Source organism: Hippocampus comes, unplaced genomic scaffold, assembly GCF_001891065.2.
Source record: "Hippocampus comes isolate QL1 unplaced genomic scaffold, H_comes_QL1_v1.1 scaffold122, whole genome shotgun sequence".
Classification (NCBI taxonomy): domain Eukaryota; kingdom Metazoa; phylum Chordata; class Actinopteri; order Syngnathiformes; family Syngnathidae; genus Hippocampus; species Hippocampus comes.
In genome coordinates this window covers 744,292-815,398 of record NW_017842059.1, presented here as the reverse complement: position 1 = coordinate 815,398, position 71,107 = coordinate 744,292, and the positions used below count along the sequence as shown (strand labels likewise).

At 41.9% G+C, this 71,107-nt stretch overlaps 4 protein-coding genes and 1 long non-coding RNA gene across 14 annotated transcripts in view; 3 read left to right on the top strand and 2 right to left on the bottom strand.

Annotated features, from left to right (window-relative positions):
- Positions 1-18,613, top strand: part of tada2a (transcriptional adaptor 2A) — a 30,930-nt gene extending 12,317 nt beyond the window's left edge. Inside the window, exons 1-15 of one of the 3 annotated variants that reach the window (XM_019861574.1) lie at positions 7,563-7,631; positions 10,081-10,187; positions 10,271-10,330; positions 10,659-10,750; positions 10,873-11,030; positions 11,388-11,476; positions 12,429-12,501; positions 12,579-12,642; positions 13,402-13,445; positions 15,355-15,465; positions 15,575-15,646; positions 15,724-15,856; positions 16,193-16,236; positions 16,376-16,455; positions 17,553-18,613. In XM_019861574.1, coding sequence (XP_019717133.1) covers positions 10,328-10,330; positions 10,659-10,750; positions 10,873-11,030; positions 11,388-11,476; positions 12,429-12,501; positions 12,579-12,642; positions 13,402-13,445; positions 15,355-15,465; positions 15,575-15,646; positions 15,724-15,856; positions 16,193-16,236; positions 16,376-16,455; positions 17,553-17,738 — 1,149 coding nt within the window. In that variant the 5' untranslated portion in view covers positions 7,563-7,631; positions 10,081-10,187; positions 10,271-10,327 and the 3' untranslated portion in view covers positions 17,739-18,613. Of the gene's footprint in view, positions 1-7,562; positions 7,632-8,131; positions 8,322-10,080; positions 10,188-10,270; positions 10,331-10,658; positions 10,751-10,872; positions 11,031-11,387; positions 11,477-12,428; positions 12,502-12,578; positions 12,643-13,401; positions 13,446-15,354; positions 15,466-15,574; positions 15,647-15,723; positions 15,857-16,192; positions 16,237-16,375; positions 16,456-17,552 lie in introns of those variants that run through there. The other 2 variants (XM_019861573.1, XM_019861572.1) reach the window with 2 other exon arrangements.
- A 650-nt stretch (positions 18,614-19,263) lies between these two features.
- Positions 19,264-23,245, top strand: dusp14 (dual specificity phosphatase 14). The gene is made up of 2 exons (XM_019861650.1): positions 19,264-20,171; positions 21,225-23,245. The coding sequence occupies exon 2, from the start codon at positions 21,297-21,299 to the stop codon at positions 21,957-21,959; it is 663 nt and encodes a 220-aa protein (XP_019717209.1). The 5' UTR covers positions 19,264-20,171; positions 21,225-21,296; the 3' UTR covers positions 21,960-23,245.
- Positions 23,246-28,346: 5,101 nt separating this feature from the next.
- On the bottom strand, positions 28,347-58,560 carry synrg (synergin, gamma). Of its 6 annotated transcripts, XM_019861401.1 has the most exons (24): positions 58,471-58,560; positions 56,810-56,850; positions 55,441-55,610; positions 55,116-55,243; positions 54,390-54,495; positions 54,194-54,305; positions 53,176-53,538; positions 51,916-52,191; positions 50,072-50,152; positions 49,421-49,617; positions 48,970-49,209; positions 48,212-48,351; positions 47,430-47,536; positions 47,234-47,296; positions 44,607-45,488; positions 39,866-40,384; positions 37,988-38,151; positions 37,850-37,903; positions 36,612-36,708; positions 36,399-36,547; positions 33,658-33,768; positions 33,529-33,567; positions 30,609-30,641; positions 28,347-28,860 (listed from the first exon to the last, which is right to left on the bottom strand). In XM_019861401.1, exons 1-24 carry the CDS (start codon positions 58,503-58,505, stop codon positions 28,729-28,731), a joined length of 4,239 nt encoding a protein of 1,412 aa, XP_019716960.1. In that variant the 5' UTR covers positions 58,506-58,560; the 3' UTR covers positions 28,347-28,728. The 6 variants fall into 6 exon arrangements, with proteins under 6 accessions (XP_019716960.1, XP_019716961.1, XP_019716963.1 ...); XM_019861402.1 differs by lacking the exon at positions 33,529-33,567; XM_019861404.1 differs by lacking the exon at positions 51,916-52,191 and having other exon boundaries at positions 58,471-58,559.
- Positions 47,191-53,205, top strand: LOC109510806 (uncharacterized). The gene is made up of 3 exons (XR_002167194.1): positions 47,191-47,202; positions 51,889-51,893; positions 53,107-53,205. It is a non-coding gene; the product is annotated as an uncharacterized LOC109510806 (long non-coding RNA).
- Positions 58,561-64,955: 6,395 nt separating the features above from the next.
- Positions 64,956-71,107, bottom strand: part of hnf1ba (HNF1 homeobox Ba) — a 25,632-nt gene continuing 19,480 nt past the window's right edge. For 2 of the 3 annotated variants that reach the window (XM_019861475.1, XM_019861477.1), the window contains exons 9-10: positions 69,223-69,267; positions 64,956-65,545 (exon numbers count right to left, since the gene is read on the bottom strand). In XM_019861475.1, coding sequence (XP_019717034.1) covers positions 65,525-65,545; positions 69,223-69,267 — 66 coding nt within the window. In that variant the 3' untranslated portion in view covers positions 64,956-65,524. The remainder of the gene's footprint in view (positions 65,546-69,222; positions 69,268-71,107) is intronic. The other variant, XM_019861476.1, reaches the window with a different exon arrangement.

Below are 71,107 nucleotides of genomic sequence, written 5' to 3'. Positions count from 1 at the left end.
CACTCCGGTTGTGCTGACCCCTGCGAATTCCCCAAATGTGGGAATCTCGACTGCATAATTTCTGGTAGTGGGGGACTGCGTTCGCGCTCTCCCCTGATTTACTGGTCAATGATAAACTGCTTCTTTAAAAGCCAAATTCTTGTGAAAAGTTCAGGCATCTATTTAGTAACGTGTCCAATCTCACAAGGGTTGTAGAGAAGTTGAAATGCCACTGGTGCTTATATCAGCAAACAGGAAGCAGTGGGTGGGTTGAGGAGTACCGCAAGGGTTTCAGTCTTTCTTTCAAATGTTGATCAAATTGCATTTCACCACAAAATTAAAACAACAGCCGTATTTGTGTTTTATCTCTGGAAATCCCTCGTTGGGTTATTTGTCCACCGAAGAAAATTGTGATAGCAGAAAATGGTGTACATTGTATTGCTGGTTTCCTATTGGACCACCTGTGATCACATGACCCTGATTATCCAGACAGTTGCTTCTCTTTTGTTTCATTTACAGGCTGGGAAACCACACAGCTGCCCTCATCATCACTTAAATATGCGTAGTTGTTGTTAGGTGTGTAAATGTGTTCTGTTTTGGCTGTTTGACGTTTGTCACCATCACTGTAGCGAGCACTGTCGGGAAAGACATTGTCCCTTGTGGCGTTTGGGAGTTATCGCTTCTCGGCCTTTTGGCTAAGATCAAGTGTAGTATCTGTTCTTATCAGTTTAATATCTGATACGTCCCCTATCCGGGGACCATATATTAAATTGATTTTTGGAACTGGGAGATGGAATAGGGGCTTGCTCCGTCCACTCCACGCATCGACCTGGTATTGCAGTACCTCCAGGAACGGTGCATCCCCTCTGATGGTCAAAAGCAATATTACCAGTGATAGGTGCAACCAGATGTGATATCATAGTAGTCTCAAGTGACTGTCAACAAATTCAGTCTGTTACCCCCAGGTTTGAAGTCCACAATTGTCTTTTTATGGTTTAGAAAAAGTACAGCAAGATAATGTGTCTTCATACTTAGTGTTGTAGATGCAAACAATTACAGACGCTCCCCAACTTACGAACGAGATACGTTCCGAACGATCGTTCGTAAGGTGAATTCGTTCGTAAGTTGCTTCAGTGCTATATTTTGTATGGAATGTATGTTTAAGGCTTATATAAGTGTGTTTAAGGATTATATAAGTATAATAAAATGAAGTTTAACTTACTTTTGGTAGATGTACTCGAAGGCTTTAGGAGATGATGGAGGGGGCGGAGAAGGAAGAGGAGGATTTTATATCATGGGGCCGAGAGGGTCTTCGTCGTCGCTGGAATGGGCTTCAAGAGTTACTTCCTCCTCCGTAACATCAATGAAGGAAGAAGTTGAGGGTCCAGGAGAAGAAGATGAGGGTTGACGAGTATCTTCCTTGGAGGGTATAGTCGAAACTGGCCGAAAGAAGCGATCTAACTATGATTGCACAATTTTCTTCTTTTTCTCATCATAAATGATGCAGTAGCACTGTATGGCATCATTCATTTGATTTGCAACCTTTGTGCAGCGTTCAATATTTGGGTCTTGCTGCTCGACGAGTTCGATGGCTTTATCTATGAGCGAAAACCCCTCGGCCAAGAGTTCCGTCTCGAATTTCTTCATGGGGACAGGCATTTCCTCCTCCTCCTCCTCCTCTCACAGCGCCTCACATCGATATTAGCGGCAGAAAGAAGCACAACATGTACTCGGAAAAAGGCGCGCAATACAAAATCTAACTTGCAGCATCAATGTCCGAACATTTTTCGACATACCTGTACCCGCAAAAATGTTCGTATGTACCGTTGTTCGTAACTCGAATGTTCGTAATTCGGGGAGCGTTTGTACATTGTTTAAAAAATTAACTTTGTAAAATGTTAATGTTAATCAGTGGGGTAGAATCTATTCCAAGGAAGTTGCATCTCTCATTTTTTTCTTTTTTTTACTTTTTTTTTCCCTCAAGATAAAATAAATTCAACATAAGTCTCATTTTTATACATTTTAAGGAATACAAAGTCATGCTTTTAAATACCCTCCAGAATTTTTTTAAAAGATACCTCATCTTATTCCGTCCCCTCTACTAAACAAAGGGTGAGGTAAAAATGGATAAAGCGGAGTATTTACAAACTGTGGTGGTCATATATATAATGGTTTCAAACGTATATTTCCAAATGTAGATTTTCCATACTGTTCTAATAAATATTGGTGCTTGACTAAGTGAAGTGTTGCGAAAGATTGTTTGGTGTTACAAACACCGCGAGATTTCAGCAGCATTCAAACTCTGTTCCTGACCACACAAAGAAACAGGAAGTGAGTGCTCTCAATCCGTGGGGGAAGGGATGATTCTCGCTTTGCATTCTTGGGAGAAAATAAGCAATGCATGATGGGATTGTTTTTGCTGATCCATTTTACCTCATTTATAATGGGTTAGTTCATGACACGATCCAAAGGTACTACTTAGACTGATGTACGGGTGTTGCCTCATCCAGTGAGTTTATGTGCGTTCTCACGCGTGTGGTAGAGGATCCCGTTACTGAAGAGGGTGTGTGTGTTAAAGACTTTGGGCTGGTGACTTGTACAACTCATACTTACCTGGCAGGGGAGATACCATGATCAAGAAGGTGGTTCACCCAGGGTGAGGCTCAGCCATTGCACTCCGGCTGTGCTGACCCCTGCGAATTCCCCAAATGTGGGAATCTCGACTGCATAATTTCTGGTAGTGGGGGACTGCGTTCGCGCTCTCCCCTGATTTACTGGTCAATGACAAATTGCTTCCTCTTTAGTGTGTGTGAGTGTGGAAAAAGCACCTGTGTGAATGAATAATCAACTCACCCATTTTGTAATAAGCATTGTGTCACAACGATTGCGGATAAATTGGATTTGCGCTGGTGCTGGGCAGTGCCGGATGCGTTTCAGTCTGTCTGTCAAATGTTGATCAAATGGCCTGTTCACCACAAAATTAAAACAGCCATGTTTGCGTATTATTTCTGGAAATTCATCCATCCATTTTCTGAACAGCTTTATCCTCACAAGGGGGGGGCGGTGCTGGAGCCTATCCCAGCTGTCTTCGGGCAGTAGGCGGGGGCCACCCTGAACCGGTTGCCAGCCAATTGCAGGGCACACAGAGATGAACAACCATTCTCACTCACACTTAGGGACAATGAGTGTTCAATCAGCCTGAAAGGCATGTTTTTTTTTAGAACGTGGGAGGAAACCGGAATACCCGGAGAAAACCCACGCATCCCATATTAGGTTATTTATCTATCGAAGAACGTTGTGATACCAGATAATGCGACACATTTATTGCTGGTTTCCTATTGGACCACCTGTGATCACATGACCCAGATTATCCAGACAGTTGCTTGACTTTTGTTTCATTTACAGGCTGGGAAACCACACAGCTGCCCTCATTATCACTTAAATATGCGTAGTTGTTGTTTGGTGTGTAAATGTGTTCTGTTTTGGCTGTTTGACGTTTGTCACCATCACTGTAGCGAGCACTGTCGGGAAACAGATTGTCCCTTGTGGCATTTGGGAGTTATCGCTTCTCGGCCTTTTGGCTAAGATCAAGTGTAGTATCTGTTCTTATCAGTTTAATATCTGATACGTCCCCTATCCGGGGACCATATATTAAATTGATTTTTGCAACTGGGAGATGGAATAGGGGCTTGCTCCGTCCACTCCACGCATCGACCTGGTATTGCAGTACCTCCAGGAATGGTGCACCCCCTCTGATGGTCAGAAGTAATTTTTTTCTTGTTTCAAATACAGAATACTTCATTTTGTCAGCTAATCATACACTTGTCCAAAAATGGTTCTGTGTTTCCCATGTGTGTGGAAATTGTAATTATGTGTTAAAGGATTAGAAAAACATTGTGCATGAAAATGTGTTACTACTGTTGTAGATGTAAATAACATCTTTTTAAAATTATTCAACTTTGTAAAATTGTAATATTAATAATCTCTTTCGGCAGGATAGAATCTATTCCAAGGAAGTTGCATCTCTCGTATCGTCTTTGTTTGAAGCCATACTTCACATGAGATTAAAACTATTCTCAGTCAAACTTTTCCTACTCCTTTCTTTCCGGGAAAGATTTCTTTATTTTGCAACTTTCTCAAATTTTCTAGATTAAAAAAAATGTTGCCCTCAAGATAAAAGAAATTCAAACTAAGTCTCATTTTTCTACATTTTAAGGAATACAGTCATGCTTTTAACTGTCCGCCGGAATTAATTATTAAAATATACTTCATCTTGTTCCGTCCCCTCTATTAAACAAAGGGTGAAGTCAAAATGGATAAAGCAGAGTATTTACAATCTGTGGTGGTCATATAAATAATGGTTACAAACGTATATTTCCAAATGTAGATTTTCTATACTGTTCTAATAAATATTGGTGCTTGACTAAGTGAAGTGTTGCGAAAGATTGTTTGGCGTTACAAACGCCACCCGATGTCAGCAGCATTAAACTCTGTTCCTGACCACACAAAGAAACAGGAAGTGCTCTCAAACCGTGGGGGAAGGGACGATTCTCGCTTTGCATTCTTGGGAGAAAAGAAGCAATGCATGATGGGATTGTTTTTGCAGATTCATTTGACCTCGTTTATAATGGGTTAGTTCATGACACGATCCAAAGGTACTACTTAGACTGATGTACGGGTGTTGCCTCATCCAGTGAGTGAGTTTATGTCCGTTCGCACGCGTGTGGTAGAGGATCCCGTAACTGAAGATGGTGTGTGTGCTAAAGACTTTGGGCTGGTGACTTGTACAACTCATACTTACCTGGCAGGGGAGATACCATGATCAAGAAGGTGGTTCACCCAGGGTGAGGCTCAGCCATTGCACTCCGGTTGTGCTGACCCCTGCGAATTCCCCAAATGTGGGAATCTCAACTGCAAATTTTCTGGTAGTGGGGGACTGCGTTCGCGCTCTCCCCTGATTTACTGGTCAATGACAAATTGCTTCTTCTTTAGTGTGTGTGTGTGAGTGTGGAAAAAGCACTTGTGTGAATGAATAATCAACTCACCCATTTTGTAATAAGCATTGTGTCACAACGATTGCGGATAAATTGGATTTGCGCTGGTGCTGGGCAGTGCCGGATGCGTTTCAGTCTGTCTGTCAAATGTTGATCAAATGGCCTATTCACCACAAAATTAAAACAGCCATGCGTATTATTTCTGGAAATTCATCCATCCATTTTCTGAACAGCTTTATCCTCACAAGGGGGGGGCGGTGCTGGAGCCTATCCCAGCTGTCTTCGGGCAGTAGGCGGGGGCCACCCTGAACCGGTTGCCAGCCAATTGCAGGGCACACAGAGATGAACAACCATTCTCACTCACACTTAGGGACAATGAGTGTTCAATCAGCCTGAAAGGCATGTTTTTTTTTAGAATGTGGGAGGAAACCGGAATACCCGGAGAAAACCCACGCATCCCATATTAGGTTATTTATCTATCGAAGAACGTTGTGATACCAGATAATGCGACACATTTATTGCTGGTTTCCTATTGGACCACCTGTGATCACATGACCCAGATTATCCAGACAGTTGCTTGACTTTTGTTTCATTTACAGGCTGGGAAACCACACAGCTGCCCTCATTATCACTTAAATATGCGTAGTTGTTGTTTGGTGTGTAAATGTGTTCTGTTTTGGCTGTTTGACGTTTGTCACCATCACTGTAGCGAGCACTGTCGGGAAACAGATTGTCCCTTGTGGCGTTTGGGAGTTATCGCTTCTCGGCCTTTTGGCTAAGATCAAGTGTAGTATCTGTTCTTATCAGTTTAATATCTGATACGTCCCCTATCCGGGGACCATATATTAAATTGATTTTTGGAACTGGGAGATGGAATAGGGGCTTGCTCCGTCCACTCCACGCATCGACCTGGTATTGCAGTACCTCCAGGAACGGTGCATCCCCTCTGATGGTCAAAAGCAATATTACCAGTGATAGGTGCAACCAGATGTGATATCATAGTAGTCTCAAGTGACTGTCAACAAATTCAGTCTGTTACCCCCAGGTTTGAAGTCCACAATTTTCTTTTTATGGTTTAGAAAAAGTACAGCAAGATCATGTGTCTTCATACTTAGTGTTGTAGATGCAAACAATTACAGACACTCCCCAACTTACGAACGAGATATGTTCCGAACGATCGTTCGTAAGGTGAATTCGTTCGTAAGTTGCTTCAGTGCTATATTTTGTATGGGATGTATGTTTAAGGCTTATATAAGTGTGTTTAAGGATTATATAAGTATAATAAAATGAAGTTTAACTTACTTTTGGAAGATGTACTTGAAGGCTTAAGGAGATGTGGCGGGGGGGGAGAAGGAAGAGGAGGATTTTATATCATGGGGCCGAGAGGGTCTTCGTCGTCGCTGGAATGGGCTTCAAGAGTTACTTCCTCCTCCGTAACATCAATGAAGGAAGAAGCTGAGGGTCCAGGAGAAGAAGATGCGGGTTGACGAGTATCTTCCTTGGAGGGTATAGTAGAAACTGGCCGAAAGAAGCGATCTAACTATGATTGCACAATTTTCTTCTTTTTCTCATCATAAATGATGCAGTAGCACTGTATGGCATCATTCATTTGATTTGCAACCTTTGTGCAACGTTCAATATTTGGGTCTTGCTGCTCGACGAGTGCGATGGCTTTATCTATGAGCGAAAACCCCTCGGCCAAGAGTTCCGTCTCGAATTTCTTCATGGGGACAGGCGTCACTTGGTTAAAACAAATTTTAGCATGCATGTGAGGCTTGTTGTCAGGATTAAAGAGTCCACATGGCCGTTTTTTTTCTCGCGGTAACATTCATCACTGCAAATGTCAGGTGCAGAAAATTCATTTGTCTAAGTGCCAAAAAGCGTTTATTGCTCCTCTCCAATTGGGCCTTTGTGGGTCACATGACTCACAGTACTCAATGGCTGCTGTGTTTCATTTTTTAGGCTGGAATACATCACAGTTTTGGTTTTGTGGTAAATTACACTGGTCGGCTCATCCACCTCACAGTGGCACACATAGGTTTGCAGGTTTGATTCCAGACTCCGGCCTTCCTGTGTGGAGTTTGCATGTTCCCCCTGTGCCTGCGTGGGTTTCCCCTACGTTCCAAAAAACATGACGGGTAGGTTGATTGGATGCTCTACGTTATCCACAGGTGTGACTGTGATTGGCAAATGGTTGTTTGTCTTTGTGTGCCCTGTAATTGGCTGCTAACCAGTTCAGGATGTACCCCGCCTGCTGCCCAAAGATATAATTATGCATTTTACAAATAAAGTAATACATTTATAATGATCTACACAACAATGTGTCATAAATAAAGTATGCAATCGTCTTTTGTCATTGAATAAATATTGATTTGAATTGCTTGCCCTTGGCATTCTTTATGTGCTGCAAAAGCCAGCACATTTTGCAGCAGTGGCAGGGGTTGCGGCAGCTCTCATGTCGTCACAGTGCTTTGAAGCTTGTTTCAAATCATATGACATCTCATCCTGCGACCCGATTCGAGTTCCAATGACCCCCTTTCAAATTCTCGGTCAAGCGTGGGGAAAATAAATGATGCATGACGGGAATCTTTTTTCCTGAGTCTTTCCGGATCCATCTGGAATTGTGAAATTCTGGACTTGAGTTGCCCTCAGGACTTTGTATGTATCCTTGGCGTTGTTGTTTGATTGTGTGTATGTTTTATATATTTTTGTGAAGCCTCTGCACTGCATTTTGCATCTTGTTTCGAACTAAAACAATGCTCTTTAAAAACAGATATCTGATTAAGTAGGCTCACTGTGTATACCTCAGTAACTTCCAAGACAACGGGCTGATGACAATATTGTTTGAAGCTGGACTTGCTAAAATAAAATAATCTTCATGATTGGTGACGTCTTCGGACGCATTTTAATTGTATATTATTCATGCACATATGGTATTATATTAATAGACACGAACAAAGCCTAAACCTCAGCTATTGTCTTCTTTAGTGGCTCTGTGGTGACATCTTGTGATTAAAAAAAAAATACATTGCCGTTTGAGGTTTCCGATCACGGTCCCTCTCGCCATTCACTTTCAAACGAAAAATGTGTAACACCACCATCTAGTGGTCAAAGTAGAAATGACATCCTCCCCGCCTTCTCAGCCCCTTCGTGCTATCTGTGCTCGACTAATTTGGACTGAGGAAACCCGCAACAAGGCCATGTGTTGAGTCGAGAAAAAGCGATCACCCCGTAACGTTACTTTTATCGAGAATCATTCCCCTTTGCTTGTATCACTTTTTGGGCCGTTTTTCCACCCCAACTACAATTCTAAGTGAAGACACATGGACCACCTCTCTTCTTTCGGCAGTAAGTTAAATTGTCATCCCAGTTGTGCGGTCGTTATATTGTACAACGACCGATGTAGCATTGTTACGCGAACAATATCGTACGGCGATAAACCACAACATTTGTTCGAATTTATGCTTTAGTGGCAAATGCGTGGCTAAAACCCAATTTTGTAAAACCTAATTCTGTTTAATTGATAGGTTTTCGAAATTATTCAGCGGAATTCAAGGCTGCTTCGCTAGGTTGCATTAGCACTGCTCGCTAGTTACCCGTAAAGGGCATGCAAAGCCCTTTCATTGTCTTCGGAGAGCTGCAAATACAGTATCTACAGTTAGTTCGCCTAATACTGTCTAATATAGTAGTCTCGTCAGAGTTGGGGGTGAAAATAAGACATTCAACAAATAAGAGTCCATGATTCGGATGACTGAAAAGCGGCCTTTTTAGCAATCATGTTATTTTAATTTTTATTTTTTATTGAAATTGTGGCCTTTGAGTTTTTTGAACGGACACACGGGCTGGATCATTCATAGATGGGGTAAAAAAATAATAGTGAAAGTTAGAGTGTCTGTCAAATGAATAGACCGAACCCAATATTCCATGCTATTATTTCCTTGAAAGATTTGTTTTCAATGTTTATCTTCATTAACCAATTGTTTATTCCATTAAGATTTATATTCTCATTTATTCTGGGATCTGAAACCTATACCAGCTGACTGTAAATGTGTGTTGGATTTTATAAAAACTGTTAAGACATTAATTAGATAAATCAATCACAAATGAAAGCAAAATATTATAGCTATTGTTTGTAATTCATTAGTAGTAATGTAGCAATTTATTTTTTAATAAAATTAGATATATTAAAGGTATTTGTATAATAAATCTTTCCTACTAAGATTTTATTTTGTTTTATTATTTACAGTAACTCCATTAGCACATTATTTTATTAGATACACAAATGAAAAGTAAAATTAAATTGTTTACTGAACAGCTAAGTTTCTGCAACAAATACAGTACTTTAAGAAAACAATCATGCTAATTGTTTTAAATTTAGTATTTATGTACTATAACCAATTATTTGATATGTACAAAATACGTGTAAAAATGCCGTTGCTACTTTTGTTGACAATAACTCCATTAACACATTATTTAGTGACTGAATTAACATACAAGATATTTAAATTTACCAATTTAAGTGGGGAAAACGGCTAAATTAATGCATCATGTTTACAAAAAAGACATGCTCATATTTGATTGTAGTATATATGTATTTATGATTTATAAAACAGGTAAATGTAAACCTCTAGAAAAAAAGAATGAGCCCACTGCAAAATTATGTTACTCTGATTTAGTTACCTACTAAGTGTACGTTTGAGTCAAATTAACATTTATGTTTTATGCTGTAAACTACTGACTTGATAACTCCCGAATTCCAAATACAAAGGTTGTCCGATTGAGCATTTATTTACAAAAAACAACAAATAGTCAAAAGAGCAAATAAGTCCTGTGTGTTTTTTGTCTTTATTTGGATTGTGTTGCATCTTTTCATTTCTTTCTTAGCTGTGTTTATAAAATTGTTCATCATGGATTAATGAACGATTGATTTACAGAAATAAATAATTTCACTGGGAAATAGTTCAATTATTGCAACAAACAGGGTTTTTGAAAACTCTGGAGGGGAAAAAAACAGGCCGGCATTGACCATGTCAGCCTTGGGCCGAGTTGGCCAACTTTAACCTCCAGTCAATTTGTGTGCCTATTATGTGGTCCATGTTTCCCTCAGATGACCCCTTTGATAAGCCGCCTTGCAGAGGCTGCTCGTCTTACCTCACTGAGCCTTACATCAAGTGTGCAGAATGCGGACCTTCACCTTTCCTCCTCTGCCTCCAGGTGACAATATGTCCATTCCATGTAAAGAAGTTCCTTTGATTCTGAATAATCCCTCAAACATCTTCTCTCTCTGTTTTGCCAAGTGTTTCACTCGAGGCTTCGAATACAAGAAACATCAGAGTGATCACAAGTATGAAATCATGGTAAATTTGAAGGGTCCGTCGGGGACATCATTCATGGTTACCTCTCACATGCAAACTCACACGCACTACCAAAATGCTGTTGCCGCACTAGTAAAACACTCAAAACTACAGAAAAACTCTTAACACATCGAATTAGTTTTGCTCACACACAACTGAAACAGTTACACACAAACGACTGAAATGCACTCACACATGGGGGGGGTGTATCAGCTTGTTCAAGTGAGAAAAACAAAATCCAAAATGTATCACAAATGCTGTTGCACCTCTCACTAGTTTCTCATGGCAGCCGCAAAGTCAATTTCAGTAATGTTCCGTCTTGTTCATCCAGACGTCAGACTTTCCCGTTTTGGAGCCCGGCTGGACTGCGCAGGAGGAGATGGCTCTGCTTGAGGCTGTGATGGATTGTGGCTTTGGCAACTGGTCAGTGAATTATTTCATTCAGATTTGTTAAGATAGTTCAACACAACTTTTTTTTCCCCATAACTATCGCTATGCTTGGTTTTCCTTCTTTTGACTTTTGTTGATGAGCTTGTACTTGCCAGGCAGGACGTGGCCTACCAGATGCGCAGCAAAAGCAAGGAGGAGTGCGAGAGTCATTACATGAAGAATTTCATCAACAATCCTCTCTTCTCCTCAACACTGCTCAGCCTGCGCAAGACCAAAGACGCTCGCTTTGCGGACAGCGCTATTCCTTTTAAACGTTAGTGACACCACATCAATGCTTTTTTTATGTCAAGATATAGAATATAATATAATGTTTGTGAACGGTCGGTATCACTGTAATTCTGGGTAGTAGAAAGGGAGTGACTACCACTGCCTGGAATTGAAAAACAGTGGAAAACACGTCTAGTGTTTGGGGTTGCATCGTCAATTTTTATACTTAAAAAAAAAAAAAAATCATCCAGTGGAACCTGCTAGTGAGGAGGATGAATCGAATGGGCTGCCGCATTGGTTTGGGCCAACTCTGATCGTATGATACATTCAAAGACTTCACTAACCCTTGCTTTTTTTTAGCGTGTGTCACTAAAGCATAAAAAAATCCTATTTAATCTGACAGCGACCGAAGATCCACCTCGGCCCACGTTTGACTCTGCGCTGTCTAGGGACATGGCGGGATACATGCCGGCCAGAGCTGACTTCATGGAGGTGAGGGATTTCATTTGATTGGGTATTTGACTTGTTTTGCTCATGATGGGGCAAATTCTGCCAGGTGCTCAAGTCAGAAAAGACGCGCAGCTATGTACTTTTTGGGCTGTGCCGATTCTCCCATTGACTTAAGTATGTCACCTTCATGAAGTGTACACCTTCTTGTGGAGTGACGTTAAATTGATGGCGTCCCCTGTCAAACCAAGCGGTGCGCGGATTCCCCCAGAGACTGAAGCATCTTTCCTCTTGCCCACTCAGGAGGTTGTACTAAGGACTAGCGACTCTTCCATCCATCTGTTATCAGAAACTGCTTAATCCTCACGAGGGTCACGGGTGTGCTGGAGCCCATCCCAGTTGTCTTCGGGCAGTAGTTGGGGTTCATCTTGAACTGGTTACCAGCCAATTGCAATGTTTTTGGTAATGTGGGAGGAAACTGGAGTACCCGGAGAAAACTCGCGCAGGCACAGGGAGAACATGCAAACTACACACAGGAAGGCCGGAGCTAACCAGTCGTTCGCCGTGCTGCCTTTAGCGGCTCTTGAAGGTGAAAAATCACATTGCACGTTTTGATTCAATGAGCTGTCACTGTGCTCCGATGGTAATGGCCCCGTGACCAAGCAGCTGTTGACTTGTGCTGGCGGCTTGGAATTTGTCTGAAAGCGCCACTTACGACTGCAGGCATTCTAATGGTGGCAATTGTGAGAATCACCGCGCCTTGAAAGTGTGCAAGAAAAGCACGGAGCGAATTGATTTAAGTGCAAATGGGAGAATATGCCGCTACGTGAATCTGAATAAAATCCAGTTAGAGTGACTCACACGAGGCAATGACTCATACTGACATTTACCTTTCACTCTGACATTGTGCGCGTCCACCCAGATGGCAAATGAACTGCACCTTCACCTCGCAGTAATAATAGTAATAATCATGATCTCGCTCTCTCTCAACAAACAGGAGTTTGACAACTACGCCGAATGGGATTTGAAAGACATTGACTTTGTGGACGATGATTCAGACATCCTGCGTGGTGGGTATCGAAAGCTGCTCGAAGAGGCCCAACCACACATGACATTGTGAAACGATAATATGATTTTCTTGTTTCAGCACTCAAACTGGCTGTGGTGGATATATACCATTCAAGATTAAAGGAGCGACAACGCAGGAAAAAGTAGGTTCGCAGCAAACTGTGATGACGCCAGTTTGACACTAGGTGGCATCCTTGGCCTGTTAAGTGTCCAATTTTTTATTTTTATTTTTTTTCAATATCCATGCATCAATAACAAATCAAAAACAAAACTGGAGTGATCACAGTATTTTCCCCTAAATAATGTTCAGGAAGCCCCATCCACACCTTAAAAGATTTGACTTTTGATTGAGTCACTTACTGCCGTCCACTTTAGGCGTTTGGACTTTGTCTTTCACCGTTAGGAAAAGTTTGTTTCTTGCTTTTCTGCTTTAGTAGTAGGACAGGGGGTGATTAGCCCAAAACACCAGTTTCTAACCATGAAACAGCTAAAAGGAGCTTTTTGTCAAAACAAACATGACAAGCAGAACAGCGACTCTGACAGTAATACTTTTTTCTGCCACCTCAAACTACATGCAGTGGAACCCTGCTATGTGTCATGCAGGTCATGCACCTGGCCGTCTCGCGAATAACGAAAATCCATGTATAATTGATGCCCATTGAAAGGCAATTCTTCAAACATTAAATATGTGTTTTGCACAAAGAACAGTGTGAAATGGGGAAGAAGCCCAGCTCTCACCCCCCAAAAATACCAAATTGATGTCTTTTTGTGCATTTTATTTGATTAATGCCATCCTCTCAAATATGTTGCTCCTGTGTTCTATTGAGTTTATTTTTTCATGACATGCTAAAATGTGACAGAATAATATCTTTTGTGTGTGTGTGTGTGTGTGTGTTTTTCAGGATTATTCGTGATCACGGACTCATCAACATGCGCAAATTCCAGGGTGAGTTGGCCTCTGACACACGCATGCCCACATGGTTGCTATGGCTACAAGCTAAACGCTGCACTGCAGGGTAAACGAGTTAACGCATGACGTCGCATGATGATCTTAAGGCACACGACACGTGTCCGTCCGCGCCGCGATTGGTCGGCGGAGGTTGAAGTTGTGCGCTTATGATTTATTCATGTGAGCTCCACCCCCATCATCGCATCAGTCCTTATCTCTCGCAGCCCTCAGGAGACAAAAGACAAGTCCTGCTAGCCGTCGAGCTGCCGAACTGTCGTCATGGAGACTGTCAGGGATCGTGTGTGTGTGTGTGTGTGTGTGTGTGTGTGTGTGTGTGTGTGTGTGTGTGTGTGTGTGTGTGTGTGTGTTTTGGTATGTTGATATCTGAGCCTGAGAGGCACACACATACACACTAGCACACACATCTCCTCTCTAACACCCCCTCAGCAGCTTGCCTCTACTGTGTTACTCAGCTTTGAGACAAACAAGCTCCAAGGTGGCCAATGCACCACACACTCAGATCCTGATGTACTTGAGCTTTCCGCATGCAATAATAGGTGCAATCAGGTGTGCATGCTGATGTACGGTGGTTATCAAAGGTATACACACTCTTGTTCAAATGTTGTTTTTTTTTGTGATTAAAAAAGAAAAAAACAGACCCAGATGAATAGTTTTTCCACCATAGTGTGACGCATAACCTGTACAAGTCCTTTGAAAAGTAATGAAATTGTTCATAGAGGGGAAGTCAAAATAAACAACTGAGATAACCCTCTCATAACCAAGGATATGGATCTGAATTAACCAGTCACATTGAAATGAATGTTAAATTGGAGTCGGCACAAACCTGCCACTGTTTAAAATGTCCCCAAATAAAGTTCAGGTGTTCTAGCAGGCTTTTCCTGACATTTTTTGCAGTCACAATGGCATTTGAACAGGAGTGTGCAGACTTTTTTTATCCACTGTATTCACACTAGGCGCACCCAGGATAAGGTCGCTGAAATTCCAGGAAATTTCCCAGTTCTAAACCTTTCATGGAATTTAACAGGAATATAGGAGAACAAACTATAACTATACAACACATAAGGTTGGCCGTTAATACGGAGGTTAAAGATAGTTGAGGGGAATGACTAATACAGACAGATTTCTATTGGCGCTGCTACTACCACTACTACTAGTCAACTACTAATATTTGTCAACTGTGGGCATGTGGACCCCTTTGGGCCTGTTTGTGATGAAGGGCTATCTAAATAAATGTGACTTGACTACTAATAAAGCACTGCATGTTAACTAGTAGACTTTTTTTTTTTTTTTTTTTTTTTTTTTTTTTTTTTTTTGAACATGTAGTTTTAGTAGAATAGAGTTGTCCTGCTATTATGCCAAAGTGGTCCTAATAGTGAGGACAGAGTGCAAACTGTTTAGATGGACCTTGAGATGGATATCAAGGATACGGAATGAATGCTCATACAGCTTCAGTTATATACTAGTACACTCCTTTTCCTCACAAGTAAGACCTATCATCGCACTAGTAGAATGACTAAAGTGCACAAAAAGAACGACTGTCTCTTCCTCGTAATGATTTTCCAAAACAGGACAACTTCATGTTACAAGTGCAGCATAACTTTGTGCTAGTTCATATCTGAAGGACTTGATGTAAACAAGTATAATTTTATAATGGCACATCTTTAAAGTCAGGGTTATGGGTTGAAAAGTCTTTCAAATTCAGGTTTCAGGGATTGGTTAACGTTTCAGAGTAAGGGAACTGCATCCATTGTTTGATGTGATTTACTTGAAATGACTCAGGGATGAGTTTAAATGCTGTTTCATCTCTCTGGCTGATTATTGTTGCCTTCATTCCCGAGGAGGTGACAACATTTGAGTCTGTACTTCTCACTCTGTTCTTTCACAGTCCAAGAGCATTGCTACCCCAAGGAGGTTCAGGACCTCTATGACATCATGAGACGATTCGCCAGAGTCACAGGACCTGTTGAACACGACAAATTTATCGAGAGTCACGCGTGTCAGTATCTGACATCACATCATTGTCATATGTTCTTATATACCCCACAAAACTTTATTATTATTATGATTATAATATTTTGTGGGGTGTCTTATGTTTTTTGTTTTAGTGGAGTTTGAGCTGCGGCGGGAGATCCGCAGGCTGCAGGAGTACCGCAGGGCCGGGATCAAGTCTTCCTGCAGTGAGTCCCCAACCCCACCGCGGCAGGGCCCGCTCATAGCGACTAGTGGTTACCGGTGCGGTTTTCGTGTTGCTCAGGTGCCAAAGTATACGAACGTGCAAAGCGAATGCGCGAGGACGAGCGTCACAAGCGGACCATGCTGTGCGACGTGCTGCAGTACATCCAGGACGGTCGAGCGTGCCAGCAGTGGCTCAGCAAGCAGGCCGCCATGTAAGACACAGACAGGGAGAGGCAGTGGGTGTGTGTCCGTTTGTCTGTCCTTATGCGTGTGATGGTCTTTCACATGTGAGTCCCCTTCATAGTTGTGTGTGTGTGTGTGTGTGTGTGTGTGTGTGTGTGTGTGTGTGTGTGTGTGTGCGTGCGTTAGTACAACTCTGGAGTAATGTATGCGCGTTTGTATCTGTCCATCCATTTTTCCGAACAAGCCTTGTTGATTTTCTCATCTCAAGTCTTTTTCTCTGATTTCGATCCAATCTACCGTGCCTGAGTGTGTGTGTGTGTGTGTGTTTATTAATAGTGTCACTTTTAATCCCCCCCCCCCCGCAGAGATGCTGGCATCACACCGGCTGTCACGACCATCACAACATCAGGTAGCCGTTATTTCCAGTTGTTGATTTCTATTGTGTCGATTGTCACAAATAATGGGTGAGAGGAAGCGGTCACGTGGATTCTAAAGACTTGCACGCCAAGTGCAACCAAGCGTGTTGTGTTGTGTGTGTGTCTCCATAGCAACAGGCAGGAGGAGCGCGCCTCCCCTCAACCTGACCGGGCTGCCTGGTACAGAGAAGCTCAACGAGCGAGAGAAAGAGGTACGCAGGCCTATGTCAAAAGATGGGTTTCAAACCAGGTTTAGGATTTATAATCAGGGTGTCAAGCCAGGGTCGGGGGTCACATACAATGGTTAGCGTTTCATTCAAGGGATAGGGTTTCAAGTGAAGGTGCGGTGTTAAAGGCAGGGTGACTGTTTGAAATAAGTGCTTCAAAGTAGGGTTTCAAGCAAGGATTTATACTTTCATGAGGGGTTTCAAATCAGGATTTCAAGACAGTGTTAAGTTTTGGAGCCACGGTTCGTGTTTTAAGACAGTGTTGGGTTTCAAATTAGGATTTGAAGCCCGGGTTGGGGTTTTACCACACATTCAAATGGACATCGCTCTGAATTCTGCTGTTTTACGATTACCGGTACATAGGTTAGCTTAGTTAGCAAATAGCTTGGCTTCTCTGACTTTCCTCGCCATCCCTTTGTGAGAACGGTACTTGACAGATGTCTAGTTTATTCGCTGCTATGAAAGCGATGATTACTGCCCTTATGGTCGTCTCCATGACGTGTTTACCTGCACTAGTTGCCAGCTGAAGCACTTGGCTACCTTGCGGGTACAGCTTAAGTAGCACCGACCGAGCTTGCGTCCACCTCACCTCCTACCCTTGCGCAGTTCACAAAAGTGTGTTATGCTACGTATGCCCAGCCTAGTGAAGCTTTTTGGGACCGGCATCGCCATTCAGTTATCGGAAAAACAGTTATGTGATTCATTGTGTTTTGAGACGGCGTAAAATGCAATTCTAATTGAAGTTAAGAAACTGTCTTCCATAATAATTCATTGTTCATTTTAATTAGTTTTAGCCTAAGCCTAACCAGTAAGACCAAAACATTTAAGTATAATAACTCTGGTACTGTCTATTGCTTGTGTTTATGAAAAAAATACATGCAAATACACCTTGAAGGAAAGGTAATATTAATCACAATTGCAATATTCGGTTGGGGGGGGTAGGAATCGCAATTAGATTATTTTTCAAAACCGTTCCAAACAAGGTTTAAAAGGTGTCATGAGTCAATGTGAATGTTCCTTTGATATTGTTGGTTGAATATAGTTGTGTGACATGACTGCCGTGTTATTGTTTTGCGCGTTAGCTGTGCCAGGTGGTGCGCCTGGTGCCCGGTGCGTATCTGGAGTACAAGCAGGCCCTGCTGAACGAGTGTCGGCGTCAAGGCGGCCTGCGGCTAGCTCAGGCCCGAGCGCTCATCAAGATCGACGTCAACAAGACACGCAAGATCTACGACTTTCTCATCAAAGAGGGATGCATCACCAAGGCTTAGCGGCACGACGACGCACGCGCCTGTGCAGTTTGTCTCCTTTCCTGGTCTTACGCCGTCATCGCAACATACATGTTACGATGTGCACCAAGTGTCTTTTCAAGAGATGGACTTCAACTGGGACACACTTTCTTTGTGGATAGCAAAAGCCCTGAAACCACAGGACTGGTGTCAAGGGCCTGGGACATTTTTGAGAGATTTCGAGAAAATTTTGCCAATGGTAAATTTTCATGCCAAGGATGAGCTGGGGAATTTTTTAAAAGTATTTTAAATTGTAAACATTCCATTGAATGGGAATTTATGGAAACATAGAAGTAAACCAGTCATTTACAAAATTGATGGTTGGCTCTCAATAGGGGTGGAAATTTATGAGTAAATTTCCATGAAGTATTTAAGGCATGGAATTTTGGAAATGTTCCACATCGGAAACTTTTATGGTAAGTAATAGGAATACATTGGAATTAATTCATTAGGAATTTACTAAATTAAAAGTTGGGTATATCAGGGATAGAAACTGGTAAATTTCTGTACATTTTCCTGTGAATTTTCATGAGGAATATTGAGGAAAGGAATTTCCTAAATATTAAAAATTGGAAGTGTTCCATGTGAATTCATGGGAATAAACCAGGAATTGACCCAGTTTGGCTCTCAATAGGGGGTGAAAAATTCCGAGTGAATTTCCATTAAATTTAAGGTGCAGAATTTTGGAAATGTTGCGAATTAGAAACTTTGATGATGATTAATAGGAATACTATGAAATTAATTAGTGGTAATTTACTGAAGGTTGGCTCTAAAAGCGGTGGAGGTTTTCAGTAAGTTTCCTGTGAATTTCCATGGGAATTGTTGCAAAGGAATTTTAAAGATATTAAAAATTAGAAGTGTTTCAAACTCGGATTAGGGTTTCAAAGTAGGGTTGGGGTTTCAAACTCGGGTTGGTGATTTAAAGTACGGTTTAAAATTTGGGTTACAGTTTACAATTATGGTTTAAACTAAGGTAAGGGTTTTGGAGTAGAGTTTCAAACTAGGGTTAGGGTTTCCAATTAGGTTTTCAAACTGCAGTTCGTGTTTAAAAGTATGCTTTCCAATTAGGGTTTCAAACTAGGGTTCGCGTTTCAAGGTAGGGTTTCAAAGCAAGGTTACTGTTTCAAAGTGCAGTTTTAAAATAGGGATAGGGTTTCCAATTGAGTTTCAAACTAAGTTTAGGGTTTCGAAACAGGGTTTCAAAGAAGGATTAGGGTTTCAGAGTCAAGTTTCAAATTAGGGTGAGGGTTTTCAATTAGGGTTTCAAAATAGGTTTAAAGTTTCAAAGTAGGGTTTAAAACCAGTTTAGTTTCAGACTAGGCTTAGTGTTTCAAAGTTGGGTTTAAAACTAGGTTTTAAGTTTTCAAAGTAGGTTTTCAAATCTAGGAGTGTTTCAAAATTGTTCCAAACCACGGACGGTTAGGGTTTTAAACTAGCGTTTTCAAAGTAGAGTTTTAAAACTAGGGTTAGGATTTCAAAATAGGGTTATCAATTAGGGTTATGCTTTACAATTAGGGTTTCAAATAAGGGTTAGGTGTCAAAATAGGGTTTCAAACTAGGTTTAAAATTTCAAAGTAGGCTTTCAAACTAGGGGTGGTGTTTCAAAGTAGGATTTCAAACGAGTTAGGGTTTCAAAGTAAGGTTTTAAACTAGGTTAATGGTTTCAAACTAGCGTTAAGGTTTCAAAATGGGATTTCAAACTATTGTTAGGGTTTCAAAGTAGGGTTTTAAACTAAGGTTTTGGGTTTCAAACAGTCCGGTTTCCAACCCAGGGTCTTAAACTGTTTGAAATTTGGATTTTGAGATCGCGTTCGAGTTTCATTTGCAGGCTAAATATTTGTTTTTATGCAGTAAGCCAACTTAGAAATTCTCAATATTGTACACAGTTTGTGTATCCTATTTGAGCATGCTTCAGTGGTAGAAACTAACAAAAGTACAAATACTTTTTTTTTTTTTTTTGGACTGAATTAGGTTTTTCTGATGGATGTGCTCCACTTGAGTATGTTAGTAGTACAGACATATACAGTCGAAGTTTAGTCGGTTTTCTCTTTATTTTTATTGTCAATTCTTGATGGTAGCAACAAGAGAAGTCAACGCCCCCAAAAACCTGTAGTACTGATCGTTTCCTCTGCGTGTCGCCGTTGTTCCCACTCACATGGTCAAAAGGGGAGAAGGCGGACCGCGCTTTTGCGCGCCTTTACGTAGACTCTGTCGTCATTTTGGCGTGTCGTGCATTTCGCTTGTACCTCCCCCCTCCTCCCACCTCCTCTCCCCACTGCCTCCCACTCTTTCCCATCCTATCCTTGACGTGATTTGGCTTTGGCGGACAGTGGACGCTGGGTGCCGAGCGCGGTGCGCTGAAGCGGGCGTTGCGTTGAAGAACAAACCGTCATCGCTTCATCTTCATTCGGATTGGTGAGTGGCGACTTGACGTCTAAGCGCCAACATGTGTTGTTTATAAATAACGCGTCTCGCTAGTTTGCTGGTGTGTGTGTGTAAATGTATCTAAATGTACATATATTTTCTCCAAATAAACGCTCAAAATGCCAATATTTGAGTTACAAATATGGGAGTTATGTTGTCAGTACTTTAAAGATGTCAGTCTTAATCAAAAGTGTGCCCAAAATCAGAGAAAGTGATGATTTTGCAGTGGTCTCTACATTTTTTTCTGCCCATGTTCATTTCATGCCACATGCCACAAAATCGGCATAAGGCAACTGAATTTAAGATACTCTGCTTCAAATTGGTAAAGTAGTGTTGAATGCATACATGACATTGTTAATGTTCCCCATTTTCATGCATTATTTACCTACTTATCGCTGTAAAAAATGGATAATGGAGGAAAAAATAGACCTGTTTCGGTATTTTTGCCATTTTTCAAGTTTGTGTTTTCAGATGTTTCTTGCAATTTCAATTGAATTTAAAGGATAAAACAAAGGGTTACACAATTTGTATCGAACCAAACAGAAAACTTATGAAAGGAGGGTTATCTTAATACTAACGCATAATGCAAACCATCATAGGGCGACCAAAACTAGCATCAATGTTGCATTAGTTATACTGTATCTCTCGAAGCAACATACTACTGGTCATTGAAGCATGAAATCAGGATGCACAAAATTAATTATTTGCTGCTTTAGAGCGCCTCATTGTCAGTCATGAGTGTGTGCATGTCACAATGTGAATGGAGGAAGTGCCAAGGGCATGGGGGATGTATTCATTTATTTATTTAATGTCATACCTGAGAGCCAGTATGTGGGCCAGTGCTTTGGGCTAGTGTCGCCGCTTTAGAGTTGTCTCAAATTCAATGACAAAAACATTTTGATGGTCTTTTTTGTGGGGCTGATTACAACATAACATATTCATCTAAATGGGGAATCTTGATTTCCAGGTTCATGGAACTTCTAAGAAAACAGCTTTTGCATCGAAGCTCACTGTAGTGACTCATGTGATTTTGTTTTCTTCCAGGAGTCTTGCTTCTCTACTATGATTTTGTGCTCCTGAGGGATTCTCCTGTAATACGTCTTGTCATCTTCATCCATGGGCTCCCGCAGCCAAGGCTTTTTCCCACACCACCACAGCAGCCACCACCACCACCATCATCATCACCATCACCATCGTAGCTCCTCCTTGGCACCCCCGCCATCGGCGGCGGCGGTGCCCCGGCTATTGTCCGAGGGCGGCATGGCCCAAATTACGCCGGGCCTGTTCCTGAGCCGCGGCAACGTGGCATCCAACCGTGGCTTGCTCCTGTCCAAGGGCATCACGTGCGTGGTCAACGCCACGCTGGAGCTGCCCAACTTCAACTGGCCGCATGTGGAGTACGTGAAAGTGCCACTGGCCGATGCGCCGCACTCACCCATTTCGCTGTACTTCGACGGTGTCGCCGATAAGATTCATAGCGTGGGCCGCAAGCGGGGCGTCGTCCTGGTACACTGCGCAGCCGGTGTGAGCCGTTCCGCCTCGCTGTGCCTGGCCTACCTCATGAAGTACCACCGTGTATCGTTGGCCGACGCCCACGCCTGGGTCAAGGCCCGTCGCCCCGTCATCCGGCCCAATGGCGGATTCTGGCGTCAGCTCATTGAATATGAGCGCAAGCTCTTCGGAAGGAACTCGGTCAAGATGGTGCAGACGCCCTACGGAGCCATCCCTGACGTCTACCAGAGGGACCGCCACAGTCTGGCACCCTACTGGGGACTGTGAATCCCTTGCCCCCACCCTCAATGAATTCTGGAGACAGGGGGATGGACCACGGGTGCAGTCGGTCTCCTGGTGTTGACTGTCCTTGTCATGATGTCACGTGTACGGTAGCAGTTTTTGACAGCAGTGTACAGTGAACCACCCCGACCCCCTGAGTTGAATTAGTTCCATGTGCCTTGATTTACATGCATCCTGGTTCGGCTCTCAGATCAACTTTTCAGATTGAAATGAATGGAAATACCATTAATCTCTTCCAGCCACCCATAAAACACCAACAAATATAGGGTCTTTTTTATCATTATTATTATTAAAACTTTTATTATTATAAGATTCACACTATGATATTGCACTTATAAAAATATCAAATAGACTAGACAAAACTAAACGGTTTGTGCATCATGACTTCATGTTTCAAACGACAGGTGTCAAACTCAAGGCCTGGGTTGAGTTTGATTCAGCCCGCCACCTGATTTTGTGCTTCACAAAGCAAACCGAAATTAGCCCAATAAATTACCAAAATTGCTAATTGTCTTCTCTTGACAAGTTAATGAGATGTCACACACATCTGAAGCATTTAAAACAGGAAACTAGCGTTGCTCAGAAAGCAACGCTAGTATTAAGTTTGGTTGAGGATAAAGAATAGATGCCTATGACTGTTGTTATATTGTCTTTCTACATTTGTGTTCAAATAGCCATTGCTTCACCAGTTGTAACACTGCGACTTTGAATGCTAATTTTATTAGCCACCCTAAAGCATTTTGCATTGTGTATTAGCATTAAGCGTGTGGATCTTCATGAGAAAAGAGTAATTTTGATGTTGTCTTGGTCTTATGGTCGTTTTTACAGTACATTTTTACACGGAGTGATAAAAAAATCATCACGAAGACTCTTATCTGCCAAACTGCTGCTCATTATAAAATGTTCTGCTTGGAACTCATGACACCTTGTTTTGGGGGGGAGAAAAAAAAACTCATCCTTGGGGTCCCATGTAAATCAAGGTACCACTTAATGCGTTTGTGCCCCCCAAAAACCACCACAATCATTTTGAATAAAGAAAACTAGCAGTGGATTGTCAAACAGAAATAGAAAAAGAATAGTGCTGTGTGTGCAGTAGCATTTTACAAGAGCACCTTACAGTGGTAAATCTACATTTTAAACTAATATTGACTGCATTGTAAAGCTTTTGGGGATTGGGCTCAGTCCCTAACCGGCGTGAATATCGGGTTCACTGTACACAAATTAACTAAATACATAAGAGTAAAACTAATTGTATTTGTGTGTACTGTACAGTTTTATTGGACTGTTGGTTTTTTTTTTTGGTATTCTTTCAGTTTGGTACCGACAGCAAGTATTGTGAGCTATCGATTTGCATTCACACACTACATTCTAACCCGAAACCTTGGCCTAAAACCGAAGCCTAGCTCTAATTTTAACCACAGGCACGTCCAGAGCCCTAAACAAACAAAATAACTGTTAGATTACATTTCTAAAAACACATAAATGTCAATTTTATAAAAGTCTTGCTATGAGTTCCTGTGTTAAGTGGCCAACCTGAACAAAACACTTGCCATTAACTGGAATTTTCCCGCCTTCTTCTTTGTAACTGGTGTGAACTGTAAGTAAGCGTTGGTGGAAACATGATTAGATTTATTCCGAAGTAAAAATCTACTTTTTTAAATGATTAACAATATGTAAAACAGACAAAAAAAAGTCCTGTGCAGCACAGGCCTGACGATATTCTCTCTCTCTCTCTCTCTCTCTCTCTCTCTCTCTCTCTCTCTCTCTCTCTCTCTCTCTCTCTCTCTCTCTCATACACATTATTTTAGTGCAATGTGGTGCTATGGTGTTCAGTGATGATTCCTGTTGGCTTTTGGTGAGCCAGACTCCAAGCACAAAAATGACATGACAACATTGGTTCATTGGTTCAAATAATTAGCTTCAGTTTGGAAAAACATGACCCAAAAATAAAAAAGAAGAGCCTGTGCCAATATTTGTTTGACTTTGGAAAAAGAAAAAAATAAATAAAGACTTTCATGCAACATGACTGCCATTTATATTGCATGTGTTTTGTGTGTTGGGCAAGATTGCATTGAGAAGACACGAGCATGAAATACAGCACATGAGGCTTTTGGATTAACACGGCAGCTGGTGTTACTAAACATAGAGCCGCCTCAAGAACAAACAATTGTTTACACAATTGTCCAACTTGGAAGAGAGCGTGCGGCCACGTACTGCCTCACCCGGATTCAAAAGACAAAGAGATTAATTTCTGATCACGTCTGCCAGCCTCTTGTGTATCCCCAATTCTTTTTTTAAAAATCTTTTGGGGGTTGAGGCCTCACGTAAAATTGAGTCAGGTTGAACTCTAACCCAAAGCCTTATCCATATTCAGAATATGAACCATATTTTCCCACGGGTCACTGATGGATGGTGTTGTGCCACACTTGCCTGACTGGTGAGCAGGCAGCGTGGGATAGGTTATCATTCAGTGAATGTGGGTCGAACTTTTGCCTAAAATTCCAAAAGGTATGCTTGGTGAGAATGCAACAGTATCTGCTCAGCGTGAAAAACAAACAAAAAAAATAATTTGGTTAAGGTGGACTGAATTATAAACAATTCCCAAAAGCAGTTAATTTTAGCACAAATCCTTCTGCTGGAAAGCAACACAATGTCAAGAGAAGCCCACTAGAACATCAGAATTTAGCAGTTAATGAGTGGCACGTTAAATGCCGGTAGGTGTGCTGACTCCCATTTCGTTTGAATGCGAACAATTCACTCAAAACAGTCCCATGCCCAGTTGCGAGGCTGTGCCCACTTTTGCACATTTTCACTGGGCCTCTTGAAAAGATTTAGTTGGATTTTTTTTTTCTTCCAATTGTGATGTGGAGGTTAAAGTTCACACAAATGGTGTAAAAAAGTTCAGCATTTTTTTCACATCTTTATCATCATCATAAACTGGCATTTGAAAAGGGGCGCATAGACTTTTTCTACCCACCGCTTATATACACCATATGACGCTCACTCCATTTTGACCATTACTTTCAGAACACAGCTACCTTTCCATTTGAATAAAAGCACAGTCAGGGTTCCTACTCTTCCACTTGCTTTTTATTTATGGACCTTTTAAGGACTTTTGAGGGCTAATTGAGCCATTTTTGAAGGACTTTTTCTCCATTCAGCAAGGGATTCACGGTGGATTTAATGACCAGAAAGCCACATATCACCGAGCTGGTGTTCAAATCATTGTTGCCAAAGGAAGGGCACATATTTATTTTTAGGGGCAAATGGCATACTTGTGAAATTGGCCCGAAATGAACCGAAGTGATCACATGATCATCATCAGAACTGAGCGGAGACGGTGGGAAAAGCAGAGCGGGAACCAGGAAGGCATGTAGCCCAACAGCGGGGTTTGAGGGGAAGGGCGCGAGGCGCATTTTCCGACAAAACTATTCATTGGAAGGGTGGGGAAAATGAACACCAAAGGTTAATTTTAAGGATTTTTATTGATTTTAGAAGCTTTCCATGAAAATTAAGGACATATTTTTACAACCTTTTTATGGGTTTTTATGAACTTTGGTCGTTTTTTTGGGGTTAAAACGCTTTACTATACATGGTCGGTTTTTTTGGGCTAAAAACGCCTTACTATACATGGTCGTTTTTTTCGTCGAAAAAGGCCTTAAGGTACATGGTATTTTTTTTCGTCTAAAAACGCCTTACAAAACATGGTCGTTTTTTTGGGGTTAAAACGCCTTACTATACATGGTCGTTTTTTTTCGGGTTAAAACGCCTTACTATACATGGTCGTTTTTTTCGGCTAAAAACGCCTTACTATACATTGTTGTTTTTTTCAGGTTAAAACGCCTTACGATACATGGGCGTTTTTTTTCGGCTAAAAAAGCCTTACTATACATGGTCGTTCTTTTCGGCTAAAAACGCCTTACTACACATGGTCATTTTTTTCGACTATAAATGCCTCACGATACATGGTGTTTTTTTCGGGTTTAATGCCATACTATACATGGTTGTTTTTTTCGGCTAAAAACGCCTTACTATACATGGTTGTTTTTTTTCGGCTAAAAATGCCTTAATATACATGGTTGTTTTTTTCAGCTAAAAACGCCTTACTATGCATGGTCGTTTTTTTCGTCGAAAAAGGCCTTAAGATACAGGGTAGTTTTTTTCGTCTAAAAACGCCTTACAACAACATGGTTGTTTTTTTGGGGTTAAAACGCCTTACTATACGTGGTCGTTTTTTTCGGCTAAAAACGCCTTACTATACATGGTCGTTTTTTTTTTTCCGGTTAAAACGCCTTACTATACATGGTCGTTTTTTTTTTTCCGGTTAAAACGCCTTACTATACATGGTCGTTTTTTTTTTTCCGGTTAAAACGCCTTACTATACATGGTCGTTTTTTTTTTTCCGGTTAAAACGCCTTACTATACATGGTCGTTTTTTTTTTTCCGGTTAAAACGCCTTACTATACATGGTCGTTTTTTTCGCCTAAAAACGCCTTACTATACATGGGTGTTTTTTTCGTTGAAAAACGCCTTACTGTACATGGCCGTTTTTTTCTGGTTAAAACGCCTTACTATATATGGTCGCTTTTTTTCGGCTAAAAAACGCCTTATCATACATGGTCGGTTTTTTCGGCTAAAAACACCTTACTATAAATAGTCGTTTTTTTCGGCTAAAAACGCCTTACTACGCATGGTCGTTGTTTTCGTCTAAAAACGCCTTACTATACATGTTCGTTTTTTCGTCGAAAAAGGCCTTACTAAAAATGGTCGTTTTTTTCGTCTAAAAACGCCTTACTATACATGGTCGTTTTTTTGGCTAAAAACACCTTACTATACTTGGTCGTTTTTTTCGTCCAAATACGCCTTACTGTACATGGGCGTTTTTTTCTCGGCTAAAAAAGCCTGACTATACATGGTCGTTTTTTCCTCTCCAGAACGCCTTACTATACATTGTAGTTTTTTTTGGCTAAAAACGCCTTACTATACATGGTAATTTTTTTCGGCTAAAAACGCCTTACTATACATGGTTGTTTTTTTCGGCTAAAAACGCCTTACTATGCATGGTCGTTTTTTTCGTCTAAAAACGCCATGATTGATTTTTTGGGCTAAAAACGCCTTACTATTCATGGTGGGGTATTTTAGTGCTGAAAACACCTTACTATACATGGTCATTTTTTTCAGCTAAAAACGCCTTAGTATACATGGTCATTTTTTTTTGTGCTGTAAAAAACGTATTACTATACAAGTCGTTCTTATTGTTGTGAAAAATGCCTTCTGTCCTTCAATACTTTACACAAAAAGCCTTTCTGTCCATGCGGCTCACATTTCAAAAAACGGTTTCATATAGGGACAATGTAAAGTGCTCATGACCTACCTAGTAGTCAAATGGTTAGTGCGTCTGCGTTGCGCTGTGGAGATGCAGGGTTCAAATCCAGCTATGTCCTTCCTCTGTGTTCTCAAAAATGTGTGTGGCCATGCATTTTCTGATCCTCTTTTCTGCACCATTCGGCCTCACACTCACACCTCCGGACAATGTTAAGTGTGTGTTCATCATCTGACTGGTAGTCAAATGGTTAGTGCGTTGGCGTTGCACTATGGAGGTGCAGGATTCAATTCCCAATCCAGCCATCCTGTGTGTTCTCAAGAACATGCATAGCTATCCATTTTCTGATCCTCTTGCGCAACTTTGCGCTCACACTCACACCAAGGAACAATACAGAGCACTCATTCACTATCTGGTAGTCGAATGGTTCGTGCGTCGGTGGTGCGCTGTGGAGGTGCAGGGTTCAATTCCGGCTCCAACTGTTCGGCGTGAGATTGCATGTTCTACCTGTGCCTGTTCAGGTTTCCAAAAACATGTGTGGCCATCCATTTTCTTATCCTCTTCGCGCGCACACTTACACCTTGGGACAATGTTGACTGCAGGGTTCCCACTCTTCCACTTGCTTTTTATATGTGGACCTTGTAAGGATTTTTGAGGGCTAATTTAGCCATTTTTAAAGGACTTTTTCTCCATTCAGCAGAGGATTCACGGTGGATTTAATGAACAGAAAGCCACATAGGGGAAGGGTGGTGAAAATGACACAAATGAAATGAACACCATAGGTTAATTTTTAAGGATTTTTATTGATTTGAGAAGCTTTCTCTGAAAATTAAGGATGATTAAGAACATAATTTTACAAGTTCTTTTCTTATGGATTTTTATGAACTTTAAAGACACGTGGGAACCCTGACAGTTATCATCAGGAGAAAACATGAGCCTTTCTCCACTGCTCTTTATACACACTCCCTGGGATCAGACTGAGTGCACTGCAGTGAATTCTGGGAAAAGAGAACATTGCCACATGTGGAACGGTTCATCACGCAAAGAAATCACAAGGAATTCAAACTGCTGCACTGGTTTATTTACATCGCATTCACATAGCACGCAAACACAACTTAATTAAATTACATTTTCCCCAAAATAATTTCCAGCCTTCGATTAACTAAAATGTACACCAGTTAAATATCCAAGGACATATTCAAAACTAAAATTAAATAAAATAAATGTGTCTTCCAGCCGAAGAGAGTTAAAAACACTGAAAGTGACATTTAAAACAAGACTACATTCAAGTCAGCATCCATTTGGTTACATTCCAAAGGACAATGAATACCTTCAAGCTTTGAACAGGATCCAGTCAAGAGAGTAAAATGGCCGCCAGTGGACATGACTCAATGAATAAATGAAAAAGTCGAAAAGGTGAAAGTTGGTCGTTCAGAGAAGGTCGGGCAGGATGAGTCCCGGCGGTTTGGGCTCCACGCAGTTGATCCAGAAGTTGGCGCAGCTGGCGTGATACTGGTGCCCGCCGTACACAAGCTTGAAGTTGTCCGTCTCCGAGTTGAACGCCTGAAGATGGCAGACAGGTCAAGAAGATGAAGAGGAAGCCTTATATCCACGTATGTTCAAAAATGTTCTATTGATTGCGGGTGTCCAAACTTTTTTTTGTTTGAGGGCCACACACAGAAAAACTGAGGGGTGCAAGGGCGACTTGAATTTCTTTTACTTTATCGTATTTTCCGCACTACAAGGCGCACCTAAAAGAATTCAACTTTCTCGAAAGACGACAGTGTGCCTTATAATCTGATGCATTTTCGATATGGATCAATATTCTGATTTCTTGGATGTATTTTTAAAATTTTCTGTAAAGCGCTTTGTTACAGCTGCAGCGGTTGTGAAAGCGCTATACAAATAAAGCGGTATTGTATATTATTCCCTTTAGCATAGCTCCATCTAGTGGACGCATAACGCAACTGCGCCCACTATTGTAGCTTCTATTCTATGCGCTTTACAATGTGATGCGCCCTATATATGAAAACAGTTTTAAAATAGGCCATTCGTTGAAGGTGCGCCTTATACGCCAAAGCGCCTTGTAGTACGGAAAATACGGTACTTCCAAGTTTCAAACTGTGCCTCTTCTTTCGTGGCCATTTCCTTTGTTTTTCTCGCTTGCCTTGCACATACCAAAATGCACCGGCTACTTTGGCGCTGCAAAGTAGCAGTTCTCAAAACATGTCAAATTTCATTTCTGATGGCGAGGTCACGTTGTACTTTTCTAGTACTAGTCAGACTGTTCAACACCCGTTCCCGGAAATTAGAGTCTAAGCTATACGTGTCAGCGAGGTTGCACTTTGAAACTACGAAAGATGTAAATGAAGCTATTTTTATACGTCTTGAAAATGCATTTTGAAAATTGGGCTGACCAAGCAACTCAATTGATTTATCAAGATTTTCAGGGTACTGCTGTCATACTTATTAACAAACATTGAGATCTCCAGTGATGACTAACTGGGTCATGAGTCATACTGTATGTTGCTTCACGTGCGGCCTGGTGGTCGACCTCACAGTGCAGAGGTACCGGGTTCAATTCCAGCTCCGGCCTCCCTGTGTGGAGTTTGCATGTTCTCCCCAGGCCTGTGTGGGCTTTCTCTGGGTACTCCGGTTTCCTCCCACATTTCAAAAACATGCATGGCAGGCTGATTGAACACTCTAAATTGTCCCTAGGTGTGATTGTGGGCGCGGATGGTTGTTCGTTTCTGTGTGCCCTGCGATTGGCTGGCAACCGGTTCAGGGTGTCCGAATACGGCTGGAATAGGCTCCAGCACCGCCGCGACCCTTGTGAGGATAAGTGGATCGAAAAATGGATGGATGGATGGATGGATGCTGCTTCACCTTGTCCCAAGACAAATCCATTAGTTGTGCAAACATAGCGTTTCCATAGTGCCACAAAAAACAAAGTAAAAATGTTTCAAAATTCTTCCAAGTTTCAAACTAGGATCTCAAAGCGGGTTTAAAGGTTTTCAATCAGGAGTTGGTGTTCAAGTGAGGGTTTCAAACAAGCGTTGTGATTTCAAGTTTGCACTTACAGCTTGGGTTAGGGTTTCAAATTAGGTTTGGGTTTTTAACCTTTTTAGTGAGAGGTGCAAGTAGGATTTCAAATGAGGGGGGAGGGGGGGGGGTTCAGCTTCAGGTATGAAGGAAAAGGTTTTAAATTTAATTTAAAACGATTTTTAATTGGGGTTGAAACCAGCAATTTACATGTGTTGCATTGACGAAGCAATGAATCTGTCTCATCAATAACTCATATCAATATTTACCGTGGACCGCCGAACACTTTCTGGAGTCAATGCCTGCAATCAGAACACAGTCAATGCTTGAACGGGACGAAGGAAGAAACAGCAAGATGCGAAGATGGAGCCTCACAGCAGCAGCCCAGCCACAACCAGGAAGCTCGTCTTAAATCTTGGTGAAGCAGCATGTGGCTCACTATATAAAGTTGCCCCACCCCTCCCCCAATGTTCTTTTAAAAGTAACTGCATTGAAGTTTAGTAAGTTAAATGCAACTTAGTTAGCCGGCGAAACTTTTGCTGGCCACACTTTGAAAATGGCAAATCGGGAAGGTCTGAATCCATCTTTGCAAGGAGCTGTTGCTCAACTGCCAGCGTGAGATCCAATCAGGTGGCAAGATGAGCCCGAGGACGCTCCTGTTCCATTTGATGAAATAATCACGTGCCATGACAATAAGACGATGAATGAGTGCAAGAGGAGACGCTAATAAGCCAGCGCGGCGTCAACCATCCATCTTGTGTGTCTCATTAACAAATCAGGATTTCGCTGCCCGTTTTGCTGATTGCTGCGGCCCAAAATGGCAGAATTTTAAACACTTTCTTTTAACATATGCCATTCATTCAAGTTCCCACGAAAGAATAAACACCGCAGCTACTGCGACCACAACAAACAGTGAAACATTCGAAATCAAAAGTTTAGACAATGCCAAACGAAGCTGAACTGGAATAATCGCAAGCAATTCATGTATTACCGTATTTTCCGCACACAAGGTGCACCTAAAAGCGTTCAATTTTCCCAAAAGCCGACAGCGCGCCCTATAATCGGATGCGCCTTGTATATGGAGTTCTTTATATTCCCCATGGACTTGTTTCCCTGTTAGTTTTCCGATGCCATCTGTGGTGACTATTAGCAGGAACCAATTGGAACCTAAAAGGGTTCTGCCCGACACTAATTGAGGCGCATTTGTTAACGCACACTCAAACCCAGAACTACTTAGTGAGCTCTGCGCAGCCAATATGAAACACTGATAATACGGAAAACATAGTTAACGACTGACTAAACAAAGGAAGGAGGAGACAAGCAAGACTTCTAACTCAATATTCAGCATACGTTTTTGTAACACGGGTTCATGATTGGCAAAAATCAGCCCCGCCCCAAAAATCAAAGATTTTTTGTCAATTTTTCTCTCTGTTGAAAAGTTAAAAAATTAAATTAAGGACAAAGTTTTGTAAAACAGTCCTATGTCCTGCCTGTGATTGATATTGTTATTGCTGTAAGTGCGAAGGGACCATGTAATTGTAATATATAAACATACATATATTAATCAGCCAATTGATCAGGTGTCATAATTTTATTCTGACGAATCTTGAAATCTGCATCTGCCTCCGAAAATTCCCATCGGTTGGGTCCCAGCCTCAGGCGTGGACAGATTTCGTCAATTTACGAAAGGAATTGGCTGCTAATCGCGAGAGGCGCTTGCGCTGCATTTTAGGATCTTCCAGAAATTTCACCCAAATTCCCATTATTGCCACTTTTTGGTACAAGATCTAAACTGGCCAAGAGGCAATGAAATAAAGAACCCGGGAACATCAAGCCTGCACGATTGGACACGAAGGTGAAATTGCAACACAGTCTTGTTTCTCCAAGTATGTTGAAACCTTCAAGAATCCACACAAAAGAGCCAAAGCGGACAAGTGTGCTTTGGCTCTCTCTCTTCACCTTTCTAGCGTCCGTCCTCCAGCACAGAGCGAGCAGACAACAATGACCCGCATCGATTGTGCGCTAAAAGCACCCCGCCAACCGCTGACTGCTCAATCGCTAACGTAGCAACAGTTACTAAGGAGCGATGTCAAATCTTTGAATTTCTCCGACTGCTGCGGCAAGAGACTTGACTTGACATTTATACAGTGGAGCAGAGAAGACTTTCAAGTGACAGATTTGACGAGAGAAGTCATCGAGTTGAATGAACTCCTATCAAGGCGCCTGGGAAAAGACCCCAATGACCCTGAAATGGCGGCTTGGAAGCAAAATGGCTGGCTTATTGTCGCTGGTGTCAAACATACGGCCTGCGGACCGTAACCAGCCCCGAGGAGGTTCGATTAGGCCCACGGGATAATTTAAAAATGAAAAAAATGCATAAAAGACACGGAATGAATATTAATAAGATGCAATTCATGTACTATCCACTAGGGGGCAGACTGTTTTCTCTTTAGTTTGTAAAGTGGAGGCAATTTAGATTTTTATATGCACATGTGTAAATGGTTTTAAAAATCCTGTCTTTATAAATCTCGTTTAATCTTAAAATGCATGACTATATTTTTCAATGCCAATTGTTAAAAGTCTTGTGCCTTTGTACAATCAGTTGCAATGTATATATGTGAATGATAAAAGTAAATTGCACATTTGTCTAAGGAAATATAAGGTGTTTCAAGAAATGGTAGGTAAAAGATGATCATTAAATTTCAACATTTTCCTCATGTTCTTGTGCTTCACGATACCAAAACAAAGGAAAAACATGCTATTTTGGTTATTTATAGCAGAGTATGGTATAATTTTAATGCTCCGGCCCACTTGAAATGTACCGAGGCCGTATGCGGCCCACAATGTGAAATGAGCGTGACACCCCTGCTTTACGGGCATGGCTTTTCAAGACTTTTTTGTGGGTCGTCTTGAGACTTTTTTTTTTGTGGGTCGACAGATGACAGACGCATCTATTGACTTTCATGTTGTTGGTTTTGGAGGCTGAATTATTTTAAAATGTGCGCACTAATTAGGGGGCAGATCGACACTCAACTGAACCACATACTGAGGAATAATTGGAGAGAGGTTGAGCAAGTGTCACTTTTGCCCCAACACACCAAGCTCGGCCATAAGAGATGAACAGCCCAGCCAACACCGCCACCCCCACCAGACAGCACCAGAGGCAGAGCACAATGACATTTCTCATACTCGTTTAAGAAGGCGTCCAAGCGTCCTTGTCTCTTTGATCTGAAAACACGTTCCGCAGTCAGAGAAAAGTCGCAACACTCACACAACGCTTGGTGTACGGGCAGACGCGTTCACGTGTTGCGTTCAAACCTTGCTGCGGGAGTCGACGTTGAGGAGGCAGACACCGCAGGCCAACTCCTTGGCGTTCTTGATGCCATGCCGCAGAATGCAGGTGGAGAAATCCAGAGAGCTTTCGTCAGGCTGCGCAAGAAAAAAAAAAAAAAAGACTTGCATATATGTCTCATCATCGGGATCAGTGATGGCCAAAAGCTGTGACAGGGTATGCATATGGATGGCATAGGACAGGGGTCCCCAACCCCCGGGCCGCGGACCCGTACCGGTCCGTGGGTCATTTGGTACCAGGCCGCACAGAAAGAATAAATGACTTACATCCGATTCATTTATTTCGGAATCCGACAGATATTTTATTTTGAAAAGTCGGCGGATTCTCCATAACATCCGTCTACTGTGTGTTACTCTTGACGCAGGTCAAGGAGCGCTTCTCGGTCACGTCATCGGTTATCGCTAAAATGAAACCCTGGAGCTAGCTAAATGAGTTAAAAAAATAAATTAATTAATTTAAAAAAAAAACATCTCTGGAAAGTATCTTTGGTAAGGGAAAAAAAAACCTAGCCAGGAGACAGAACAGGAGCCTACGACGTTCAAGAAAAAGAAGGCTACATTTAATAAACAGTATCAGGAGTCCTACTTAAAATACGGATTTCTCAACGGGAGATTCTCACACACCAGGCCCACTCTGTGTAATATGCGGCGACAGTGAGTAATATTTCTCATCCATTTTTTATTTGTGGTGTATCTTATTTTGAAGGCACGTTTAAACGTGACCATAGCGACCAGAGAGTGTTGCGGCCAGATAGCACATTCCTCATGTCATGATCCGTGTTTATTATTAGGTTTCGAAAATACCACAGTTTTCATGCATATCATCTTATTTTGTTGTATTTATCCGTCACAACTTAAAGGCCGGTCCCTGAAAATATTGTCTGACGTTAAACTGGTCCATGGGGCAAAAAAGGTTGGGGACCGCTGGCATAGGCAGAGGACTTGGTGGGAGGTAGTACAAAGTGTGCCGCAAAGGTGAAGAAAGATGATGCGGTTCACGAAGGGAATGGCGAACGGCATGTCAAAAAGCAGATGTGTATCTGAAAATTAATATTTTGCTCTGAAAGGCCTTTTCTCTGGCTTGTTTTTGGTGTATTCATTGGAGGTGCACAAAAGAAAACAATTAGAGGCTTAAAGTCACGCTTGACATTATTGGAATTCAAATCAACATTGCTCTGTAGTCAAATGCAATTTTGAAATTGCAAAGGCCACACACACACACACACACACACACACACACACACACACACACACACACACACACACACACACACACACAAAAGCTTCATTTCGGCCGGTCGACTGAAATAAATTCACGCCTTTCTTGTCATCCCCGCTGTCGTGAACATGGGCGGCAGCCGCACCGCAACCAAATCAATCGCCGATCGATCCGGAGATAATGGAGAGGGACCACAGTCTCATTCACTAACATTCCATTTATGTAATCGGCAGCCTCATCGCTGGGACGGCATGCCATCGTTGCCGGTCCGTTTGGCAGCGTGTGTGTGGGCGAGTGTCTAAATTGGAGGCGTGTGTCAATCCGACCGAGATTTGGCATCGAGTCCCACACGTGCAAGCGTCAAGTCTTAACTTTCGAGCCTTAAGCAAGTCCCGAGTCATTTTCTCGTGGATAAGTCAGCTTTATCAAATCCAATCTTGTGATATTTCACTTTATGACCGGCGGTATCAGGTCTTCATAAAGACAGACAAGCATAGCTTTTTTTTTTAGCTGTATTCAGATGTTTTAGCATTGATGTCAATTTTCTTCGATGAACATATTGATCCCAACAAAAGAAAAGTCAATTAATTCGACAGGTCAAATGTGACTATCAAGTCCCGATGGTGTCGTCATCACAATCACGCGGTTGTCTTGAAAATGTAGCGGAATCATAAAATTCGTAAAAGTGGCCAAACGTTTGCACGCATGAGCACAACAATGTAAATCTCTGAAAACATGACTTTCATTGCACACGTTCTTCCCCCTGCGGATGTATGCAAAATTTTTTGCATGTCTCGGACACTCGCTCCGTTAATCACAGTATGTCCACACATTTTGCATGTGTCCCTGAAGTTGCTGTCCATCCTGTCATTAGTACCCCTTGAAGAAATCCTCGAGCGTTTTCAGTGACATCACAGCCACCATTTTGTTTCATCTTTCGTCTCGACAGAGGATGAAACGGGGGCTAGTTGAATATTTACACCGATGTGTCGTAATTTTTATCGTATGTGTTGCAGTTGGAGGGTGTCCACCCAGTCAAGGAGAAATTTCAACTGATTAAAAAAAATAGATATATATTAAAAAATTAAAATCAGTTTAAACAGGATACATTCAACTTGCTAACTGACTTGTGTCACTGAGTGAAGCTCCACCGTTTGTTAAAAAAATACATCAAAAATGTCCACCCTGTCACTGACCACCCAGTCAACGAGCGCCTATTTTGTCATTTGCATGTACCACAGTCTGATTTCAGTTCATTTGCAAAACTATATTTGCATCTGGAACAGCGTAACTTCTACATAATCTGCAACAATGAATATTAAGTCCAATGGAAAATCTCCACCTTTTCGGAGTAAAACAGGTAAAGTCTGAAAGCCACCTTATGGTGAATTCCAATTCCAATTTCCGTCTCGACGTTGCTTTTCAAGTCAGGAAAACCGTCGCTAAACTGGAGTGTGCATGTGTGCAACGCGATGTCGGCGTGTCTCACCACCAGCTTGGCCAGCGACATGAAACTCGTGAGATTGTTCCACACGCGGCTGATGTCCTTCAGCAGCTGCTGAATCTTCTCCGAGCACACCGCCGTCGCCTTGACGCCCAGCTCCACCCGCCTGGTCACGCGGTACACTTCCACCACACCTGACGCATACTCGTCATTAGCATACATGCTCTCGCGTGTGAACGCGTGCGTCTGCGCGCTTACCCAGCAGATACTCCATCCCCTGAGCAGACTGGATGACCTCGGTGCACACAGAGGAGCTGCTGATGCCGTTCAGTGTGTTGTTGGCTTTGGTGATGACCTTCGTGTGGGGAAGATAGGCCATTAGGCTACCTCGCATTTATTTTAAAAAGCAGTTTCAAAAAATGTTTATTACTTTAAGGTTGAAAAATTCTATTGTACTTTTCTTCTGAGTACACAGTGTCCAACACACGACCATGAAAGCAGTGGAACACTAGTGGTGCGCAGGCGCCCTCTAGTGGTAGGTGAAAGAATCACTTGAATAAATCCGCTTCTGTTCAAACTGTACAAAATGTTAACGGCTGTCTAAATTTTTTACAAAATGTTAACAGCTGTCTAAACTTGTTTTAAATCTGGTGAATTTGGTCACACAGCTCAGGTGTCTTAAATTGTCAAGTACGATACGCTGGCAATTTAACCTTGTTGAACTGCTAGTTTTCAAAAACATTTTGGTAGAATTTGCCTTAGTCTTGTGTGCAATACATTTCATTTGAACGTACATTTTAATTGAATGTTAAAACTATGCATAGTGGTGAATTGAAAAGTAGGGAAAAAGCACCATTTGTTGCTAAGGAGCTATGTTGAAGTGAGAGGAGGAGCTCCTATTAACACGGGCAAAAGCCCAGGTGGATAACATTTGGGACTCGGGCCGAACATTTAATCGAAGTCAAAGTGACACTGCGATGTAGCAGAATGCAAAAAGAAAAAAAAAATTTTGGTCAGCTTTGGTCTTTATTTTTTATTCATGTATGTCGAGATAAGTTGAATGCTTAAGAAGTGCAGTCCATGTTTCCATATTTCATGAAAAGTTGAAGTGATAAAGTCAGAGATTTGTTTGCGTTATTGTTGCTATCTAAATCATGACTGACTGAGCGTTTAAAAAAACTGCAAGTGTTGAGTAAGTTAGCAAATCTAATTGGTGTCGAGATCTCATTTTTAATATTGGTTCATGACTCAGTTGCCCTTAGATTCGCCGAAGCCCAATCCGTCAGGTCAGAACATTGATTTATAATAAATTTGTTGCAATGCAAATTAATTTAGTGCTTGTGTTTGGGAACTGTGGACGTTGAGAAAAAAAAAAAAATTAATGGTTCAGCCCCACATGGCCTAAACACCATTTAGAGGACGATAAGGAGTTATTTTTCCACATAGGCGTACCCTGTTGTAAATGAAATTGACATGGGTGTTGAATCAGTACAAACCTCAAGAGCACTTTCCAAACACCTCTGCCACTCGTAAGCATAGCGCTCGCTCTCCTGCGACATCACAAAGTGGTGTATTTCAAAGTCTTTTCAGAAAATGTGATATTTAGTGGTTGTAATAGTGGGCCTGAGGTTCACCTCCACTTCCCCCGTCAAATCCTTGTACTTGTCCCGGATGATGGGCAAGGTGGGCTTCTCGCTCAAGGTGCTGGATCGGTCTCGGAAGGGCTGCTCGGGAGGCAGCGATGCGGGCAGGCGGCCGATCTCCTTCTCTCCCAGGCTGTGACTGCGCTTGTGGGAGCCTGAAGATCAGACAGGGGAGAACTTTAAACGGATACAGTATTTTGACTGGGGTGATAATTGTGGCTTTGTGCTGCGAGCAAAAATGGGACATTTTAGGAGCTTCGGACACTTCCGCCACTGACTCTCGCTCTGTTTAATAGTAGGAAGAATTTGGAAACATCTATTTTGATTTGGAAAACAATGACCCACGTTTTTTCTGACATGTTACAGACCAAACTAGTCACTATTAACCACGAAATATCAATTTTTTTAGGCCGATGCCGATATAATGAATGAATAAAATACAGATAGAACGATTGTCTGATTAATATTTGCACACACACATATTTTTATTCTCTCTCCCTCCCTCTCTCTAGCCCGCAAATACTGGCAGGTCACCACAAGAAAGCAGACTATGCCAGGTGAGGCATGTGAGCAGGTTGCGCTGGCTCAGTCAATACGACGACCGCCAGTACCATCAGCACCAGCCCCCCCGCGGAGACATCCGTCACCCTCCCCGGCCTGCCTATGATCCCATTACACTTGCGCTGGGCAAAAGAGAGCGCAAAGGCACATCAAATGCAACTGAAGGAGATCAATCATGGGCACAATGAGCTTGTATGACACCGCGGGAAACGTTAATAAATTATTCGCAGCGCGTGACATCATCCTCAAACAAGAAACGATGCGGTTTATCACCGTGTTATCCTTTGCTGATCGAGCTCAGCATTCATCAGTGCCATTAAGGCTGTCATCTCAACACTGCCATCTAATGCCTGACAGCTTTATTGCACCCTTAATGGGCCAAGTCAGAGGGAATGAAGGGGCGTCCAGCGTACTGACCTCCATGTTTCTGAGACGTTACAGAGACATTTTCATGATGTTTCTTAACAATGGGAGTCGGGGGATCTGTATCAGCATTAGGTACTCGTGGAGCTGCCGATACCAACCACTGATACTTGTGGCAAAAATAATTTGACATTGACTGAGTCCTCCTCGGCAGTAGGTGGCGCCATCCTGCGGCAGTTTGACATCAGCGAATCATCATCGACATTGGAAAGAGCTCTCTTCAATGTTTATTTTTTGTCATTGTGTTCAATTAAATTTTACAGTATCAGTACTTGTATGGGCGAGTATAAATACTAATACTGGTATTTGGCTGAAAAAAAGTGTTATCGAACAACAATTTTCAATGGAAAAATCAAGTGAATACTTAATAAATAAATGAATGGCAACAGGGTATTAAGTAACAAAAACGATAAAAAAAAAAAACCCAAACACTTTCCATCATTTCAATGGGCCAATAGTTTGCATGTTTTGCGAATTTTATGATTGGCCGTAATGTCATACATTGGAAATCCAATCGAGGCATTGCTTTGATCCAGTGTCAAAAATGGCTGAAGTATCAAACGTATCGATTTAACTCATTTAGTACCAGCCAATTCTAGACCAAGTCTGAGAAGACGTTTGTGTGAGGACCGATTTTAGTGGAATCAGAAGCATTGACAGCTCGAACAATATCGATCCCCGCGCCACTCCAGCTGCCGTAACGGTCTTCTTGTCACTGCACACTTGTTGCGGTTTTTGTGGGCTGTGTGTGTATTTTGCTTAGAAACACAACACAATTTGAGCAAAGACTCAAGTTTTGCTCATTTCTTACCGAATAAACGTTTCATATATAGGAACTTGTGGTACACGGGGAAAAAAGCAACAGTAACAAAAAAAAGAACTGACCTTGAACAGACAAGTCAAATGTGGCCAGCTCATTCTTGATCATCTCCTCGCTGGATTTGACTTTGGGCTGAGCGCTAGCCTTCAGGAAGTCAGACTTGCCAAACTTTGGCTTGTCTCCCTGGAAGGCGCCAAAGTCGTCCGAGTTCTCGCTCAGGTTGGCCTCCAAGCCACCCTCAACGGGTGAGTCGGGCTTCTCGGAAACGGTGCTTGCAAAGTCCCCGAAGTCATCTTCGTCTTTGCCGCCTTGCTGTTCTCTACCATCGAAGTTGGCAAAGGCTTTGGATTTGTCATCTTCGGCGTCGAGGGACGAGGCGATGTTGGCAGGCGGGGCGGCAGAGACGCTTTCAGAGTTCAGTTCGGCCTTTTGAGTGGGTGTAAAAAGCGGAGGGCCGGCACCCCCGTGGCCCCGCGGCTTCTGGAGCTCGCTAGTGACGCAGTCCTCTCGGTCTGACCAGTCGTAATTGGCCAGGCTGCTGAGGCCCGAGGTCCCAAACGGGTCAAATTTCATGTCGTCTCCCTCTGCAATGACAACACAAACATGCCAGTGCTTCCTGGAAATAGCGACGACGCTGCCGTGACAAACCGAGGATGGATGACAGACTGACTCCTATCTTATCCAATTGTGTTGTGTCCTCAAATCATCGCTCTTCTGTTCTAATGATAGACTTCTCTCTGACAGACTATAACACAGGGAGTGGCAACTGGTGGCCACTCCTTGTATTATGGTGGGATTTATATGCTCACCAGTTGACCACATTCTGAAAGGCATTCACCCCCCCCCCCCACACACACATTTTTTTTTTTGGGGGGGGGGAGATATATTTTTATTATGCACCCCACCCAAATAAAATTATCTTTAAAAATAGCTGATAGACATTCAATATACATTAAAAAGGGGGAAAATGTAGGGGGGGGGACTGGAATGAAATGGAAAAATACAATATGAAAAACTATTGAGAATTTATTTATCCTCGCAAATATTCAAATCTGCCCATACTGAACTGCAAATATGCAGCGGTCAACTGCAGTTTGATGTTGTAATATCACCATTCACCACCAAATGGCAGATATGTTTTAGTTGTGCTTATACTGCCCTATACTACAACTTGAGTAGGCCTCATATTTTTTTTGGGGTTGGAATGACATGCAAGACAAATTAAAATACCTCAATAATATCAACATTATGAGTGAGTTGTTTTTTTTGTGGGAAAAAAAAATATATATATCTATGTATGTACAAAATGAGTACTTGCACTTCATGTTGGTTTCTTGTTCAGCAGTTTTGTGCCATCCTTGAATGATCAATTTAATGCAAGAGAGCACCTTGCATTGAAGAAAAAAAAAATCACAGTATGTGGTTATTTTGTTGTTTGCTTCAAACCCTTTGTTGGTGGCTTAGGAGAGTGGATAGATGCATTAAAAAACGAAATGTATCAAGAGCACATATTTTGTCCATATATAAAATGGCATTTTTGTCATGCATCTGGTTAGGTCCTATGTGGCTCCCCCAGTAGCAATGATGAAAAAGGCATGCCCCGTCCCCCACACCGTTGATAAACGGGTGGTTTCAGTGTACTGGACATTAGCGTATTGAGTCAGAAGGTGACAATATGGGACAAAGAACATGAGAGCAGGACTCATTCCATTTTGTGTCAACAGTGCAGCCTGGTGGCGGTGGTCGTGTTGTATGATTTGGGGGTGGGGGGGTGGGGGGGGAAACATTTTTCAAATCTGAAAAAATGCTGATTAATAAACAAGTGTTTAAAGACATTTCAAGTAAGAGTTGGAGGTTGTATTTTTGAACATTCTGACACCTAGCGGGTATTTGTTCCCCTTTACTGAAAACTAATATTTGATCCAGATATTGGTTATCGGCCTCCTTGACTATGAATAATCGGTATCGGCCTTGGAAAAAAAAAACAAACATCGGTCTATTGCTAGTACAAATCAGTTTAGTGTCTCCAACAAGTGTTAGGGTTTAAAACCATAGTTTGGGTTTCAAAATGTTTTCTATGAAAGACAGGATTAGAGTTTCTCATAGTCATTTGAAAAATATATGCAACAAGACATTACATATCTAAATGAAATACTGTAATTAGTAATTGTGAAAAATATGCAACATATATATAGGTATAAAAACATTAAATGTACAAATAAAAGCCCTACTCTCTAATAAATAACAAAATGCGCACGCACACAAAACAGCAGCATCTTTAAATACCACCAACACTTTTTTGTTGTGTCCACTGCAGCCCAAAAAAAGAATTTGTGAAATTGACAAGGATCTAGTGCTGTATTGTGAAACATTTAAAGGAAGAAAAAGAAGAAGAAAAATAAGACGGCACCCATTTTTGAGCCATACCAAGAGGAATATTTATTACCACAACATGAGAGAAGAGAGCCAGAAAAGTTTCACAAAGTAGAATAATAGAGGTCTATCGTTACAAGAAGAGCTTTCGGCAAGCTAACAGTGTAAAACTAGACTTCAGATTTGGTGCGCGTTAAACAAAGACATGCAGAGTCAGGAGCAAAAGGGGAGAAATGAACAAACTGAAACGCAAGAGAAAGAAAAGCACAAAAAGCAGAGTGAGAAGGCACATTCACAGACTCCAATAAGTCAATCGGAAGAGGAGGTGACAAAATCCATTCAGCTACCAGGTAGGAAAGCAACTCTTTTTTTTTTTCTTGGTTTTGGGGGGGGAAACAAAGGGAGGAAATACTACATAAACCCTTTGAGGACTCAATAGACAAACAAAAAATGCAATGCAGAGGCTATAAATTGGTTATGTTCTATGCTTTTAAACAATGATGTCAAGTTATCAAGCACCCAAAGGGTTGGAAAGCAGACAAACATCCCTGGCATCCCGCAAAAAAGGACTTAAATTACTGTACATCCAAGAGGAATATTTAAAGAGACAGTATCCTTTTACTTCTTGCCTTAGTGACTGTTTGAAAGAGTAGCCTTAGTAGGACAGGTACTCCAGTACGAGCAACTGAAATTTCTACTCTACCGGGTATCACACACACTTGTGTCTTAAATGTCACAGTAAACAGAGTCCATTTCTGTCATGAAAATAAACTTCTAAAATCCGGTACATTTTTCTCCCTAACATCTAAAATGGCATCTGGGATGTTCTGTGTACTTGTCAATTTCACAAATTGAAAAAGGCAGCAGGAAGCAGAGAATGATGGGTAAGAGCAACCCGTCGAAGTGGACGTGACAATTCACCCCCCCCCCCAAAAAAAACTCAACGATAACAGTTTCCTTCTGTGCACCCAACTGGAAAGCCACTTGACAAAAGGAATACTGTCTCTTTAAGAGTACGTGGAGTATGTGCATGTTCAGAAACAGCCGGCGCGTCAAACTGGACTGAACAACACAAGATGCTCTGTGGCGCAGTCGTAGATCAAAAATAGACTTGAAAGGAGCATTTACAGAAGGATCAGAGCTTCGGTGGAATGCATCCACGTTGTGTTACTACTTCTTTCTGTCCTACATGTCTTCATTTACTGTATAAGGCAATGAAGATGCACAACTAGATTAAATCATGTCACGTATGGAAAAAAAAAAAATCCCGAATGTCCTTAATGAATGGCTGAATCAATGAGTGAATGGGTTCTGTTAAGAAGATGCAACACAGATGTAAAAACAAGCACAAACCTCAACGGCGGGCGCAATGTGTTAGTGTGAACAACGTAATTTAGCAACCGCTACTGTATTTGGAATCTGTTACCCCTCCCACCCCCCACCACTTTCTCATTGCTACTGTTTTAAATCAAGTCCTGTGTCAATCAAGCCGAGTAATTAAATTCTATTTTATACATCTTGATTTATTTTACCAAAAGAGACCAGACCAACAAGGCCAAATAATGACTTTATAATTAAATTTTGGCATTGGTGAGTCTGCATATTTGTTGAGAATTTTAGGGGAACCTATTCTCTGTTACTTGTTGAAAAACTCCTATTCACTCATTTTGTGCTCAGGCCAAAATCTTACTTTGGCACCGTTCCGTGGCATACTGGTGGGCCAGGATGGTGAAGTGAAAGGGGGAAGCTTGACTTTGTCAGGCCATATCAGCCTTGTCTAATGGGGGAAAAAAGTGCCTTGCTACCATCTTGTGGGATCTATAGAAAATTACAAACGTTTTTGGGTGGGCATCAAATTGTACTGCGATTTTTGCTCTTCACAGCAGAGCCTAGACCCTAAACACTGTACAGTATTGCAAATGTAAACAATAAATCACCTCAGTAACACTTAAAGGGGGCCTTTGCAGTTTTTTTTTTTGTTTGTTTTTTTTTTTTAAAAGACTGCGCTCGAGGAAGAACAACCTACCAGAAGACAGAAGGCATGAGACTGAGATTCGCGAAGTGAGACTACGTTCACATCTCGCTTGTGGTTTTAAAACAGCAAATTCCCCCTTCAAGTGGACATCTTAAATTATCACAACAAGGGAGGGAGGGTAACGTGGGCAGCAATAGAGCAACAACTCCCATGAATATGAGGATTAGAATAAACAAACAAATTAACAAATCAATAAATACATAAATAAATAAATGAGACGAAATGAATGCTAAAAGTTGGAATGGAGGATGATGCTTAACATCCTATTTGATATGTTACTATATAGTGAGTGTTTGAACATTGTGTGTGTGTGTCTGTCTGGCTGGCTGTGTGTGTGTAAGTGTGTTTGTATATGAGTGGGAGGGCCCCTCACCAGAGCAAGCGCACTAGTTCCTCACCTGTAGCGGGTGGCTGGTGGGACGAAAGCCCCGTCAGATCCAGCGAGCTGTCCGACATCACGTGCTTCAAGTCCCCGCCCGTATCGGTGAGCTTCATGTCCAGCTGCACCGACAGCGCGTCCTCTGAGTCGTCTTTCCCGGCGCTGCTGCCCCCGATGGACGGGAGGTCCAGGGACTTGACCGAGGCGCAATCCTCCTTGCCTTGCTTGAAGGCGGCCACCTTGTCCACCAGGGTCTTTTCGGAGGCGCCGAGCGCCGTGCAGAATTTGGACGACTGGAAGTCGGCAAAGTCGTCGCCGGTGTCCTTGGCGTCATCGTAGGCCAGGCCACCGCCTTCGAAGGATAACTGCTTGAACACGTCATACTTGTCCGAGTTCTGCTGAATGGAGGTCTCGCTGTGGACCGCTGCGCTGCTTTCGCTTTTGGGCTCCCCGCCGGAACTCCCGAACGCCATGAAGTCAGCAAAGTCATCCTGCGGCGGCGCCGCTGCCGCCACGCCCGGCGCTCGAGCGGCATCTGAGGACGAAGAGCCAAATAGTGCGAAGTCCCCAAAGCCGTCAGACTTGGGGTCGCCTGGTGGGACCGCGAGAAAAGGAGGTGATGAGCCAGCTTGTGCGTCGGTGGCAGGCAGAGCGGAGGGAGGGGTAGAGGAGAAAAGATCCAGGTCTGCCATGTTGAGAGGGTTTTTGGCTTGAGAAAGAGAAGCGGCTGGCGGCTGCTGCTGTTGTTGGAGAGGCTGAGAGTTGGGGAAAGCGGAAGGGAAGGGGGGCTGGAAGATCTTGGCCTGTTCCGATGGCTCTAGTGGAGAGACGCTGTCTGCGGTTTTAAAGTCAGTGAAGCCGTCGTCAGTTTGGACAGACTTAAAATCGGTAAATGCCTCACCTGTGAACCAAAACACAAAAGTCAAACTGTAGGGTACAGAAAGAGTATCTAGCACTTACAACCTTCAAAAAAAGGGCACGCTAGGGGTGAAACGAGTCTTCGAGTAATTTGAGTATTTTGATTTAAAAAATGCGTGAGAATTTTTTTTCCTGCCTCGGGTACTGGTTAATTTTATTTGGTGTGCATGGTCGGGAAGACAGTCAAGCCAGCCGCAGCAATTGTTCATGCTCTGCATGATGATAACACGGTGAGAAGGCCAACTTCAAAATCAAACCTTAGCAGGTAACACATAGACACCAGTGCCTTTTATTTTGAAGTTATTCCGGGTAGCGCGCGGCAGCTGACTTGACTCGGATTCAGTCTCTAGTTGACACACGTCGTCATCCATCAATCGCAAATTAAGGATTTAATTTACACTGTCATCGTATAAAATGCTGCCTGTTACCAGCTAATGGCTAGCAGCTGGCCACTAAGCGAGTGCCTGATATACCTGTAGGTTGGCAAAGACCTGTCGGAGGACTTTTCTTAAGACAGCTTCAGAGGCAAAAATGATTCGGCACTTTTGGTAACTTGCCTGACACAGTTATAGTTCCTACTGATCAATAGTTAGCAAACCAAGCTTTCTCAAATCTGCTGTTTAAGCAATGAATGTGACGAATTTGGTTCTGACGTCACTTTGTCCCGTACTCAACCCTTTCTAGAGAAGGAAGGAGTTTGCTGCTATTCACAGCTTGTATTTCAATAAAAGCCCTTGATAACGTAAAAAAATTAAAACTAATCGGACCTTCATTATGAAGTAATATCAGTTATTTTCTCATCAGTATTCAGAATTGTTCTTTAACCGGGCAAAAAAAAAAAAAAAAGTGATCAAAATTATTTTATTCGAATACTTCATTATTCAGTCGACTTTTCTCAGTAGGATATCCGAATACCAAAATACTCAATGCTTGCAGCCCTACTGCTGGCCAAATACTTCCGAGGAAGGATCTGAGAAAAACCTAAATCCTTTAAAAAAATGTCTGCCAGTGACAGTTAATCGACCTTCGGCTTTCGGGTGACTCCTGCTGACCTGATGACAAAAACGTATTCTGATGGGGTTGCACCACCAGATATATAGACACTCACAAGCTGTTGGGTTTTTGTTTTGTTTTTTTTGTTTTCAAAATTTCCTTTTGGGGGGGGAAAAAAAATAATCGAAATGAATCCATCAGATCACATGGATGAGGTGTTATTAATAGTTGTCCAGAGAAGATCACAAGACTCTCTGCAGTCATGTGTGAAGCAGAAGCACTCAGAATACACTTTAAAAAGGAGCAGTAGTTCATCCAATGTTGTATGAACTGGACGGGAGGCACTTGGCACACTGCAGACTGAGAGCATGACTTACTGGACTTGTAAGACTGGTCCCCATTGCAAAGTGTTCTAATGAAACAGGGAGGCGAAAAACAATTGGGATCAACAATGAAGGAGTTAAAAAAAAAAAAAAAAAAAAAAAAGTTATCGAATCATCACTTTCGAGTCCGTGCTTTTGGGTTCATAATTTAGGGTGGACTCACACTGGGCAATCGGTACCGTGTTTTGCCCACTTCTTTACAGCTTTAAAATGTCTTTAAAATACAAGGTAAGATGATTTCATATTGGTCATGATCGTGGAGAGCTATGTTTTTTTGCGGTGCTTGACATAAAAAGTTTGACAATCCCCGGCTGAGTGTGAGTACACACTAAATGGTGAGACGGCATCTTACCTAGTGGTTTCTTGTCAGTCGGAGTTTCTAAGTGTCTAAACACACTATATTTGTCTCCTCCATCTAGATGGGGGGAGGGGGGGTAACGTGTACACACAAAAAAAAAAAAAGTGAGACATATACACACACACACACACACACACACACACACACACACACACACACACACACACACACACACAAGTGAAACTTGTACCTGAGGTAGGGAGCGGGACTTCTGTGGGCTGATCCACAGACAGCTGCTTGAAGACGGCGTACTTATCAGAGGAGGCTCCGGACAGAGGAGTCAACATGGCAGGTACGCTGAAAGACATTAGGTAGCGCAATTACGTAACCATCACATTAATATGAATTTATGGGCTGAAGCTCACGTTTGAAGGAAAGTTTGCAGAGTATGTCGGAAGTAAGATTGCAAAGTGGTGAACATTTCCCGTACAAAGTTCTCGGTCTTGGCATATGTTTTCAGCAATTATCCTGAAAGAATACTTAACGTATTTAGAAACAAATCTCTGAATTCACTGTACAGGGTCTGTACTGGAAAGATGTTCAAGCGTAAAAAAAAAAATAATAATAATAATAATAAAATAAAATAGTTTTGTGCTTCGGTGTATTCAAGGTTGTTTAAGCCCTTTTCCCTCTGCACTCACTCAGTGTGAAAAGCTTACGTGCCAGCACAAATCTCTGCCGTGCTTACAAATATGAAGGAAACTGCCAGCAAATTTAGTTCCGCCAGATCTTCATCTCTTGATGTAAAATAGCCTCTGCGCTTGGGCTGGTGAAGTACAGATACAGAGAAGTGCACGTATCGACCGCCCGCTGAAATTAATTCATGAGGAGCTGACCCAAACTCATTGTTATGCTAAGCAGCGTCCGCCAAGATAGAAATGATCGCTGACGATCTGACACTCAACCGATCAAAATATGCAGGATGACAACACCTAAATGAGGAAGCGCTGATCCTGAATATGAACGTGTTACCTGTTTTGATGCTGCACCGCCGAGCTGGCGGGGAACTTTGCGCTTGATTCCCCCTGGAAATTAGTGAACGCCTGGTCGCCAGAGCCAGCTTTGGGAGCCTCTTGGAAGTCCTGGAAGTCGTCGTCTTCCACTTTGGTCCCCTTTCAGGTGTGGGTGGACAGAACAATACAGGAGACCAATTAGGGAAAATTAATTTTCAATAGCTTGTAAACAAACAGTTATGTCTCCGGAATGCCTGCCCACCCTTCAGGTGTGAATTTCAACCAAGTAAATTACATATATATTTCTGAAAAAAAATTGTCCTATGGAGATTTGTGCATCTGTTATAAAATCAAACAACAGTACTGGAGTAACAACATAATTAAATACAATTAGTAGTAGTAGTTTCTTTAGTCTGCATTTAGCATTTTTTTGTCAGCATTGAGCTAGCGAACTTTCATAAGACAGATACAGTAGAATTCTCTTTAGTTTTTGAGGAAATATCAGCTGGCATGACAATCAGCAGCTTGAAGCTAGCACACCAGGCATCTCTTTTGAAGACCTGTTTGCTGTCTGCCAAATTGCACACTGCACTGCTTCTTCCCAACACTCATCTTCTAAGAAACCATGGCAAGAAAAAGGTCCCTCTTAAGCCAGACTTTTGCTTGCCCCCCCCCCCCCCCAAAAAAAATTTTTTAAAAAATCAAAGAGCAGTGACTAGTAAGTGGAAAAAACTCGTAATTTGGGGCAGTCACGGGTCACAATAGATCAAGTGCTACCTGAACAGGAGGGAAACTTGCAATGAAGTTGGTGGGTGCTGGTACTGGTGCCACCGTCATGGGGGGCATGCCTGTAGAGGGTGGGGTGGGCATGGGCATGGACACTGGCTGGTGGGTCATCATGGGTTGCTGGTGCTGGGGCATGATGGGGGCTAAGGCCATAGCAAGGGCCGGCAGGTTGGGCACCGGCGGAGACGGGAACTGACTGAGGATTTCCACGTTCATTGCAGGCAGGCCGCTCTGAGACACACACACACACACACACCGACAACCAAAAAAAATTTTTTTTTTTTTTAACATCAACATTGCACTTTAGCCCATCTTATTACTGATCCCAACAGTCACGTCCTTGATGTCCTTTATATTTAATTTTACCACAAACAAATAAATATATACATAAAGGCCATTCAATTCAATACATCAAAATGCCCTTCTGTCACGACAGTTTTACCTGCGCCACACCAATCAGCGCCAGCACAGTGTAGAGCTCCTCTTTTGTAAGCATGCCAGGTGTTGTGCGGTTGGCGGATGCCCAAATTTGGCCCAAAGCCTCCCGGGGAAGACCCGAAGACATGAGTAGCGGGTACAGCTTGGCAGTGTCAATCCCAGCCGGAGTCATACTGAACTCTAGAACCTTCTTGAACATTTCTGAGGGCAGAAAAGCACAAAATGTTCTTTGTTCAGAACAACAACTTCAATTTCACACAAAATAGCATTTTTTTTTTAACTCATTACTAACCATTTTAAGCAGTATCTTGGGCACTGGTGCAAATACATGATGTTTTATTGGGGACTACTCAGAAATTGATCATTATAAAAAAAGTATCGTAAGTGAACCCATTTTTTAATTTGCAATTATGGCTGTGTGATAAAACAATACGTGATCAATACCAATCGAAAACAAAACAGCCCGATCAATAAATCGGCCGATATGAGCTCAGAATTTTTTTATTTTATTTTTTTAAGTGTGTCACTTTGGAATGTGTGAATTTGACACACATAGTAACAGTATGCCTTTGATTGTGTGAACATCACCGTGAAGATTCCACCCAAGAAGGTACAAATTCACCACCAGTTCAACATATCTAAATCCAACGATTACCTGGGATGAGGCTGTCGTTGTAAAGCCAGGCTGGCGGGATGGACTGGATATGTTCTTGTGGTGGATACATACCAACAGCCCCTGTGGTAATCAAACACACACAAACACGCACGCACATCATTATTTATTGCAGTATCAGCCTTGTATGGGAATACGAGTTGACAGTTGCCAAGTCTCTTGGCAGCGAAGCTCCCGCTGGTATCCAAAATTCCACAAAAATCATTTCGGGAAAGCTCGATGCAGATTTAACACCCAAAAATGTAATTATCCCGTGAGCTACTACCAGGGATTCAACTGTACTGACCTATTTCATGGTTTGAAGCAAACACAATGGTACCTTAACTTACAAGTTTACAAGCCATCACTCGGCGTTTTTCATCTTTCAATTTTATTTATTTTTTTTAATAAAAAGATGCAAACAACATTGACCAAGCCCCCACTAAAACGGGTTTGTAATAGCAAATAGGTTCCATTTAAAGTGGCATCAACACCATGCATTTGGCATGTACAGAATCATGAACCCACGATACATAAGCACCTCCAGATAAATATTCAACCGAAACCACCATTACCGGGAACATTAGCCCAAATAACACACTTGCACAAATGCGACGTGACATCACAACAAACGCACTAAAGTCATAAAACTCAACTTTTGGCATTGACATACAAAAATAAATATTAGGGAAGACTGGCAATTGCTAACAGCAAAATAGAAGTCATACTTAGTGGTGAGCTACTGTCATTCGCCAGCGGAGGACACGGAAATACGTCAACGTGAGTCGTCATTATTTCGGGGTGGCCCAGTCTGTCATCGTTCATTTTTAAACGCTTCCTCCATTGCTAAATTGCATTTCGACACTGCTACTTTAGGAAAATTAGTTGGAAAAAAAAAAAAAAAAGAAACATTTACACTGGTAACAGGACACAATTTAATTCATTTAGAAACAGTGTGGACCACTTTACACAAAAAAAGCTATAAATGATTATATTACTGCTCCTCCTCCTGCTTGTGCCCAAAATGCCCCCCCCGTCTTTTTTTTTGTGTCTGCGGCGGTCCGTAGTCAGTTATCAGTCCGCCAGCAAAAATGGCGATCCATCACCGATGGAGTGATGGACTGGCGGGTCTTTCATTAGCGCTGACGGACAAGTGTAAACGCTTTTCAGAACTGCATTGGGGGCTAAGGAGAAACAAATACTCGGTTTTGCGCTCCTGACAACTAAATTCAAGGATCGGCAACAAAACCGACAAATTAATCACCGTCAGTTGATTAACTCCAAACGACAATGCCAAGATTCCACTATATGTTGCCGAGGTTACGTTTTGATTGCTAAGAGAGGATAGCCCCTCCCCCCTAAAATTCTTCAACTTTGAAACACACGTGAATTGAGCTTGGCCACACATCGAATTCAACTTGTCAGACAAGGTACCACTGCACATCATTAGTAACTTAAATGCTGGAATTTCGATGAAGAGCCTCAGCGTTTGCCTTGATGACACAAAAGAACATAACAGTAAAATGCGCAACCATGTTAGTCCAAAGCAGGCAGCATGAAGCATGAAACAACAAGGATTTCCATAAGAGCGCAACAAAGACTATAAACGCAGAAAACCTGGAAATACAGAGAGTGTAGCAGAAAAGGTATCAAGGTTTGAAATTACGGCCACTGAATGCCCCACTTGACCATGATCACAGTTATTGAAGATGTCACCTTGCCTTGATTTGACTGCCAACAAAACGTGCTATAAAAGCCAACAACGGCGCAGTAGAAGAAGACAGGAAGCTGCGATTTTAGTGGCAGAAGAAGCTGCAGAGGTCCGGTAAGAAATGGGCGTCTCTCACCGCTGTTTGGAGGCGAAGGTTTGGAAGCTGTCGAGGCCACGGCGGGCTCCGATGCGGAGGCCTTGGCTAGCCTTTCAGTCACGAAGACCGACTCAAGACTCAAGTCCCCGGAGGCCGTGGCCCAATTCCTGGCCTTACTGCTGCTCTGAAACTGAGTGGAAACTCTAGCTCTGGGACTCATTTCTGTCAAAGTCTGCCTGGGTTTAAAGTTTAAGTGTGCTGTCTTGCCGGCCGTGAGGTCGCAAGAGGAGAAAAGCTTCTCTTCAAGGGAAGGACCTAGCGGGGAACAAGCGTGTTTTTCCATCAGGTAACCTGCCTCTTTGATTCAAACGTGACAACTGTTAAAAATGTTTATAGTTCCTGCGATGCTCGTCTGTGTGAATGGGCGCTGTTGCCTAGGATTATAAACCTTTCAACATATGTACTTCCAGGTGGCAAAAGTTCCAGCGGTGTCAGATTGTACCACTTCGCTCACCATACTTTGAAGGTGTGAGTCGAGAAGATGTTGAATGAGGTAAAATTGCTTGGGAGGTAGCTAGTTGAGCTCACTAAGTTGATGGAAATTCAGATAGTGTCAGTATCACCGAGGCACTGGCTAATGAATTGACCTTTCTGTTGCTATTTTGATGTTGAAATGAACACTGTTTAGAACTGATGTTAGCTAGCAGGCGAGCCAATATGGTTTGCTAAATGACTCGGGGACAACGTGACTTAAGATTTTATACATACCAGAGAAAATGTCCTGCGCATACCCGATGGAGGTTTAGTTGTCGATCTGTTCCTTTAAAATTAGCTTCTTTATCTCACAAGCTCTCCAAGTATATGACATTCCATTTCACCTTCTCACTCACAGGTTCAGATGGTTAAACTTGTTTTTTTTTTTCCTCTTTCTTTTGGTGGCATAACCCCATAATTGTTTTGTCATTTCAGTTCAGCGGTAGTCACTCACTTTTCTGCCACTTGGAAGTACTTTGTTTTCCAACATTATGAATAAGTCGAGACTGTAGCTGCTGTGATGCACCTATCAGTGAAAAAAAGACAAGTTCAAATTTTAAAAAAAAAAAAAATTGTTTGGATTGTCCCAGGAAGGGCAGGCTGTTGTGCTTCTCTGGTGTGGTTTTAACCACTGCAGAATAAACACACTGGAGATGTAGGCCGTACTCAGTTTAGGCCTTATGAACCACGCCGGAGTACCAAAACCTTGTACCTATCCCATGTGAAATTAAGGGCGGATGGAAGATGAGCAAAAGAAAAAATTACCTTGAAATGAAGTTTGCGAGGTGCTGTTGATGACAGAGTGTGGAGGAGTGGCAGTGGGAATGGACACAGAGGAAGGGAGGGAAGGGTGGACTTGAGAGGAAAGGTGCGAGTGTGCGGAACCGACAGGTCCCTGAACAAAGTCACTGAACTCCTCGTCTTCCTCGGGGAAAACGGTCGTGAGGGAGCCCATCATGACGCTCCTGTGGGAGGAGCCCGTCGAGGAAGAGGAAGGGAAGGAGGAGGGGGAGGCGGGCCCTTGAAAGTCACTAAATTCATCATTGTCCTCGGACAAAGGCGGGGGGAGGGAGGGAGTGGCAACAGACGAGAGGGATGATGATGATGATGATGGTGATGAAGTCGAGTCTGCAAGAGTGAACAAATCGTGACGATGCAGCATAAACACACACACGCACGATTTGAAGAAGTCAGGATCAAACAGCAGAATCCAGTTATTCCTCCCAGAAGAGGGCGCTGTAATAGATTCTAGTGCATGGGTGGGCAAAGTATGGTCTGCGGGACACATGCAGACCACTCCATTGTTTAATCAGGGTCAACAAGCATTTTGATTATTTACATTGTGAGCCCTATAATATTTGTTGGGTTGATTTAGCCATGTTTTCTCGCTTTTGACTAAAATTGGCTCCTATGTATTTATGTATTTATTCATGTTTGCACTTAGGGTTATCCTAAAAGTAAAAACAGACCAAATTAATATTTTTTTTAATTTTACACTTTTACTCACTTACGGGATTGAGTAAGTTGTTGTAACAATACTAACTATAAATAATACAGAGCCAAAGTAAAGACCCGCCAAAAATATTTGATGCCACCCACCAAATTGTTTATAATTGCCTAAATAAATCATTTAAATCCAAAATATACCACAAGCTATGATCACTAAACACTTTCAATTAATTTCCAGTTTATCTTATCTTACATTACCCTAAATTATAAATTGTGTTTTTATGGTTTAATTGCCGACCCCTGTTGTCGTCAGATCACGAAGGTGAAACTGTACCTGGCTTCTTGCTCTGTGATGACGGCGTGGGATGCATCTTGGCGTCCCGGCTAAAACCGTCCAGGTTCCCCTTTATCGCCTCCAGGGCGTCGTCCCGGCTCTTCTCCCCTGTCTTGAGTAGCCAAAAAAGAAGACTAAAATATGAGAGACTGGTAACAAAAGCAAGATAAACAATGCCAGCGACAATGTTTCTCACCTTGGGTTTGACACTGCTGAGCAGCCTCAGCTTCTGCTTCTGCTCCTCAAACTGCCTCCGTTTCCTGTCCTCCTCAAGCATCTTCTGCTGCTGCTCCAGACGCTTCCTTCAAACAATAAAATGGAATTGTAACGCGGACACCCTTGAGAATACCATTCTATAAATAGATCAAAGATGTTCTTGTTGAAAAAAGTGGAAAGCAGACGACTCTCTCTGTTTTTATTACTTCTACCCTTACCTACTGTCTCGGCCAAATCTGACCTGTTTTAACATTTTACGAAAATATAAAAATCCTATCAGTCATTCTTTCAGCCTGAACTTTTGATGACTTTTTCTTGAGTGACCCAAAATTCACAAAAATAAAAACATTTATTGATGGAATTCTATTGTAGCATTGCTAAAAAAAAAAAATTAATGTAAACTACCCGTGAATGTTAAATGGTGGAAATTCGGACCGCAGCAATCGATTAGTTTTAATTTAGTGTATTCGACCAATTATTCTATCAATTAATTTGATAAAAAAATTATTTGTGAGGTGCAGGCATTTATTTCCACTTGGGGTCCCAAACCTCATGTTCTATTGGGGTCTCTGACTTTTGAAGGCGATGCCCTGCCTGGTATGTAAGGTTTCATGAAAAATAAATAAACACACAAACAAACAAATAGAGAGAGAGAGAGAGAGAGAGAGAGAGAGAGAGAGAGAGAGAAAAGTTGCTCGTTTCTTACTGATGTTCCTCTGCCATTTGCTTCTGCATGTCGGCGGTGTACTGTGGGCCAGCAGGTCTCATGCCCATAAACTGGGGCTGGCCCAAGAACGGCATTCCGGGGGTCTGCATCCCAATCGCCATCCTGGCCTGTTACATACAAATGAAGGCTTCATCTGCCTGCTATCTCTAAAGTGGTGCTTTGTGATGCAAGTTTAATTTGTTCCGTGAGCACGCTTGCAACGCAAAACAATCAGATTACCTCAAATCACCTTTCCTCGCTGTAATTAATGGAAATGCTAGTCACCCCCCCCGTAACAGTGAGTAAATGTTTGCAAGAAACCCACCTGCATTGGCATGGCTCCTGGAGGCATCTGTCCCCCAAAGTTCATTCCCATCATGCTTTGCATATTTGGCTGCATGACCTGAACCATTGGGAAGCCCTGATGCTGCTGTTGCTGCTGCTGTGGCTGGTGTGGATGTTGCTGCTGCTGCTGCTGCTGTATGGGGACCAAGCCTGCACACAAAACAAGCAGCAAAAAATGACATTTTGCTGTATACTAACAGAATGACTGGCTAATCCACAGGTGTCAAACTCAAGGCGCGGGGGCCAGATGTGGCCCACCACATCAATTGATGTGGCCCGCGAAAGCAAATCAAAGATGTCAACTTTCATGATGCAGTACCAACATTTCAAATTCTCATTTCTAATAACGAAGAGTGATACTGTGAGCCTTTTCTTGTGACCAAACCCCTCATTACAGTAACTTCAACAATCGGTGAATAAACCGTTATTCCTGCCTTCTTTATATGGTTTCAGTCGTAATGGCCCTCCAAGGGAAACTGTCACTAAAAATCAGGCCCGTGACAAAAATGAGTTTGACACCCCTGGTCTAATCTGAAACACGCCAGAGGTGGGAAAAGCACTTGGGGGGATTGTACCTATGATAAGTATATCTACTTTCCCACCACTGGAACACACTGAGGGAAAAGTTGATAAAAAAATGTAGTTGATGACTTTGTGATTCAATTTGTCGAGCGGCTGGGGAAAGACACGAGAGCAGTTAGAAGTCAATCTGTTTTTCGACACGGTGGAGCAAAATGAGAGGTGTGGAAAAAAAATTTTGAATCGTTTGCAATGTTTGCCAGTGCAAACATTGAGTTAAATGACAACCGCAGCCTTCTGGAGCCACCATGTGCTTCCACCATTTTAGGAGAAGGGGAAAAAAAATCAAAAACTTTGCAGACTTGACTGTGGATAACATCGGGTTATTGTGTTTATTTCAATTCTGCAAGATGCCATTTATCGTTAAGAACTGAAGACGATTGATCACATTACAGTATTTTTCATCTCCTCTCCCTTTACTGCCATGTGGTCAGTGTAAAACAGTGTGCATCAACCTAAGTATGTAAGCTATGAAGAAAAAAAAAAGTTTAAGGAGATTTTTTAAATAAATAAAAATAAAAAAAAGTCTTCCGCAGACTTGACAAAAAAAAAAATTCCACAGAAAATATGTATTTTTTGTGCCTAAAATCGGCATTAGTATTTGCCTCAAAAAAATCAACAATCGGTCAGGCCCTAATAAAATATAGACATTTTAATATCCAATGGGATTTTCGCGTATGACACATTAAAAGAAATCTCCGTGAATTGCTGTCAAAATGAAGAATTTTTAAAAAAACAATAAAAGCTTGATAACATATATTGTGACTCACCTTGTGGCGGTCCCAAACTCCCTCCAACAGGATACATGAAACTAAAAAACAGGTAATGAGACACGTAATTAATGAACTCTATTTCCTTAGTACACGTGCCATTGTATGACTCAATAGATGCTGGTATTAACTACAATTCCAAAGCTTGGCATCAGCCAGGCAATTTTATGTTTTCCATGTGTGTGGTGCGGTTACTTAGAAATGACCCTTTTGGGACAGCAGTGAACTTTTCAACTGTTTTAATGTGTGTGGTAGAGTTTACTTTTACACAAATATTTCATTCTTCATTTGTTAACTCCCTCTACCATGTATATTTTTACTTGTCAACTAGAACCCAATCATTTACTGCCACTGACGTACATATTCATCTCGTATGTTTTTCTACAGCTAGGCGAGTTTTGATCTCAAAATGCACCTTTATGGGCTTTGATGATACAGCTGTCATCATGTGACACATACCAAGAGTAACTGCATCCATGATCTTTCCACCCACACTGGCTGAGCTTCTGTTTCACTTGTGCTGTATCGGTGTGATCCAGTCATTCATTATTTACGCAACTGAGGCTCATGACATGAAAAATGTATGAAAATGAATAAATAGTTTGCAGGTCTGGTGACCTGCTCACAGATACGCAAGGCTAAATATTTTTGATCCACAGACTTCGCCTACCGAATAGTTCCCCCTTTATAGTATGTCTAAAGTAATTTAATTTTATTTTCAGAATTTTGTTCCAGCTGATAACTCACTTGAAAGTTATTTCAAGGCACTTTTTTTCTGCACAATTTAGGGCTATTCACGGAAAAACTAACCTATTGCATATTTTTTACTCTTAATGCAATCCCCTAAGGTGTCACAAAGATGGCACCAACCCCCTGGCTAATAGGAAAGTAGTCATTGGTGTCAAGAAAGTATTGTTAAAGTGAGGAGGCCTCGATGGAAATCAAATCTCCAAAGCTAAATGCCACTTTTCCCAGACTCTTACATCTTAACTGTACAAATGTTGGTACCTGAACAGTACTCGTGATAAATATCTTTTATAACGTCTCTTTTGATTAGTGTTAATTGAGCTCTTTATTTCTATTTATTTGTTTCTAAGCACCTCTTGCTGTCGTGTAGTTTACAAGTTAGTTTTACAGCGATCATGTTTTGTTTTATTTCATTCAAGGACAAGAAGGAGATTAGAATGTTTGATTTTACTTAAGTCGTAGATTTTTGGTTGTCGTTTTGAATTCAAGGACATTTTGTTTTGAACATTACAGTGCAGTACTGTATTTGTATTTGAATACCTCTAGTATGAGTCGGTTCCTGTGCATATTAGCATTATTAAGGCGACATCATCACTCACATTTGACGTCATAACGACACATGAAAGCTGGCTCGAGTCGTATTATTATTGATTAAAAAAATAATAACGGTATTAGGCGTCAATCTATCTTAATTGTAGTGTTGGAATCCTCTTGTGACAAGAAACAGCTGCTAACGTTAGCTATGGCAATCAGCCCTCTCGTCACTCGGCTTCGATCACAAAAGCAACCGGTGTCGCCGTCTCTTTAAAGCCACCACGGTGACCGCTTGAAGGCCAAACGAGTGTAAAAGGTGGATAAATGTCAAAAACACGTGACAAATTGGGAATAAAGAGGTTGTAAAGGTGCTCGAGTACCTGCCGCCTCCAGCTGATCCCGGCCGCAGCGCCATCTTGAGAAGGGCAGTAGCTAGGACGGCACTGACGTCATTCAATCGTCAACTCAGTCTAAACCCAGCGTTTAGCCTCGCAGGCGCATTATAATGACGGTTTATGTCAGTGAATATATTGACCCATAGGTGTCGGTGTTGATCTATTTGTTGGCATTACAACCGCGGCGACGGCGGCCATCGGGTGTCAAGACAAAGCAGTTGCATTGTTCCCAGGCTGAATGCCACAGTGGAACAGTAGAAGCAACGCAAGCCAAACCCAAGTTGGAAACCCGAATCCTGGCTAAAACCCTACTTTGAAACACTCACCCTCACTCTAATCTTGGTTTGAAACCCTAATTGGAATCCTTAAAATTGAAAACTTCATGTGAAATCTAACTTTGAAAGCCAACCCTGTCTTGATTCTGTAATTTGTAACTCCAAACTTGAAACCCTAACTCTTGCTTGAAAACTTAATTAAACACCATACCCCTTACTTTAACCTGTAATTATGTATGGCGCTCCACCAGGGCTAGGGTGTCCTACAGCCCCATCATAAACGGCATAGCCCCTGTACAGCACCCCTTGCTCCACCACCAGCAAATTATTTATGTAACTGTAAAAACATTAAAAACTTCATAACTAGCCATTCTGTTCAAAATGTGTTCATGTTCCTGTGTTTGTACTGCAGTTGTACCCCATGAGTGTTGTTTGTGAGGGCAGGGCTGGGGCTTGGTGAACACTCACCAAGCCCCAGCCCTGCCCTCACAAACAACAGTTCAGTTACATGCGGTTAGCGTTAGCACACGTTCAAATGTATTTGCAAAGTATGTTCAAACATATTGATAAAATGTAGGCTAAATGCTAAAAACATAGCATGTCGCCCTATGCCACGAGGTATTGACTTGCCCACGCATACTTGTAAACTTGAAGCCCTAATTTGAAACCATGACTCTTGTTTGAAACCTTAACCCAGGCTTGAAACACCAATTCTAAAACTATCTTGAAACACAAAACCTTGTAAGTGAGTTTTAGAACCCTAATTCAAAACCCAGCCATGTCTTGAATCCCTACTTTGAAACACTACTTGGCTTGGAACCATAACATACTTGAATTCCTAATTTATCTTATAAACCTAAACATGGATAGAACCATGACTTTAAACCCTAACCTTGTGTTGGAACCCTAATATAATCTTGAAATTCTATTTTGAAACCCTATTTTTGAAACTCTGACCAAGGTTTGAGACCCTAATATGAAACCTTAGCCCAGAGGTGTTAAACTCATGGCCCGGGGGCCAGATCCCGCCCGCCACATCATTTCATGTGGCCTGCGAAACCAAATTATGTGTGTTAACTTGCATGATCCTTGCTAAAATCTGTACTGAAATGTCAAATTGTCATGTGTAATAAATAATGTTGAGATTTTGCAATACTTTTGTTACTATCTTTACACTCACTTGAATAATAATTGGATAGACTATTGACTTGACTGATTTCAAAACTAGAAATCCATTAATTTGTTGTGTACTAACAATAATGCGACGAGGCGATTAAACATTTTTGTGGTTTTGCTGTCATAACGGTCCTCTGAGGGAAGAAATAAAACTCCAAAGTGGCCCATGACAAAAATAAGTTTGTCACCCCTGCCCTAACGTAACCCAGATTTGCAACCCTAGTTCTGGCATGAAACCCTGATCCTGAAAATGTCATGTGACATTATGATGATGATGATTTATTAATGTAATTGCTTCAAAAATGAATAAGAAAGTGAGGGAGTAGAAAAAAAGAACCAGACTTAAGGGGCCAGAATGAGTACAAGTTCCCCAGCTGAGGCCTCTCTTGGTTGGGCAACGATGATCACAGGCCTGGGCACTTTGTCTGGAGGTCTTCTCCCCTTTTGAATGTCAATAGCTGAATATCCATTATTAGTCATGCTAGGGTGATTAACGATGTCACCCATTAGTGATTAGATCGCATCTCCTTACAGATGTTTGCATGTATTCACACCTCTAATTGAGGTTCATTAGAAGCCCAATGAGGCTCCATCACTCTGTAGCTGTAGCTGTCTTCTCCTCCTCCTCTGCCAGAAGGCCATTCACAAGTCTGGGATCAGATCTGACCGGACCCCCCTCCAGGTTTGCCCCCCCAACAAACCCGTTATACCCCCGTCCCGGTGAATGGCGGTGGGCCGAGAAAGGTGAACATTAACCACTGTGCCGTAAATCATGACAAAGCATCAGCATGACGACATCAATCTGTCAGACATTCACTTCCAAACGTGTGAGCAGTCTGACACCTCACATCACAAAAGAAGACATTTTTGTAGTTGTTGTATGGTACAGAATCAATCAAATGTGAGGTGAATACAAATAACAATACACTATAAGCACGAGAACTAAGCAAGCCTGTGATGCAGTGCATAACAACATACAAAAGCAATACCGATAACAAACTGACCCGTTTATCCTAAACTTTAATCCTGGCTTGAAGCCATATTTCAAACCCCAACCTTGACCTCAAAATGTAACCCTTGTTTGAAACCTGAAACCCCACTTTGAAATCCTAACCACATCCGATTCTTGAAATTTTTCATTCACAGCCTAACCCAGCCTTCAAACCCCAATGTGAAACCCTAACCTCAACTCAAAAACCTGATAACCCAGCTCAAGCCTGAAACCTTAACCTTAGTTGGAAATCTTAGTTTAAAACCCTAACAGAGACTTGAACACGTAATTTGATACAACAACCCAGGTTCAAAACCTTAATTTGAAGTCCAGTCTCATGCTTGAAAGATTTCTTTGACAGCTTAACCCAGGCTGGAAACATAACTAGAAACCCAAACCTTGCCTTTAAACCTCAATTTGAAAGCCAATCCCAAAACAAGCCAAAATCTTAATTTGAAATCATAACCCGGGTTTGAACCTCTCATTTAATACCCCAACTCAGGCTAGGAGTCCTCATTTAAAATCGGAACTCAGGAGCATTTGTTTGATACCCTAAGACGTGAAACAACAACTCTCGTTTGAAACCAAACTCTGACTTAAAACCCCAATTTCAAACAATAAGACTGGTTTCACACCTTCATTTAAAATCCTACCCTTGATTTGAAACCCGAACGCTGGGTGGAAATGCTGGTTTGAAAGCCTAACGTTTGTAGCCGAATTAAAAAAAACAAAAAGCAATGCAAGCAAACAGTTTGAAGCATGTAAATGCAAATGTAGAGTACATAAAAGTGAAATACAACTAAGCTGTACAAAGCAAATGCACTGGACTGGTTTAAAGAAAAAAAAAACATAAAGCTACATATCATATAAATTGTGCAGTTTGAAAACTTGATTCGGTGATTCTCATGTACTACGACAGTGAGCCCACATAACACACTTTTGAGAAACACTGTGCTAGATATATATATATATAGTCAACTTCAAAACTTTGCAGTTGACCTCATGGCGACACTGAGGGAGGCGCATGCAACGAGACAGAAAGTGGTGGATGCGTGCTGAACGCGGCGGCGTGTTTAGCAGTGTCACAAGAAAGGATGCTACATCAACTCCAGCTGGGCCCCAAAGGCCCTGACGGAGGAGGCGGCCCAGCGGGGGTCAGGGGTCGGGAGGCTAATTGCTCACCGCTGCGACCCCGAAACTCATCTTTGACGGGCTAACACTTACACACGACACGGAGCTCTTCCATCATCACGCCCCCTCTTTTCTTATTGTTGTTGTGCTGCTTCATGATGACGCGTGCACAGTCATGGAGATGAGGGCAGTCGCCACGGTAACACTTCGTGGCACCACCTACAGTGATGTTGACGATCATTTTCAGGATCTCTCTCTCTCTCTCTCTCTCTCTCTTGGTTCACATCTGATGGTATGTAACGCGAGTTATTGTTACGAAATGAATTGTTGTCAATCGTTGCCATGGGTTGCCATCAATCAGCACAGAGACTGAAGACAGATTTGAGATACCGGTTAGCATTCAGGCTGCATTAGCTGTGATGTTGAGAGCTTTTCCAACACACGCAAACAGATGCGTGCAGGCCCCCTTTGTAGCGGGCAGAAGAAAAAGGTAACAAAAAAAAGGGGCCTGCTCAGATCTTTGCTGGCTTCCCGGGTGTGAAAATCAAAGGTCTCATTGAAAAGCAAATTGAGCGACATCAGGGGATTACAAGACTGCGCTCAGCAGGATACCGGGCTGCAGGTCCACACGGGGATACGAGAACACACTGCGGGGAGATATTTAGGTTGGGGAGTGGGAGGGGGATGACGACGACACTGCAGCACTGACAACTACAGCCACAATTGAGGGTTTTATGTCGAGTCATCCAACTTTGCTGCCATGTCTCATATACATATGAGGATGAAAGCCACAAGTCATAATTTAGTACCCATATGATCGAGTCACCCTTCCGACGAGTTATCTCAGTTGACCTCAGGAAATGTCTTCTTTTCGACTGACGTGCCACACATTTGACCTTGTTTAGTAGTGGTGCAATTTTTTTTTTCATCCAGCCTCTGAATGCAGTTGGACTGAACATGAAATTTGGTCGTCAATGAGTAGACCTCCCCCATCCCCTCCAAAAACGTCTCTTGAAGTCATGCTTGAAAAGTCACAATTTTGGTTGTTTCTTTGGTTGGCCGCGAAGGAAACAAAATGCAAAAAAAAAAAAAAGTAAAAAAACTATTTTTAAAAATGATTAAAAACCAAAAATTTAAAAAAGAATGTGAACTGATTTAAAGCGCCTATAACAACAAAAGTAAAACCTAAATAAAATGAGATTAAACAAAAAAAAATGAAAACAAAAAATACACGACAAAATAAAACATCAAAAAAAGCAAAGTAATCACGAAACAAAAAAAAAATAGAATCTGAGGAGTAAAAAGGTAAACTAAAATAAAATCAGAAATAACTACGCGGTAATACAAATTCAAATTTAAAAAGTTAGCATTGTCAAGCAAAATAACAACAAGCAGCGTTTCACATTCACTTTGAAAAACCTTTACTCAAAATATCAACATTTCCTCAGCACGTATAAATAATGATTTAAGATTGATTTCCATTTTATACAAAAATAATACATGAAGAAGAGAATAAATCGCGCGCGCACACATGCACACGCACACACATACACAGGCACACACAATGTGGGTATGAATGAGCGCCCCCTGGATTGGATGGCAGTAAGCACATGCACCTCATAACAGTCAAAGAGTCAAAGCGCTACCAACATCATGACCTAATGTTTCCATGGGAATGTCTAATACTGTTGGGTGTCGGGACCCCCCCCCCCTCCCTCTGCCCTCCACGCATTGGATTCCATTGAGCTCACAACATGAAAGGAGTGGTCGCTTCTCAAACACGGAGGGGGTCCAAGTTTATCATCAACAATATTCATATCAAAAGATGGATGATGAGGAGAAAATTTCTGTCTACTTTGGCCTTTTTAGATAGATAGATAGATAGATAGATAGATAGATAGATAGATAGATAGATAGATAGATAGATAGATAGATAGATAGATAGATAGATAGATAGATAGATAGATAGATAGATAGATAGAGATGTACATATAGATATATATACACACACATGCACACACACACGCACACACACACACACACACACACCGGTATATATTTTTCTCATCTTCCTGCGCTGAATCTTTGCATAGTCCTCTGAAGATTGTCAATAAAACAAGCAAAAAATATATATATATAGAAAAAAAAAATCACAGTATATACATACACATGTGAGTGCCAAACAGGAAGACTTTGTGGTGGCGTTAATACGCCAGATCAACAAGCATCAGGATTGTCGCGCAGTCCGAAGGCGTGATTTGTTTTCCTCGTATGATCACTTTGCGTTCAAAAGTGGGCTTGACAAAGTAAATGGACCTTTTCAAATGTTTGTAAACAGCAGGCGCCAGGTTACATATGGGTGGCAGAAAGTGAGTGACTACCGCTGACCTGAACTAAAATGTCTTGTGATTGGGGTTGTGTTGCCCGATGTAACTTTATTTTGAGTGAATGTCAAAAACGCTTCAAAGGGAGAAGATGGAAGAGCTATGAGAAAAGAAGTTGGAAGTGAGCATATGCATTGGGGCTTCGTGATGGCATAGCAATTTTAGAGTGCCTCATCGTTGCGGTGTCGAACAGCCGGGCGACAACCCAGTGGGTTATGGTTAAGCAGATATATTTTCGCAGCGCAAATGTGGAAGGATGTGTCGGCATCACAAAGTAGACAGTCGACAGTTGTGGTTTCAGGACGTTCAAATTAGGTGCGGAGAGAACGGCTCGATTTTTCATGATTTTGAATCCTCATTTTATATACTTTGGAAATTTTTAATGAATCAAACTCTTCTTGTTCGTGTGTCAAATTTACAAGACATACTTGAATTTTCACTTTGGAGGGACCTTATAATCATGCTGGTTACGGGTCCTCCATTCGGAAATTAGGACTGACTGAAGACCAGTCATCAAATACTGAGCACCGATATGTAATGGTTTTGTCCAAAATAACCTATGTTTTATTTATAATCGTAGTCTATTTTTCTTTTATATCGCTAAATGGCCATGATCATAATCTGAGACAAAAATCTTTCGACTGACACGTCACACATTCGAGAAGAAGTCCCAAATCATCATTTGAGCCATTTGCTCTCTTCTTTCAAATTCATGTTCCTCTGCCTTGGTCAAATGACATGACAGAATTTGTTGACAAGTTGAAAGTTCCGTTTTCTGCCACCCAGAAGTACGCGCGACGTCACTGTGAAAAGGTTTACACTGCTCGAACCAATCATACGTCCTGCTCAATCATGCGACGACACACATAAGCCCCGATCCTCGCCTGGCAGGTACTCCGGTCCGTTCAGCCATGGCTGCCGTGTGGTCGTCCCCCCTCTTGGCAGCTTCCCCCCCCCACCCGATTCGTCATCCGTCGCCACAGTGACGGGCAAGCGGGAAAGGTGGAAAAAAAAAAAAAAAAAAAAAGAGGAAAAAATGCACTGGGGTTGCCGGGCAGCGAGGAAGTCAGGTGCACACGCTCTCACCACGCTTGAAGAGGACACTGTGGAAGAAAAACAGCAGACTTGAGGGAAATAGTAGGGCAAAGGTTTACAAACTGAGGCTCGAGGGTACAAAAGCGGTCCCACTTTTTTTCATGGAAACAAACATGGAGCAAAGACTGGTTGGGACCTGGATTCAAACTATGCTTCAGAACTGTGAGATGGACGTGCTAACCATTCATCCAGCATGCTGCCGTCTTTTAAACAGAATAAAGTGAATCCCACTTCAGTACCTCACAACTATATGACTCGACCCCTATAAAAGCATTTTTTTCCCTTTGTACTTGTGTATAATGTGGTCCATTGGTTTTCTGGTATGCTTTATTATCAGAGTGAATAATGGTTTATGACTGAATTAAGAATTAAAGACTCAAAACATCTGCGATGGGCTGGCAACCAGTTCAGGGTGATGTCTGGGACAGGCTGCAGCATTTTCTAATCCACTTATCCTCACGAGGGTCGTGAGCATGCTGGAGCCTATCCCACCTGTCTTCGGGCTGCAGGTGGGCTACACCCTGAACTGGTTTCGAGACAATCGCAGGGCACACTTAGACGAACAACCATCTGCGCTCACAATCACGCCGAGGAAAATTTCGATTATTAACCTACAGTGCATGTGTTTGGAATGTAGGAGGAAACCGGAATACCCGGAGAAAACCTGGGAGAACATGCAAACTCCACACAGGAAGGCCAGAGCGGGAATCGAACCCTGCATGTCTGCAATGTGAGCTGGAGCTGCTAACCAGTCAATAGACGTGCTAACCAGTCAACCACAGTGCCCCCCACCACCCTCCAAATAAAGTTTAATGCTTTTAAATTCATGCTTATATGATCTAGGTCGTAGCCTGGTGATCCAGTGGGTAGCGTGTCTACCTCACAGTGCAGAGGTCGTGGGTTCGATCCAAGCTCCGGCCTTCCTGTTTGGAGTTTGCATGTTCTCCCCGGGCCTACATCGGTTTTCTCCGGGTATTCCAGTTTCCTTCCACATTCCAAAAACATGGATGGCAGGTTGATTGAACACTCGAAATTGTCCCTAGGTGTGATTGTGAGCGCAAATGGTTGTTCGTCTATGCGATTGGTTGGCAACCAGTTCAGGGTGTCCCCCGCCTACTGCGCGAAGACGGCTGGGATAGGCTCCAGCACCCCCCACGACCCTTGTGAGGATAAAGCGGTTCATAAAATGGATGGATGGATGGCTGGTCAAGGTCTTAAAGCGTTTTAAAAATAATGTTTCCCCAAATCTTGTTCATGTGCTGTATGCTCTTTTAGTAATTTTGGTAAGATCGTTTTTATTTCTTTGCTTTACTTTTAAATCTCTCTCTCTCTCTCTCTCTCTCTCTCTCTCTCTCTCTCTCTCTCTCTCTCTCTCTCTATGTATATATCGATGCGTTTAGAGAGAGAGAGAGTATGTATATTTTTTTAACACAAGCATCTGTACTCCTACTTGATTACACGGTGTGAGTACTTTTGTCACACACCTGACCAAATAGATGGGGCCTGTTTGGGATTGTTTGTGGAATTTATTTGGACCTGGCTGGCGGCGCAAACAGCTGATAACAAGGTGAGCCGCAGGGCGGAGTGGTCAGCGTCAGGGGGCAATAATGGAGGCCTTGTGGGTAAACAGGGAGTGTTGTTAAAAAAAAAAAGTGTCATGAGAAGAAGGTGAGCCCGGCCCGGCCAAGAGATCCATGATAATGAAATACCTGGGAGGGCCCACCAACCAATTGTTGAAATAAATGCCAGCCCGTATAAAGAAGCACTTGACTGCACTTCAATATTTCTATGACAAGTAAATCCCTGTTCAGTCTATAAATGGATACTACACTCGATCATTATTTTAATTTCCAGCCATAGAAAAAAAATACTACATCTCGCTTATTATTTGAATATGAGTGGAATGGTTACACTTTTATTACTTTAGTTTGAAAGAATATTTTGACAATTTCATTCATCACATTCCATTGTTTGATTTCAAAACATAAAGACTTAAAAGCATGAAAAGTAATGAGTCTTCATTTCTTGATAATTATTTGGTGAAGACACTTCCAACTTTTAGATTTTATTACGCGCTTTCATCATTTAAAACCTATGTATTTAGATTTAGATTTCAATTTTATTCTTATTGTTATGATTATTACATAGCAATTTACAGGAATGAAAGTAAGAGGAAATTATTTCCTCTGTTTTTCTTTTATAATTTTTCATTAATAAGCATTGGCTTCAAGTTCAATGTTGAAAATCAACCTTGCAAGGTTCCACATTTCTTATTGAGTGAAAATCCAAACGAATGTCTATTTTATACAATTTAAATGATAATGGTCGGATTAGGAGCATCTAGTGGAGAATCTTTTCCACGGTAAACATTGGACTCACTGGTCTAAATCTTCTATCCTTTGCCCTCCCTCCCCATCTGTCACGCGGCATGGCCGCATAAGCGCTCAGCCTAGCTCAGCGTGGGAAATTGAGCGTGTGAATGCACCGACGACATTTCAGGCCACAGGCCGAAAGAGGAAGCGGCGCGCACTTCAACCTGTCAATTTGGCATCGGACTCATTTTTGTCTTTTCATTTTAAAAGAGAGTCTGGATTACTCTCATTCTTACAACGGAATCGTGTTTGCAGTGGATTTAAAAAGTCGACACACCCCTGTTCAACCGAAGGGTTTTGTGATATAAAAAAAAAAGTGTGACCAATATGACGCCATTAACATGGCCCATAACCTCTGAAACCGAATTGGGAAAAAAAAGTGCTTTTTGAGAAGGGAAGTAGAAGAAAACATGAATAATGTGTTTGCACATGTGTGCACACCCTCATAACTCGGGGGTGGCTGTGTTCTGAATTCCCCAGTCACATTCAAACTCATTACGTGGGAGAGAGCACACACCTGCCACCCATTTAAAGTACCTCAGCTTAAACCCGAATAAAGTTGAGCTGGTCCGTCTGGCTTTTCCTGACGTTATTTTTGCAAGTAGAAATTAATGCTGTGTTAACACTGACTGCTAATGTCCCACTCCAGGCTGGAAAAAAAACAAAAAGCTGGCATTTGAACAGGGATATGTGAAGTCCTTTTCTATCCACTGCAAAGACAGACGAACAAAGATACATGATATCATGTTGCCCGACCGAGTGTTGCTGAGCAGACCGGGATCCTTATTAATGCATTGCGCTGTTAATAAAAGCCAATAATACGCTTTGCCGTCTGTTATTGCCTCTTTTACACAATATGACGGAAAGTTCAGAGTGCAATTTTAGAATGAAAAAACTCCACAAACTCTAAACCACCATGAGTCTTCAGTAAAATCGAAAGTGATATTAAATGTTCATTTATCCACTTGGTTAGACGTTCACATTTCACATCAGTTTTGTATGTTGACAATGCGTTTCGAATGTTTGTTTCAACAAGTTTAGATGTGTAAGCCGTCGATAATGCTAACCCTCCCCCATTTGTTCCTTTCTATCTACTGTAGCATGACACCAAGCTTGAGACGTTGGATTAAGAGCCTCATTTCCTCCCGCCATCAATCAACGTACGTTCAGCTCCAAGGAACGAGACGCAGATTGGACAGGAAATGGAAAGACGGAGGAGTATGTTTGTGTGTGTGTGTGTGTGTGTGTGTGTGTGTGTGTGTGTGTGTGCGTGTGTGTGTGGCTTGACTGGACTAATAGAACAAAGTATTTACCCAGGAGAGACCCCCGAGTTGCACCATCTTGTTTACCGGAGCATCCTAATGTGTGACAGGAAGTCAACAAGTCAACACGCCATCATAGGAAAATACTTTAGGTGTGTTTATGAGTCTGTCTGTGGGTGAGCGCGCACTAAGATGCGTGAGAAATTAAGGAAAATGTTGAGCCAGAAAAACAAAACAAAACAAAACTACGTTTAAAAAAAAGAAATTCAAAGAATTAAAAAAAAAATCTGTCAATGTATCCACTATATTTGAATTTGTGTTAGTCGCTGAGAAAATAAGGGCAATGTAAATTAATAAATGCATGAAAATAAGAGGACATGGGCAAAAGAATCCTAAAAAAAATTTAAAAAAAAACATTTAACCATCCATTGAAAGACAAACAAATATATTTTAGATATTTTATAAACATAATAGATTGGACATAAACTAGTGTCTCCAAAAAAACATAATATGCCGATGACATGGATAAAATTTCAAACACGAAATAAGACACATTGAAATGAAATAAATATAATCGTTTTTGCATGTCTAATTTTTAACTGCATTTGTTATTTGAAAAACGTTTACATTTATTTTTTTAAGGGCGGAACAGTGGTTGACTGGTGAGCACGTCCACCTCACAGTGCAGAGGCGCAGTGTTCGATTCCGGCTCCGGCCTTCCTGTGTGGAGTTTGCTTGTTCTCCCTGTGCTTGCGTGGGTGTTTCTCCAGGTACTCCGGTTTCCTCCCACATTCCAAAAACATGCATGGGAGGTTGATTGAACACTCCAAATTGTCCCAATCACACGATTGTGAGCGCGGATGGTTGTTCGTCTATGCGATTGACTGGCAACCAGTTCAGGGTGTCCCCTGCCTACTGCCCGAAGACAGCTGGGATAGGCTGCAGCACCGACCCTTGTGAGGATAAAGTGGGTTTGGAAAATGGATGGATGGATGTATTTTTTTAAATCTCCTTTCTAAACGTATTTTCCATAAAAACAAATACGATTATTATTATTTTTTTTGAAAGAAAACCATTGAAAAAAAATATTGAATGTCCATCCATTTTCTAATCCGCTTACCCTCACGAGGGTTGCAGGCGTGCTGGAATCTATTTGAGCTGTCTGTGGGCAGCACCCTGAAGTGGTCGCCAGCCAATCGCAGGGCACACAAAGACAAACATTCACACACACCATCACACCTGGGATTAAGTTTTTAGAACGTGTGTGTGGGGGGTGGGGGGGGGGGACTAGAGTACCCGGAGAAAACCCACGCAGGCACGGGGAGAACATGCAAACTCCACACAGGAAGGTCGAAGCCCGGAATCAAATCTTACACCTCTGCACTGCGAGACAAACGTGCGGACCATTTTTTATGTTGTTTTTTTCCTAACAGTTATTTTCTTGATACAGTCATGTATTTAAAAAAAACTTTATTTAAACAAAAAACATTGTATATTTATTTGTGTTTCTTTCAATAATTGATGAGAGAGAGATTTTTTTTAATGCTTTTTTTAAATGTTTTGAAGGAAGTATGGTTTTTTTGTATTATGTTTGAAGAAAAGTAATCCACTTATTATTTATTGAACCTCTTTTTAATATAGCATTTTTACATGTAGGTAACCTCTTCAAAATATGCACGGAGGAGAAGTCTTGTAAAAAAAATCTAATTGCATCTATCATCTAAATCTATTTTATGTGTAATAATGTCTTCAAAACATATCAAAATAACTTTGACATGATGAAAAATCTTATTATAAAACATTCAAAAAAAGAAAAAAATACATTCTTTCAATTTGGTATCGCAAAAAAATAGAAATAGAAATATATACAGATCTGGAAAAAGTGACCATTGCAAGATTATTGATTTTGCTCTTTGTAGGAACTTTTTGTGTTTTA

Coding starts and splice junctions, on each gene's coding strand:
- dusp14 (XM_019861650.1), top strand. CDS start 21,297: ATGGGCTCCCGCAGCCAAGGCTTTTTCCCACACCACCACAGCAGCCAC.
- synrg (XM_019861401.1), bottom strand. CDS start 58,505: ATGGCGCTGCGGCCGGGATCAGCTGGAGGCGGCAG. Junction 55,611..56,809: donor GAGTTTGGGACCGCCACAAG/GTGAGTCACAAT, acceptor TTTTGTGTGCAG/GCTTGGTCCCCATACAGCAG. Junction 49,618..50,071: donor CAACGACAGCCTCATCCCAG/GTAATCGTTGGA, acceptor TTCTGCCCTCAG/AAATGTTCAAGAAGGTTCTA.